The sequence below is a fragment of the Hevea brasiliensis genome, chromosome 6 (genome assembly GCF_030052815.1).
Source record: "Hevea brasiliensis isolate MT/VB/25A 57/8 chromosome 6, ASM3005281v1, whole genome shotgun sequence".
Classification (NCBI taxonomy): Eukaryota; Viridiplantae; Streptophyta; class Magnoliopsida; order Malpighiales; family Euphorbiaceae; genus Hevea; species Hevea brasiliensis.
The window spans coordinates 35123980-35196068 of NC_079498.1; the positions used below are offsets into that span (position 1 = coordinate 35123980).

The 72089-nt window shown below is 33.4% G+C and overlaps 2 protein-coding genes and 1 non-coding gene across 3 annotated transcripts; 2 read left to right on the top strand and 1 right to left on the bottom strand.

Annotated features, from left to right (window-relative positions):
- The first annotated feature begins 10019 nt into the window (after positions 1–10019).
- On the top strand, positions 10020–11909 carry LOC131180629 (uncharacterized). The gene is made up of 5 exons (XM_058147982.1): positions 10020–10058; positions 10165–10288; positions 10848–11174; positions 11287–11394; positions 11538–11909. Exons 1-5 carry the CDS (start codon positions 10036–10038, stop codon positions 11907–11909), a joined length of 954 nt encoding a protein of 317 aa, XP_058003965.1. The 5' UTR covers positions 10020–10035.
- A 23930-nt stretch (positions 11910–35839) lies between these two features.
- On the bottom strand, positions 35840–35946 carry LOC131181235 (small nucleolar RNA R71). The gene has a single exon (XR_009149861.1). It is a non-coding gene; the product is annotated as a small nucleolar RNA R71 (small nucleolar RNA).
- A 12076-nt stretch (positions 35947–48022) lies between these two features.
- On the top strand, positions 48023–51326 carry LOC110652538 (putative receptor-like protein kinase At3g47110). Its single transcript, XM_021808143.2, has 2 exons — positions 48023–50058; positions 50171–51326. Exons 1-2 carry the CDS (start codon positions 48570–48572, stop codon positions 50611–50613), a joined length of 1932 nt encoding a protein of 643 aa, XP_021663835.2. The 5' UTR covers positions 48023–48569; the 3' UTR covers positions 50614–51326.
- The last annotated feature ends 20763 nt before the right edge of the window (positions 51327–72089 follow it).

Below are 72089 nucleotides of genomic sequence, written 5' to 3' on the forward strand. Positions count from 1 at the left end.
CTATCGCAGGTAGAGAAAAGGAGAAGGCTACTGAGTGAGAGACTTTGGAGCAGCTTTTGATTTGACTTTGGGTATATATTAGGTATACCCTTGTAATTTTATTTTGATATAATTGTAGCTATATATATGTATGTACAGATATTGAGCAGTTGTATAAAAAGCATTGTAATAATATTTTGAGATTGTAAATATTTGTAATATTGTTTTAAGATTTTATTCAAATGTAAATCCTTGTGATATTAACTTTTTCATTTTCAATGAATGCCAATGTTTAAAATTTCTTCCTGGATTATGTTAATGATGAAATATTTTTTTTATAATGGGAATTGATGTAAAGGAATTATATAAATTATTACAGGTGATTTTCAACAGGTTTAAAAGAACTAGTTTTACATAGTTTTAGTTGTTACCACGCAAAATTTCTGTAAAATTTTAAAAATGCTAAATTATTTCTAAATAAATTTTATGGCTTATACTGAAATTAGAGACACCTTAATAACTCTTTTATCACCACGCTAGACTTAAAAATGAATTTGAATTGGTAAAATCCCTTGTAGTATATTTAATAGATTATCGGTAGGCGAAAATCAATAATTTATTAGATATACTACGCCACGCTAGATTTAAAAATGAATTTGAATTGGTAAAATCCCTTATAGTATATTTAATAGATTATCGGTAGGCGAAAATGAGTAATTTATTAAGTATACTACAGGATCATGTCATATCTTGCAGAGGGGTAATGTGTGACAAATTAATTGTATATTTATTTTAATAGTAATATAAATTCTATAATATATATATTCTCATCAGTAATTTTATATATTAACAGTAACAGTTAAATAAAATTTTACCAAATATTTAACATTAACTAGTTACTACCAGCTATCAGTTATATTCAACAGTTAAATCAAACAGATCTTTATTGTTTTTTGTGTTATTTAGATGTAAGATCTTTTATTTCTAATTAACTCTACTTCTTAAACTTATGCTTGGGAAGGTATAAGGTTTTTTAAAATAAGATTTTTGGAGGTTTTTCAAAACCTCCAAAACTTTTTATTTTTCAACTCACTAAATTAGTGGATTATGTAAGCTCTCTTTCAAGCTCCAATTGCCTTAAAAAAAATTTTTTTTCCTTTCAAATACTAAAATTTATGAAGGTTTGAAAACAATAAAAACATTACTTTAAAAAACTTTATTCTATAAAAATTTACTTTACTTTACATTCTCTCAAATATAGCGTTAAAACACGTGCTAGGCTCAATTAACATGTAGCATAATTAGATTAGAACACACAAATTAGACTTCGCTAGTAAGAACATGGTGTGACCACACATTTTTTTTTTAAATAAATAATTTTATTAATAAAATTCAGGAAAAACTTAATATATTATGTTCAAATTAAATCTAAGTCAACATGCTTTCCTAATATACTAATCCCAGAATTCAAAATGTTAAGTGAAAAAAACCTGCAATAATATCAGACAAAAAAAAAAAAAATAGAACAAAGAGAGTTTGGAGAGTCATACAAAAAGTGGAACTAATATGAAAAGTGGCAAATTTTCAAGGAACACTTGGTGAATTAATAGAAAGCCAATGCTCACTTAGCAAAAACACTAGCGAATTTTGAAACATGGCGAGATGGTCCATATGGATGGATGAGGAGAGTGAAAAGAAAAGGAAAATATTAAGAATTAAATCTTTAGGTTAAGTTCTTCTGAGATTTCAGGAAAAAAACTCATGTGGGTTTAGTTTCTAATTTGAAATAATTTGCGTCTCTCAAATTCCATTTTATCAATAAAACAATCTTTAAGTTAGACCCAATTTACTGTCATCTCTAACTTAGATTTATTTTTATTTTTGTGTTCCTCGAACTTGCTTGAAATTTAATATAATTTTAAAATTTAAAATTTAAATAAATTAAAAAAAATCTCAAATATCATCCAAGATTTGTGTGGTAGGACGAAAAAAAAATTCCAAGTGCACAAAGCCTCTTAAATTTTATAAAATTATAATTTTTAATCATATATTTTGTATAAATTTTTTCAAAGATGTATACTTGGCTCCCTAAAACTGGAAAATTTTATCATATAATCCTGTTATTTTTAATCTCTCTCATTAGTATAATTATTCTTAGCCCCTTTAAAATTATTGAGTCTTCAAAATTACTATGCTCTTTCATTGTGACCCTTTGTCACGACCCAACCTATGGGCCGGACCGGCACTAGGACCTGAGCCGACATAAAGCTCTTGAGGCCCATAGTAAGCCTTATTGTTTTCAAATCTATGACCAGACCCACAATTTATGCCCAATATGCATATAAAATAATTTAAGTTAAACTGTTATATTTTTATTTTGGGCCAACTTTAGTCCAGCAATTATCCGAAACTAAAATTAGGGGAGCCCAGCTCAACCCTGTTACATCATTTACAAATTATTCAAAACTCATAAAAATTTTTCATTTGTTAATACAAAAACTTAAATTCATGCAGTCCTCGACAGGATTAATGCTACTACTAGTACATGCGGAGTTCTAAATTACAAATTTAGAGAATAATAATACAATTAAGTAATCTTTTCATAACCTACAAGGAAAGGGACAGGTTATTCTGAAAAAGTTCTCCTCCTGTAGCCTGGAAAAATATGGTGAACAGGAGTGAGCGTTCGACTCAGAGAGTAAAATATCAATTTTAACCACAATCTTTATAACTATCTAAAGCTAATGCATCTTGTAGAGTGAAATGCAACATCATCAATATTTTCACATCATAACAGTAAAAAGGTAACACCACAAAAAAACAGTTGTTTCAGAGACGGAATTTGCGACGGAAATAAATCCGTCAGAAAAAATTTCGTTTAGCGACAGACTTTCAACGGATTAATGACGGGTATCAATTTAAGCTAATAGTGACGGATATTAAACTAATTAGCGACGGGTTATTAACAATATTTGTGACGGACAATAATTCCGTCAGAAATCCGTCAGAAAGTTTAGATTGTAAGACTTAAAACCCTAATGTTGACAGCCGCATTTTATCTCCTCGATCTCTTTCAAAACGGCTCTTCCTCTTTTCTCTCATTCTCGACAGTGAGGAGTTGCTCAGTAATTTGGTTTCAGCGCTCTCGACAATAATTTGTTCTCAATTTTCTGCTCGATTTCAGCCAACTGTAAGTAATTTTGTTTTATTTTTTATTTGATTTTAGTTTTAGATTTGTATTCGAATTTCTTGCGTTAATTTTAGTTTATCGTTGTAACCTTTCATATGCGACAGCTGCTACTCAGTCACCTCCACTTTTAGGTAATCCTCATCCTTTGCCTCATGTACTTTCTTATTCTCATTTTCATTTCCTCTGTTTCATTACACTATTTCTATTACTATCAATAAAGAACCAAAACCTATAATCAAGTTGTTAAGTATGAGTCCTGGAGACAAGCTATGTGGGTTGAGATTACTGCCCTTAAGCAGAATAATGATTGGGTGGTTACTGACTATTCCCTTTTTGTTAAGAATTCAAAGGATTCCATTATTATTCTCTTGGTTTATGTAGATGACATTATTCTAACTGATACCAATCTTGAAGAATTTCAAAGTGTTAAAGCATATTTAGATTCTCCTTTTAAAATCAAGGACCTGGGGGAACTCAAATTTTTTCTTGGCTTGGTGGTAGCAAGAACCAAGTAGGGTATTACTTTCAATTAGAGGAAATATACCCTGGATATTTTGTCTGATGCAAGTTTTCTTGATGCTAAACTAACTAGAGCACCTATGGATTCCAAGATCAAGCTTAGTAAAAATAAAGGTGATCCTCTACCATATAACTCCCAATACAGAAGACTCATTGGAAGATTATTGTACCTCACTTCAATTAGGCTTGACATTTCATTTGCTATACAATAATTAAGTCAGTTCCTAGATGCTCCAACTTCCTTGCATATGCAGGCTTCCCATCATGTGCTCAGATATATTAAAGGGTCTCCTGGTGCTAGTTTGTTTTTTCCAACTACTTCTCCTACGCAAATTAAGGCTTACAATGACTCAGATTAGGTAGGGTGTGTTGGCACTAGAAAATCAGTCACTGGGTACCTCATTTATCTTGGTTTTTCCTTGATTTCTTGGAAAGCTAAGAAGCAAACAACTATTTCTAGGTCTTCTTCAGAAGCAGATTATAGATCACTTGCTGCCACTACCTATGAAGTTCAAGAGCTCTATACTATTCTTCAGAAGCAGAGTATAGAGCACTTTTTAGGTCTTTTCCTATGCAAATTAAGGCTTACAGTGACTCGGATTAGGCAGGGTGTGTTGACACTAGAAAATTAGTCACTAGTTATCTCATTTATCCTGGTTCTTCCTTGATTTCTTGGAAAGCTAAAAAGCAAACAACTATTTCTAGGTCTTCTTTAGAAGCAAAGTATAGAGCACTTACTGCCACTACCTATGAAGTTCAATGGATATCTTATCTGCTCCATGATTTGCATTTTCTCATTCTCAACCATCATTGCTCTTTTTTGACAATAAATCTGCTCTTCAAATTGCTACAAATCCCACATTTCATGAATGTACTAAACATATAGAAATAGATTGTCAGATTGTTATATAGTTAGTGAGCATAGCAACAAAGGAAATAAAGCAAAGAAAGAAGTGAAAGTTAGCTAGCTGGTACAAAAACTTAGCCATGTGTACAGTGTTTGTTTTAGAACAGTTAATATGTTAGTTTTTGACTGCTGTAACTTCCTATATTTCTTGTATTAAAGTCAGCAGCTTAGTAGCGAAACTACTTTTTTTTTTTTTTTTTTTACAGATTCATTCTTCATCAATGAGATTGATTCTCTTTTCTCCTCAATCTTCTCTATAATTCTTCTTTTGCTTTACAAAGTTAACAACTATAATTAACATAAATTAAAATTTGAATAGTAATTTAATAGTAATTTAACATATACCAAAAATTTTATTATAATTCTATATTCTTAATTCTAAAAGTATTATTAATTTATTAAAAATTATTTAGTTTATTATAATAAAATTAATCAGCAACCTTAAACATTGAATCTCATTTACTAATTTATTTTTTATTCGTTATAAATATTTACAATTTTGCAATATTAAATTATAAAATTACTACTAAAAATTAACTATTTAATTAACATAATTATAAAATTAGTTTTAAATTAGTTTTAGATTTTAGTTTTAGATTGGTATCCACCATGTGAGAATTCTGTTAAACTTAACTTAGATGCTATAGTGAGTAATAATCATATCTGTGGTCATATATATATATGAGAGAAATTATATATTTTAAAATTATTAGTAAAGAAAAATTAGTTGAAACTTTATCTAAATTTTACTTATCATTAATATTTATAATAATTAAAATTAAAATTTTTATTTTAATTAAAATTTAAACTTAAAATCTCATAGCATTAAAGATGATTTTAATATTATTATACTAAAAAATATAGTCAATAAAATCTGATCAAGTTGAATTAAAAAAGGGAAACTTTTTATTTAGATCAAATTATTAAGAATTTAAAATATAATATATATATATATATATATATATATATATATATATATTTAATGGATTATTTTACCTTATATCTAATAAAAAGAAATTAAAAACAATAAAATCAAAATTGAGAATGATCTTATGGTTCCAGTTGAATCGTTGACCACCCCTATTTGTAGGATAGATTTCTATGTTTTATTTAAAATAACTAAATTTATTATTGAAAAATTCAAATAATTATTTTTTTATTAGGCATTATCTCTTAAGTCACTGGATTATTTCTAATTCTGCTTGCGATGGGGTGGCCCATTATGAGAATAAACACTTTCAGTAGGAATTTTTTTTGTTGCTAATTTATTTTTTATTTTTTAATTATTGTTTCCACTTTTGTTTGAATTTGTAAAATATATATCATGTCTCAGAGATCGTAGTTGGATGTATAAGCGATTAGATGTCAATGGCTTCCTTAATCCTGAATTTGAGGTTGGGGTGGAGTATTTTTTAAATTTTGCCTATGCACAAGTAGATGTTGCTTCCAATGACAAGATTCGTTGTCCTTGTTCTAAATGTAAGAACAAGAAATACCTACAAAGAATTGATGTCACCTATCACTTGTATAAATTTGGATTTGTTGGGGCATATACTCAGTGGGATGCGCATGGTGAAGGTTTCACATCTGAATTTAATTCTTTACCAACTTCTAGTACTTCAATTGATGATATGACTCAACCAACTGATACAAATAATTATAGAAGTATGGTTATGGAAGCAATGAATTTTGATGAGGATATGGCTGGAGTGAGAAATTGTTTCATGGGCCTTGAACAAGAGGAACCAAATCCAAATGCTTCAAGTTTCTATGGCTTGTTACATGATGCTGATGCTCCCTTATGGGAAGGTTGCAATAATCATACACGCTTATCAGCTGTATCTCAACTATTAAATTGCATGTCAGATTTCCACATTAGTCATAATTGTTTTGACAATTTATTATCAATAATAAAGAGCATGCTACCAGAAGGTAATCTCTTGCCAAGCAACTTCTACAACACGAAAAAGATGATGTCAACTCTGGGGCTTGGTTATCAAAAAATCGATGTCTGTGTCAACAATTGCATGCTATATTACAAAGAAAACATTGATGGAACATCATGTAAAACTTGCGGTCACCCTCGGTATAAGCCAAGGAAATCAAGTACGGCTCGACAAAAAAATCTACCATTTAAAGTGTTACGTTACTTGCCTTTGATTCCTAGGCTTCAAAGGTTGTTTATGTCATCCAAAACCGCAGCGCACATGGTATGGCATGCTTTTAACCAACATACTGATGGGACTATGTCACATCCTGTTGATAGTGAGGCATGGAAGCACTTCGATCGCACTTATCCTTTGTTTGCATCTGACCCTAGGAATGTTCGGCTTGGATTATGCACTGATGGATTCAATCCCTTTGGGCAACGTTCTAATCCTTACTCTTGTTGGCCAGTAATAATTGCAGTGTATAACTTACCTCCTTGGATGGCCATGAAAAAACCTTATATGTTCTTGAATATGGTGATTCCGGGTCCTAAAAGCCCTGGCAAGAGTTTGGATGTGTTCTTGAGGCCTTTGATTGATGAGTTGAAAATGTTATGGACTGAAGGAGTTTTGACTCATGATATTCATACTAAACAGAACTTTCATATGAAAGCAGCACTTTTATGGACAGTAAGTGATTTTCCTGCATATGGTATGTTATCCGGATGGAGCACACATGGAAAATTGGCTTGTCCGTATTGCATGGAAGGTAGTAAAGCTTTTGTTCTTCAACACGGTGGGAAAGCATCATTCTTTGATTGTCATCGCCAATTTCTTCCTCTCAACCATCCATACAGAAGACAAAAAGATAAATTCAAAAATGGTGTCATAGAAAGGAGTCCACCCCCTCCTCGTTTGTCTGGTGATGTTATACAAAATCGAGTAAATTCACTACCTGATATTGTATTTGGGACAACTAGTGGGAAGCAAACAATACCTGGATTTGGTGTACACCATAATTGGGTCAAGAGGAGTATATTTTGGGAGCTTCCATATTGGAATTCAAATTTAATTCGGCATAATTTAGATGTGATGCATATAGAGAAGAATGTGTTTGACAATGTATTCTACACAGTTATGGATGTGAATGGGAAAACTAAGGACAACTCCAAAGCAAGAGAGGACTTAAAAGTTTATTGCAAGCGTCCTGAATTACACTTAGTGCAATATAATGGTAGAGTATGCAAACCTAAAGCCACTTATACTTTGAATAAAGAACAAAAACAAATAATTTGTCAGTGGCTAAAGGATTTGAGATTGCCTGATGGATATGCTTCCAACATCGCACGAGCTGTAAGTGTGGAGGACTGTAAGTTTTTTGGATTGAAAAGTCATGACTGCCACATATTGATGCAAAGATTGATCCCAATCGCATTTCGTGACATATTGCCTAAAGCAGTTTGGGATGCATTAACTGAGCTTAGTCATTTTTTTAGGGACATTACTGCAACTATACTATTTGTGGACAATATTGAGATATTAGAAAAAAACATTATTGAAACAATTTGCAAGTTAGAAAAGATATTCCCACCGGGTTTCTTTGACTCAATGGAGCATTTGCCTATTCATATTGCTTATGAGGCCAAAGTAGGTGGACCAGTGCAATATCGTTGGATGTATCCATTCGAGCGGTAAATATTGCAAAAATGCCTTTTTTATTTATTTCACATATATATTTCTTAATGAAATAACAATCAAATTTGTTAATAATAGGTTCCTTTTTGACTTGAAGAAAAAAGTCCGAAATAAAGCTTCTGTTGAGGGTTCAATTGTCGAGGCATACATTATTGAGGAAATATCAACCTTTGTTCTCATTACTTTGAGCCACAAATCCAAACAAGATTAAACAAAGTTCCAAGAAATGATGATGGGGGAAACATTGAACCAATGGGGCGTATTTCAATTTTCACTCATTCAGGTCGACCTTTTGGTCGAATACCGCATAGAAGGATCATGTCAAATGAGGAGTATTCTGCTGCTCATATTTATGTATTGTTGAATTGTCAAGAGATCGAACCATTTATTGAGTAAGTATTCTTAACTAACATGTGTCCTCTTTTTAATTAATGAAATACAACATATAAGTGATCAAATTATTGTGTAGGATGTTTAATGACCATTTACGAGGTATAATACCAGATATCAATGACCAACAATTGGAACAATTGCAGGAACAAGACTTTGCAAATTGGTTCAAAGAATACGTAGAGAAGAATGAAGTTGAAGAGCGCATCTACCAAATAGCTCAGGCCCCGGACGACATACTCAATCATATAAGGGTACTTTGTGAATGGTTTTAAATTTCATACACATGATTATGGTAGAGATCAAAAAACATTGAATAATGGTGTTTGGATGAAAGGAAGTTGTTACAATGAATATGAAAGTGATTATTATGGTTTGTTGAATGAGGTACTATAGTTGGAGTATTTTGGAGTAGGAAAAATATAATTCTTTTCAAATGTGAATGGTTTGACACTAATAAAGGGATAAGAGTCCATCCTCAGCATGGGCTTATAGAAATTCATCCCAAATCAAGGCTTGCCTCTAATGATCCATTTATTTTAGCCCATCAAGCTCAACAAGTGTGTTACACAAAATATCCTGCAATTAATAAAACAAGGGGTGATTGGTGTGCAGTATTCAAAACCAAAGCTAGGAGCACATTTAACATTCATAAGGTGGTTGATATAGGTGATAACCGGTTTATTTCTGATGAGGTCGCTTACCAAGAAGATGATATCTCTCGACCTTCAGAAATTTTACCAACTACTGAACTTGATGATACATGCTTGCTACTTGATTCAAATCATATAGTAGAGTTAGATGAAAGTGAATTGCAACATTTAGTGCAACCAAGTAGAGAGGATGAGGAGGAAGAGGAGGAGGAGGAGGAGGAGGAGGAAGACGAAGAGGAAGATGAAGATGAAGACGAAGACGAAGAGGAAGATGAAGACGAAGACAAAAATGAAAACGATAAAGATGATGATAGTGATGATGATTGATTTTCATTATTGTATAGTACAAAAAGGGTAATTTCATTGTTTCATGCTTAAGTTGTTGTGTAATTTTGTGTTTTATTATTATATGTGATTGTGAAGCTATTATTTTTGCATAGCTTGTAATCCATATGAAATTCTTACATATATGCATTTATTTGCTCTTTGGTACTTATGGATATTGTGCTTTACAGGATGCCTCGTAGAATATCATCATCTAGAGGTAGAGGACGGGGTCGACAGGACACAATGTCTCAACCCATGCAGTCTTTGAGGGATGAACAAAATGAAGACCAAAGCATAGGACATGAGCCACTACAGTTGCCAGTGGATACTCAAGTTTCACCTACTCCACTACAGTTAAGGGGGCAAGTAGCAAAGATCGCCATCATCATCGCTCAACTAGAGGTCCGAATTTAGGCAACAACACCAGTAAACCCAACAAATCGACAAATGATAAGATTAAGGGGCCTTGTGTAAGTAACAATATTTAAGATGGTTGAGATAAATTAAACAAAACTTCTACAAAAAATTTTCTTATTAAGTGAAGTTTTTTTACTTTAAATGTTATTAATGGTGCAGCTTCTTGGATATATCTGTCTCTCGCTCAATAACCAATGACATTAAGATGCACTTTACAGCTCCATGGAAAACTTGGGCAGAAATACCCATCAAGATGAAGGATGAGCTATTTGGAAAATTTCAAGTGAGATACAAATTACCTATTTATATTGAAAGTAATTCAATTGAATATGTTGAATTTATATGGTGGGAAGGTTGTGAATTAATGGATGTTGATGATTATTATAGAAGTGGCTTTTCAACAGTTGTGCCTTTTATTTTTAGAAGTTTGAAAAATAGCTGAAATGCTGCCGGATTTTAATGGAAAATACTTATTATTTTAGGGTATTCATTTAGTTTGGCATGACTTATCTTGGGCAGAAATACCCAATAAGATGAAGGATGAGCTAAGTGAGATACAAATTACCTATTTATATTGAAATTAATTCAATTGAATATGTTGAATTTATATGGTGTGAAGGTTGTGAATTAATGGATGTTGATGATTATTATAGAAGTGGCTTTTCAACAAAGTTGTGTCTTTTGTTGTTAGATGTTTGAAAAACAAATTAAATGTCATTGGATTTTAATGGATAATACTTGTTATTTTAGGGTATTCATCTAGTTTGACATGACTTATCTATTGGATGATTGAAATATAAATTGTCATATTTATTTATAACATCTGACTATGAAATTTTTAGGGTCGTTACATGTGGGATGAAACTGAAGAGCAGAATGTGCGTCTTGCTTGGGATAAGCTTGGGAAGGATAGATTTCGTGATATTCTTAACAGAGCTAGGAATGAAATGTTGGTGAAGCACAAGAAAAGTGATATTGCTTATTTGCACAATCTAGGACCAAACTGGATGAAAGCAGAGGTGTGGAATGAGCTTGTTGCTTATTGGAGTTCTCCAGAGTGGCGAAAGAAGTCACAATCTGCTAAGATTAATAGAATGACAGTAAAAGATGGGTCAATTACAAAACATGCTTGTGGTTCAATCAAAATTGAGATTCATGAGGATCGATTGGTATAATTTTTTAATTTAAGTTATTTTTTATTTATTGTTATGCATTTTGTTGGTTGTAAAATTATTTAGTGTATTTTATTGATTACACAATACGATAATTTTTATTTTGTAGACAAAGAAGTTAGGTAGGCCACCAAATAAGATTGAAGTATTTCGAGCAACTCACACCAAAAAGGGTGTTGATGGTGTATTCATTGATGGCAAATCACAACGGGTCGATGTAAGTTTTTTTGAAAATATTAATTTTACCACAATATTTTTCTAATTTAATTTCATTGTCATTAAGTTGTATTAGATTATAATGTAAGGTTATTTGTGTTGGCTATTCATTTAATAAGATATTACTGTATTTCATTTCTTTAGGAAGATTATGCAAGTGCAATTGTGGAGAAATATGGTTCTAATTCTGAATCCCCACCAATATTTGATATGGATAAGTGGATAGAAATATCTGGAGGGTTTAATAAAGGAAGGGTGTATGGTTTTGGGTCTTCTGCAAAATCTCAAACAAGTGGATCATCTACCTCTCAATCATGCACATCTGCTTATCCTGGGTCATCTTCTCAGCCTGCGATGACACAAGAGGAAATTCAACAACTTATAAATGAAAAAGCATCACAAATGAGGGCAGAGATGGTCAAATACTTGATCAAAGTAAAGGAGTTAAAGACCACAGTGGTACTCGCTTGCAACATCTTCACATCCAACCACTTCACTTATAAATCCATAGGATAATCTAGATAATTGATTATGCTATTTATGTTTCTGTTTAAACATATTATTATGTGTGGAATATTAATAGTATTTTTTCTGAATATGATTGTATTTTAACTTACATTTTATTAATTTAACTACTTTGTATGGATTATTTTACAACTTTATAAATATATGCATTTTAATTATGTTAATTAGGAAAATCATAATTAATATATTGTATTGATTTATGGATTTTTTTATTAATTTATCTATAGGAATAACAAAATAATTAAAAAATAATGAATTTAATAATAAATAATATTATTTTTTTGACAGATTTACGACGAATTAGCGACGGAATTTTAAAATTTTAAAAATTATTTATGCATTATCGACAGACCATATAACTTTAACGACGGATTTAGTGATAAAATTAGACACAGATTTGTGACGGATTAGCGACGACATTTTTCTGACGACACTAGTAACTGAAAATCAATTCAGTTTCATTTATATTAGTGACGGCATATTTCGTCGCTAATTCCGTCGCTAAATATTAGCGACGGATAGAATTTTGGTCGCAAAATTTTCTGACGAGTGTTTTAGCGACGAAAACGTATCTGTCGTAAATCAGTCGTTAAAATTTTTTGCGACGAAAATTAGCCCATCTGCGACGGATTTTTCCGTCGCAGATGGTCTGTTTTTTTGTGGTGTAATCTGGAGCACTCACACACCCGATAAGGTCAAACAATACATATATGGGAGCTGATCCCCTATACAGCTCTCTTAATCCAACCTGTGCCAGCGAAGAACTCAAGCCGGACTTTCGCTTAATAAACCAAATCGGGGTCCCAGCGAAGAACTCAAACCGTGTCTACCCCTAAGGACCAGGTCCCAGCGAAGATCTCAAGCCATGTCTACCCGTCCTGTCCATAGCCAACACCATACCACAAGCACGCCAACTCACGCACACTGCTTCAAATTACCACAAACACATCCATGACACTTTAACAGTTGTGAATGCAACATAAAAATGTGTATAGTATTTAACTACATAAATACATATTCATAAGTGATGCATGAGCATGCTTGAACATATAATAATATCGAAATTACAATTAAAATTAATATTTTACTCACAGTACACCGACAATAACATCCATGGCACTTTAACAATTATGAATGCAATATAAAAACATGTCTAGTGTTTAACTATATAAATACATATTTATAAGTGATGCATGAGCATGCTTGAACATATAATAATATCGAAATTACAATTAAAATTAATATTTTACTCACAAAGACAATCGAGGACTATTGTGTCACTGGATGGAGGAAAATAGCTGACATCGATCACCTAATAATTAAATTATAAATTTATTAGTACTAAATCAAAATAAAACTCTAAAGAGGCAACAGACAGCCTAATTCATGCCAAAAATCCGATAGAGTTTCTCCTATACCTAGGACCTACCCAACCTGTAAAAAGGCTTTAAAATACACTTCTATATCCTCCAATCACACAATCACAACTCAATCACATTACAAGGCCCCTCCTGGGCCCATCCAAACAATCAACAACCACAATTCGAAAAATTATAATTTAGCCTCTACAACTAGCATTTTTTGCAAAAACTATCCAAATGAGCTCTAAAAATTCTAAAATTTTGCCACGAGGTCCTTAATAATATTATAAGGCTATTGCAAAAGGAATTATAATTTTTAGATCATCCACGAATATTGTATGAATTTTATTCTAAATCGATATTAGTCGAAAATGAGCAACTTGGAGTTTGGGTTTACCTATGCCAATTCTGACACCTAGAACGCGTCCAAAACGTCTGAAAATGCTAGGATTGACTGTAATATTCTGAGACGGGCAGCCGGATCTTACTGAAAATGCGGTCCCGGCGCCGGTTAGCTATCCTCGATCTGATTGCACCTAAATTAAGTTCAAATTAAGTGTTAATAATTATTATAAAATTATTTTTAAATTTTTGAAATTGAAAAAGTTCGAAAATCTCACCAAGTGATTTGGACAGTCCGATTATCGCCTTTTTCAAACGGTGTCCGATCGGACCGAGACCAGTCCTATCTCGAAGATCTCGTCGTCTTGAGCCCATCGGTGGCCTCGGATTTCCAATCCGACGGACGGATCACCGGAAAAGTGGCCGAAAAGCCACTACCGTCACTTTCTCTCTCCTCTCTCTCTCTTCGAAACTCGCTGTAAACTCCACCATTCCGGGCATGGCTAATCGGAAAATAGAGTTGGATTCGTGGGGAGTTGGTGGCACCTTGGATCGCCGGCATTGGTGGCTAGAATCGGTCCAAAATTATTTTATTATGTTAAAATTTAATAAAATTCTAGTAATGATAAAAATAAATATAGTCTAAGAAAATTTAATTATTTTATTCTCATTTACTAAATTAACTTTAATTAATTAATTTATTATTACTTTATTTATTATTATTATCTTCCTTTATTTTAAAATCAGTTCAAATAAATCCTATGATATTAATAACATAATATTTCCTTTTTATTTTATTTATAATTTAAAAATTTTGGGTTGTTGCACCCTTACTTTTAAGTCATTAATTAAGATCAAAATTTTCACCATTATTATCTAAAAATATAAATTAAAAAATATTTATATGTTATTTGTCGCGAGAAAAAGCTATCATATTGCAATGAAAATGAAGTTATTTTATTTTAATAATAATAATAAATATACATTTTACTATTTTTAATTCATTTATATTTTTTTTATCTAATCAATTATGATTGAAAATTAAATTCTCTCAGTTCGAAGATGACTTCAAACATCATTGAGTTAAAGCATATTAATTGATTTTTTAATAAGTAATTACACGTATATGTATATTATAGTGTATAAAATTAAATATGTCCCAATCCAAAGGTTGATGAACCTTGGGTGCAACCATACCGACCAAACTTAACACCTATTTCCACTTTGGTTCAACCACTAATACATCTTTTAATAAATCTCTAACCAAAGATTATATATAAATTAACACTATATCAATCTCTAATTGCACATTAATTGAGGCCATGAAAAACACCAAAGTTTGTCCAGTCATCGTCTCTAGTTGGCCTGACATGAGTCCAGGCCAACCTCTTCAACTCTCCCATAGTTACTGGCAAGATAATTATGGAAGTGGTTATCGCAGTAATTGCGATTATTGGAATGCAAGACGTGCATTTCTTAGCAGTTACCATTTCAAGGAAAAATCTGGATTTAAGATCAATCTGAAGAGCACTATGACGGAACTCGGTGAGGCTGCCATGGGAGTTGCGATGGATATACGCAAAGAAATTTCAGAAAGAAGGCTTGGGATTAGGGTTTTCAGGTTTACTTTTGCTTTGCCATCTTTTGTGCTTGTAAGTATAAGATGTTTCATTCCATGGATTAGTAAAAGGGAGTTGATGTACTGTGAATAGTTATTCCATGGATCCATGCATCAATCTCAGAAAAATGGCGAGTTCAGAAAAAATTAATCATGTGGTTATATCTATGCTCATTAATTATGTTATGAAATATAAATTAAAATTGACTTATCGTTATTCAAGGAGATTAATTAATCTGTTTTCTAAATTAAATAGATAAAGATATTATGCGACAAGGAGGTGAGTTTGCGCTTCTCTGAGTTTATTTTTAGGTTAATTTATAAGTTAATTTTTGAAATATGTAAAAAATTATTGAGAAATCTCTTTCCCTTAATTTTTTTTTAAAGCTTAACTACATTCTACCATGGTATTTTTTGAATATATAATATTGATTCCTCAAAATATATAAATAATGAGTTTAATTAACCATTTATTAAAGCCTATTTGACTGAAAAAAAAAATCTAAATATTTATGTTTATTGCTCATTGAAATGTTTTAATTTTGGACAATTAAACACTATTTTGCAAAATTGAAGAAATTTTATCCCAAATTTTAGTAAGTAAATTAGAATTTAGTCCCTGAACTTTAGGAAAATCTATAACTTAATCATTGTAATTTTAAAACCAAGTAATTTAATCCCTAAAATTTGGCAAAACCTACAACTTAGTTCCTCCGTCCTATTGAACGTTAATTATCGTAAAAATTATCAAAATACCCTTAATGATATGGGTCTTAATGTTAATCCAGAGAAGGTGAGACAAGGTCCAAAACCATTGAGAGTCCACTATAGGAAGAATTTTAAGAAGAAGGAAGATTCTGGAATACGAAAGCTGGAAGGGATTAATTTGAAGGTTGTTCAGTTAGAGGGAATCTCGGATGGCACTCCTCACACTTCCTAAAGCAGCAGTACATATATAAATAAGAGCTTCTGAGTTGATAGGGGCATTCTGGTTTTTTTTTTATCTCATTTGATTCAGCATTGCTGTGGCTAGCTTGAGCTAGTTCGGGAGAGGTCTTCTGGTTTTTCTTTTCTATTTGTTTCTTCTGTGTCCAAAAGAGAGGAGATGAGAGAAAATCTGTATTGAGAGATTTATTGTAATCTTGAGATAATTTCAGTAATACAATATTAATTTCTTCTCCTATTGCTATCACATTTGCTTTGCTTCATTCCTAACTCTATCAATTTGGTCTGACCTGCCGGATCTGTGAATCCCATGACTAAAACGCAAATGGAAGAGCATGTCGATCAGGTAGAGAGGAACGTGATGTCCAATCTAGAACAGTTTATGGCAGCAATGCATCTAGAATAGGAGCAACACATGACCTCTTTTCAGCAAGAGCAAGAGCAACATTTTAACAAATTAGAAGGTATGATTGCCTCCTTAGCTCGAGGGAAATCAACATTCCTGGAGGGGGACTCTTCCTCCCAAGCAACTCCAGGGAGCACGTTTCAAACCATTCCACCAGTTGCTAATGCACTTGTGGTTAAGGAATTCCCTGTGGCTGTTAAAAAAATTGAGTTTCCAAATTTTGACGGAGTGGACCCTGTGGGATGGTTACAAGAGCAGAACAATATTTTTCAATTAACAAAACTACTGATGAGATGAAAGTTCAACCAGCTCTGATCTGTATGGAAGGACCTGCCCTTCATTGGATGCATTGGTTATGCCAACACACTCCTAATATTTCATGGTCTCAACTGACCTTGGAATTATTGCAGAGATACGGAGGGGACATGAGTGCCAATCCTTATGAACGGTTAGCCACTGTTTATCAAGAAAAGTCTGTTGATGAATACATTGATGTTTTTGTTGCTCTTGCATCTCAGGTGGAAGGATTGACAGACAAACAATATTTGGGTTTCTTTTTAAGTGGTTTGCGGGAGGAAATTCGTGTGCGTATTCGTTCTCAAGACTCTATTGATCTTTTTTGCACAATGAATTTAGCTCGCGAAATTGAATTAGAGATTCAATTCCTTACTTCAAAGCTATCGCTGAAACACAGTGGAGACTCTAGCCAGAGATGGGGTTCAGTTATTGGACCTGGACCAAGGAATGATATGGGTCGGTATGTAAAGGGCACTTCCACTTGGTCCAAACCCATCCTTCCTTCCCCTTTAACAAAACTTATGGAATATCCAAATAATAAGCCACCAGATAAAGCTTTTCCTGGACCACCTAAACTCCTACAAAATACATCTTCCTCACCAATAGCTCGCCCTCATCAACCATCGTTTCATAGAAACAGAGGCACCCGGCAATATACACATCAGGAGTTCCTTGATTTGAGAGCTAAAGGTCTTTGTTATAAATGTAAACAGCCTTTTCAACCCATGCATGAGTGCCCTAACAAAACCCTGAGAGCTCTAATTGTTGGAGATGATGAGCAAATTCCTATAGAGCTGGAACAAGAATTGGGATTAGTTGAATCTGAAACTCCAAATGTGATGATAACTGATGAAGCCCACTTCAATCGCATGGAATTACCCTTTTATTCAGTAGGAGGCATCTCTTCTCCTAAAACATTGAAATTACAAGGCTGGATTCAAGGAAGGGCATTGACTGTGATGGTAGATAGTGGCGCTAGTCACAATTTTATCTCTGGTACGATTGCATCTCAATTGAATTTAACTATTGCTGATACTTCTATTTTTGGTGTTTGTTTGGGTGATGGTCACAGGGTCCAGTCGATGGGAGTCTGCCATGATGTTAAAATTTACTTAGGAAACTTGGAAATATCTGTTGATTGCTATGCGTTTCCTCTCGGTGGTGTTGATTTAATATTGGGAGTTGCTTGGTTAGCAACGTTAGGTGAGGTTCGGATTAACTGGGCAACTATGCAGATGAAAATTTTTCAAAATAGACAACAAATTCTTTTATCGGGTAATCCTTCGTATACCAGGGTGGAAATCTCTATCTTTTAATTGTCAAAATTAATAAATGTGGAATTCTCTATGTTGCTATGGGAATTATCAAGTCTTGATCATTCTTATAACTTTGATGCTGAGATAACTTTATCACAGCAACATGAGTTATCTACCTTGCTGCAGGAATTTCAATCTATCTTTGGTGATTTAGCTGCTCTGCCTCCCCGACGAATCATCGATCATGTTATTCCTTTGATACAGGGTACTTCAGCAATTAATGTTAAACCCTATTGCTACAGAAATTATCAAAAAGATGAAATATAGAAATTAGTGGCCGAAATGTTAGCCGCTAGAATTATACAGCAAAGCTCAAGTCCGTTTTCAAGTCCGATTCTGCTAGTTAAAAAAAAAAAGATGGTAGCTGGAGGTTTTGCGTCGACTACAGAGCTCTTAATAAAGCCACAATTCCAGATAAATACCCAATCCCGATCATCAATGAGATGTTAGATGAATTGAATGGGGCAACATATTTTTCAAAACTTGATCTTAAATCTGGGTATCATCAAATTAGAGTGGCTGACAAAGATATACCTAAAACAGCATTTCGAACTCATTCAGGCCATTACGAGTTTCTTGTCATGCCTTTTGGTTTGACAAATGCACCGGCGACATTCCAATCTACCATAAATGATCTATTTAGGCCGTATCTTTGGTGATTTGTATTGGTATTTTTCGATGATATACTAGTTTATAGCCACTCTTGGGAAGATCATATGAATCATCTATAGGTGGTGTTACAATTGTTGCTGCAAAATCACTTTCGGGTTAATAAAAAAAAAGAGCTCCTTTGGAAAGACGATGGTGGAGTATCTTGGACATATTGTATCTACTCAAGGAGTAGCCATGGATCCCTCTAAGGTTGCAAGTGTCCTTAATTGGCCTCAACCTAAGTCCTTGAAAGCTGTTCGGGGCTTCCTTGGATTAACTGGAATTATTGCTAAACCCTTGACCCAATTACTGAAAAAGGAGCATCATGGTCAATTGGATTGGAATCCAGGGGCACAACAAGCTTTTCTTAATTTAAAGCAGGCTTTAGCAACTTCTCCAGTCTTGGAAATTCCAGATTTTTCTAAGGAATTTATTGTGGAAAGTGACGCTTCGGGTACTGGTTTGGGGGCTGTTCTTATGCAAGAGTGTCGTCCAATTGCTTATTTTAGTAAGGCCCTGTCATCTAAAACTCTGCCTAAGTCCACTTATGAGCGAGAAATGATGGCTTTTGTGTTAGCAGTACAATATTGGAGGCCTTATTTATTGGGAAGGAAATTTTTTGTTTACACTGACCAAAGTAGTTTACGACATCTCTTAGAGCAGCATATCATAACCCCTGCCCAGCAAAAATGGGGAGCCAAGCTACTGGGGTATGATTTTAAGATTATTTACAAGCCTGGATCTTCAAATGCAGCTGCAGATGCTTTATCCAGGAGGGAAGAAAAGCTAGAATTGCAGGTTATTAGTTTGCCTCAATGGATGGACTGGGATCAAATTGAGAGGGAGATTAGCAATGAATCTCATCTTCAAAAAATTGTTCATGACTTGCAAGCCAATTTATCCTCACATCCTCATTATTCGTTGGTCCAAAATAGGCTATTTTACAAAGGCATATTGGTTATTCACAAAATTCTCCTTGGATTTCTAATTATTAATTGAATTTCATTCCTCTCCATTAGGGGGACATTCAGGAGCATTTCGTACATATAAGAGAGTGGCTTCAAATCTCTACTGGCCTGGAATGTTGAAATCTATCAAGAATTTTGTAGCAGAATATTTAACATGCCAAAAACATAAGTACGAAGCTTCATCTCCTGCGGGACTTCTACAACCACTCCCAATTCCAACTAGAGTATGGGAGGATATTTCCTTAGATTTTATTACGAGGCTCCCTCGCTCAAATGGATTTGATGCTATTCTGGTGGTTGTTGATCAACTGTCTAAATATGCACATTTTTTGTGCCTTCGCCATCCTTATACTGCTAAAGGTGTTGTTGATTTATTTGCCAAGGAAATAGTTCGACTCCATGGGATGCGACGGTCTATTGTTAGTGATCGTGATCCAATTTTTCTAAGTCATTTCTGGTCTGAAGTGTTCCATTTGCAAGGCACACAGTTGCGGATGAGCACTACTTATCATCCGGAAACCAATGGTCAGATTAAGGTTTTAAATAGGGACTTGAGACTTATCTTCGTTGCTTTACTTCTGAGCAACCTAAACATTGGAATAAGTGGATTGCATGGGCCGAATATTGGTATAACACAAGCTTTCACACAGCTGCAAGAATGACTCCTTTCCAGGCTGTTTATGGAAGAGAACCTACTCTTCACCAGTTCTTACCAGGTGAAACTAAAACTGAGGCTGTGGCACAAGAATTGGCTACAAGAGATGAACTTTTGAGACAACTTGCTTATAATTTGTCTAGAGCACAACAGAGGATGGTTAAAGCTGCAAACAAACACCGACGGGAGGTCCATTTTAATGTCAGAGATTCAGTTTTTTTGAAACTTAGGCTCATCGTCAAAGCACTCTTAAACAGGTTGTTCACTCTAAACTGACTATTCGTTACTTTGGGCCCTTTACTATTCACAAAAAAGTGGGAAGTGTTGCTTACAAACTGCAATTACCTGAACATGTAAGAATCCACCCAGTATTTCATGTTTCTCAACTTAAAAGGGTCATTGGCCAGCATCAAGTGGCTCCAGCATTACCTAAGGAATTGGAAGTGGATGAAGAGTTAATTGAACCTGAAGATGTTTTGCAGCACAGAATTTCTACTATCAATGGCAATTCAATTTCTCAATTGTTAATCAAATGGAAGGGTAAACCAATTGAAGAAGCAACATGGATGGCCTGTTTTGATGTTGTCAACCAATTTCCTTCCTTCAGCCTTGAGGACAAGGCTGTTCTTCAAGGGGTGAGCAATGATATGGGTCTTAATGTTAATCCAGAGGAGGTGAGACGAGGTCCAAAACCATTGAGAGTCTACTACAGGAAGAATTTTAAGAAGAAGGAAGATTCTGGAATAGGATAGCTGGAAGGGATTAATTTGAAGGTTATTCAGTTAGAGGGAATCTCGGATGGCACTCCTCACACTTCCTAAAGCAGCAATACATATATAAATAAGAGCTTCTGAGTTGAAAGGGGCATTCTGGTTTTTTTACCTCATTTGATTCAGCATTGCTGGGGCTAGCTTGAGCTAGTTCGGGAGAGATCTCCTGGTTTTTCTTTTCTATTTGTTTCTTCTGTGTCCAAAAGTGAGGAGATGAGAGTATTACTGTATTGAGAGATTTATTGTAATCTTGAGATAATTTCAGTAATACAATATTAATTTCTTCTCCCATTGCTATCACATTTGCTTTGCTTCGTTCCTAACTCTATCACTTAACTCTACATATGTTTTAGGGGAGAGAAACATGAAGCCATGAATTTCCTTACCCCAATCTAGTTGTCACAGACTGCGATTAAGTTGAGACTCACCTCCGTCCACCAGTCCATTCCTAGACAAACCCATAGCCATTGGAAATGCGAAGATCGAAATTCCAAGGAGAGATATTGTGAGTCGAGTTGTGATCTGTAAACTCAACTAGATTTTTATTTTTCTGGCATTAGAATTTTATTTTATTTTATTTCAAGAAATCAAAATTTGACTTTTTAAAATCTAAGAAAACGAATATTAGAAAATTTAAGAAAAATTTCAAAACAATTTTAGAAAATTCTTGATAGGAAGAAGAATAAATTTTGGGAAGAATAATATATTTATTATACTATTTAAATATAAAGTTTAATGAAGACTAAGTTGTAGGTTTTGTCAAATCTTAGGGACTAAATTGCTTCGTTTTAAAAATATAGGGACTAAGTTGTGAGGTTTTACTAAACCTCAGGAACTAAATTGTAATTTACTTAGTTCTAATTCTGGTATTGGACAAAATATTTTTTATTTTAAAAGATTTTATTTAATTATCCAAAATTAAAATGTTTAGATAAAATGAGAAATAAAGGCAAATGTTTGTATTTTTCTAGTTAATAGACCTTTCATTTTTTTTAAAATTAACTTTAAATATAACATGATCCCTCAAGAAAAAATTTATGACTCTACCGTTATTTTAAAATAGAAATAATTTAATTCTTAAATTTTAATTCCATCAATAAAACATTCACTTTATTTAAATATATCGTTAATTATTGGTTAAATGATTAAAATATCTTTATTTTATTTTCAATTTAAAATAATTAATTATGTTTGATATGTGGGTTTTCCCACAAAATCTTGTTCAAGAATATTAATTGATGAGTGCAAATCTCCATTTTTTTTTTTCATTTAACATGTTATATTATAGGATAGGTGTACTGGAGAGTTCTGTTAACTAAGTATAACTGGCTGAGTTAATGATAAATTTTTTTCTGGATTTTAATTTAATAAAATTACTTATAAAAAAAATATCCCTATGTCTGCAGATGATTGTGCTGAGATTGGCAATGATGGTTGGGTGAAGAATTTGGCAGATAGGTACAGGTTGAAAGGTGGAATAGTAGGGAGATTAATCCTTAAAACTTTAAAAGAAAAATCACTCAAATTCGACACCTTAACAATCAGCAAGCATAGTTAATTTCTTTATGTTTAATTTATGTTCAAATACTATTAGTTGAATGAAAATAATTTACTTTATTTTTATTATTTGTATAAAAATCAATACAAACATAACCATAATTAATAAGAATGATATAAAATATCAAGGCTACTTCTAAAACTAAATCTAATTATGTCTGAAACTAATATTAATTGTATATGATTCATATTTTATTTTGTTTGATTTAAGTTTACGAATGTCAATAATTAATAATTTAATAATATATACAAAATAAATTTATGAATTGATAAAAATATCTTTATATTTTTTATTATATACAGCATTAAAAATTTTATATATGAGAACCGCATGAAACCGTTTAATTCAAGAAAATAATTCTCAATTTAGCCATTTGATTGTATAAAGATATCGAATCACCTTTCATTTACCTTGTTAAGTAATAGATTAGAGATATATAAAACTATTCTTGAAGTTCTCATCTACAAATTTAAAATTTTAAGTTGAGTGATTTCTTGATTAGAATCTCTAAAATCAAAAGAATGCAAATTTAAAATATACACACTTATAAAATTATATAACATAAAAAAGAAAATAAGAATAATATAATATTTATGTAATTCAACCATAAAATCTACTTTTATAGAAAAGAAGAGAGAAAATTTTACTATAATGAAAAAGAGTGAAAATAATATACGATCATTTAGAACTTTCAAATCTTAACTCCAATATATTTTTTAAATATTTTATAAATTTAGATAAAATATACAATATTTATATTAATGTATAAAAATATATCCAAAATTCATGCACACATGTTAGAGTTGCAATCTCGATCGTAAGATCATACATTCCTGTTGTCCAAAAATTCCCCAATAGTCCAAATTAGTTGTTCAAGATTGCACATTTGTACAATCATGGTATGATTGCTCCAGAATTGACAATTATTAAAGTTGCATTTGGATTATAGGTGATGGGTGTTGAATCCACCAGAAATTAAATTACTGAAATCATAAAGTATGAAATATTTTCTGCAGTAAGTGGTGAATCCAGGTCGAACCCTAGAGACTGAATTATTAAATTTTGGGCGCTTGTGTAATGGAAAAGAAACAAAGGTTGGGGGGGTTGATTCACAATCTAAAGAAGAAATAAAAAATAAAAAATTAAGAACTAAAATTAAATATGAAACTCTCGAATTAAACAAACTTCAGTCCAAGGTAATTCTCATTCCAATGCATTGATTTGATCATGGATAAAAGAAATACAATTATATCTTATTGAATATTTAACGTAGATTTACCAAACAGCGAGGTAAACCCCTGACTTCTCTATACTCATCATTTTGAGTCCAGCACTCTTATTGACTCTAATTATTAACTGAGTTGGTATTAAGCAATCCTCATCAAATTAATAACTACTTTAAGAAAAAGAAGTAGTTAAGCTGAACAACAATTTATGAAGCATAAATCATTTAATCCACCCTAATGTTTCCTTAGGTTATTATCGAAAACTTGGATCATAATCAATAAAACCTAATTGCTACTCATGTTTAATCTTACACAACAATTACGGATTATAAAGATGAACTAGTAATTGATCAAATCAAACAATTAACTAATAGGCCTTTTTAGCAAATCATTCAATAGATCAAAAACAATTAGATCAGAAAACAATAGATATTCAAAAAAACATAAATTAAATTAAGAACCTGGTCTCACAAATCATACATAAGAACTTGAATTCCTTGAACTGAATTAAAAACTTAGCCACTCATGTTCATGGCTTATAGAAAAATAAAGAAAAATAAAGAAGAAATCTAAAAAGAGAATGGAGAACGAAAGCCTTCAATGGAGAACGAAGGTCTGAATTGGGATGCTCTTAACTGCTACCCAAAGACGTATTTATACTAAAAAAACCTAATCCCAAAGATAGGAACCAAACCAAACTAGGAAAGGTTTTGAAATTCAAGATGCAGATTTTCAGCCTGCATTCACGTTTCTAGAATCAAGGCAGATTTTCAGTGACTTTCTTTCTGAATCTGCCTCTGCCCTCTTCAAGAAAGTTGTAGCCCTATTTCTTAGCTTTCTAACGGGTACTCATGGACTTAAATCCGAGGTCTACAGCCCAAGTTATGGCCCAAAAACCAGAACTGGTTCAGTCAGACGGTCCAGCCCATTGTGACGACTTCATTGTCGTTTTTGACAATTAAAATGGCCTCATCTCTCGTCCAGCCCTTCATAGAAGTTGTAGAGGTGGCTCTTAAGGTTCAATTGGGCTTGGCCTTGCTTCACTTGGACGTCTAAAACTCTAGATACAAAATAAATACTAAAACTGGTCGTGACCCATCGAGTCTGGGCTTTTGCAATAGATCCGTAGCTCATTTTGTCAACCTTGGAGACTGATTTGGGCTTTGGTCCCTCTTTATCATTTGAAGTGTTCTATCTTAGCTTTTCAATGGATTAAACAGCACTTAAATTGGAGACCCACAACTTTAGAAACACCTAAAAAATACAGCAAAGGTAAAATACTGAAAATTTCTTCATTTAACACAATTATTCCACAACTATCTAAAAATATGCCTAGATGATAAATATATTTTAACCAACTGAATTAAACATAAAAACACACTAAAAACACTAACAGTGATGGGAGTAAAATTAATAAATTATGCACTTATCAAATTTCCCCACACTTATTCCATGCTTGTCCTCAAGCATGACTTAAATTCTCAATCAACTCCACTTAGAAGTTCCTTAACTTCACCCTATCACAACATTCTCTAACAAAAGATTAAAAATTTGAAAGAAGAGGCAAGTAAGGTAATATCCATCATAACAAATTCCATCAACACCATACCAATATATCAATAATTTTCCAACACAAAACAAAAGGCTTGAAATCAATTAAGCTCACACAATTAAAGTTCCATAAAATTTTAAGTTAATACACAACAAAACACAATGCTAATTTATCAAGGCACAACCATTATAGCTCTTTGCAAATTTTAGAAATGCCCTTTTTTTTATATTTGAAATTGGTACTTCTCTCTTGTCATAGTTACTTTTTTTTTTTATTTCAACCATCACCTTCAGAAAAGTAGCTTGCTCAATCTAAATAGAAAAGTCATTTCAAGGACAAAACACTTCTCTCCGAGAGTTAATAAAGAATCATGAATCAAGCTTATGAGGAGAACAAATTTTATTTTATTTTTATTTTTATTTTTTTTATTTTTTATTTTTTTTATTTTTTATTTTTTTTATTTTTTTTAACAATTAAAACTTACATTGTTCCCAATGTAAAGCCCAAATGCAAAAGAAAAGAAGAAAGAAAAAAAATGCTAGAAAAATAAAATAAAATAAAGGAAAGAAAACAAATCTGATTGTGGCTAACAAGCCACCCATGGATTGCCTCCCAAGAAGTGCTTTTATTTATCGTCGTTAGCTCGACATGAAAAAGCTCCTTAATCCACTGAATTCTCCTGAAACCCCTCATAAAATGGCTTGAGTTCATAACCGTTGACCTTGAACACTTTGTTAGTTCCTAAACTTTAAATTTCAACTGCACCATAAGGAAACACATTAGTAACAACAAATGGTCCAATCCAACGAGAACGCAACTTACCAATCATCAGCTTCAATATGGAATTATACAATAAAATATTTTGCCCAATCACAAACTGCTTCCTTAGTTTATCATAGAATGCCTTTGTCTTTTCTTTATAGATCCTAGAATTCTCATAAGCCTTAAGGTGAATTTCCTTTAATTCATACAAATGTGATTTTCTTTCTAACTCATCATCTATGCTTAACTCAAAAACATCCTGCACAAATGTATCAACAACATCAATAGAAAAAACACAATGATTATCAGCAGGATACATTATGGCATCAAAGATATTAAATTTGACAGTCTCTCCATCAAACTCCATAGTTAAGGTAGCCTCATCCACATCAATTTTTATCTTGGCAGTTTTTAGGAAAGGTCTTCCAAATAAAATCAAAGCTGAATTTGATGTGGGAACACTATCCTCCATGTCCAGAATGTAAAAATCTGCAAGAAAAATCAATTCTCCAACCTGCACCAACACATCCTCAACTACTCCCAATGGGTAAGCATTAGAATGATCAGCTAATTGAATAATGACACTGGTTTCTTTCAAAGGACCCAAATTCAAAGTTTAAAAAACTGAATTTGACATAACATTAATAGATGCTCCTAAATCTGCCATTGCACTTTTAAATTTAGAATCACCTATTCTGCAGGGAATAGAAAACGAACCTGGATCCTTACACTTAGGGGGTAATTTTTGCTGAATTAATGCTGACACATTTTCCTGCACACTGATCTTCTCATTATTCCTTAACTTGCGCTTTGTAGTGCATAATTCCTTAAGGAATTTAGCATACTTGGGAACTTGTTTGATTTCATCAAGAAAATGTATATTTACCTTCACCTTTCTGAAAGTCTCCAAAATTTCTTTCTCTTGTTCTTCTTTCTTATTTTTAGCCAACCTGCATGGGAATGGAGGAAGAACAGAATTATTAACCTTATTCAGTTTAGGTTCAGTATTTACCTCAATTTCATACTCTTTTTCTCCTTGCTTCTTCTTTTTTGTTGACTCATGTGGAGTCTGATTATCAACTTCTTTTCCACTCCGCAATAGTATCGCACTCGCATTTTCTCTGGGGTTCATGACTATTTGTGATGGAAGCTTTCCAGAACCTTGAGCTTCAAGCTTGCTTACAGATGAAGCTAACTGACCAATCTGTCTCTTTATGTTTTGAATGCTATTTCTGGTCTCCTGTTGAAACTGTTGGGTATTGTTAGCCAAAGTCTTAACAATTTCATCAAGTGACATACCTTGATTTGAGGGAGGAGGAGGTAGAGATGGTTGATTCACTTGTGGTCTTTGCTGCTGGTATCGATTTTGCACCGGTAGATTCCCATAACTCAGATTGGGATGATCTCGCCCTCCTGGATTATAAGTATTCGAAAAGGGATCATACCTGTATTGTGGCTATCCATAATTTCCTACTGCATTAACATGTTGCATTGATTCATCCTCTTGTAATGCAGGACACATGTCAATAGCATGACCCGAACCCGAACAAATCCCACATACCTTAACAGTTTGCATTTTCCCTACAGCCAATTGCTTCACCAAAGAAGTTAAATCAAAAATTTGTTTCTCAAGGTTAGATCTACTTACCTCATTAACCTTCATGGGTGTGTGATCCATTCTCATTCCAAACTGCTGAGAATTTGCTGCCATGTTAGCAATCAGCCTCCTTGTCTCTTCTGGTGTCTTGTCAACCAAAGCTCCTCCACTAGCAGCATCTATCATACTGCGGTCCATTGGTAGAAATCTCTCATAGAAATACTAAATCAACAGCTACTCACTTATTTGATGATGGGGATAGCTTGCACACAGCTTCTTAAATCTTTTCCAATACTCATACAAACTCTCTCCATTGTACTGCCGGATGCCACAAATTTCTTTTCTTATGTTGGCAGCACGGCAAGTAGGAAAATACTTCTCTAAAAATATCTATTTCATTCCATTCCATGAGTTGACAGATCCAGAAGGAAGGTAATACGACCAATCCTTAGTTGTGCCCTCTAGTGAGAAAGGGAAAGCCTGAAGCTTGATCTGATCCTCTGAAACTCCTTAAGGTTTCATGCTTGAACACACAACATGAAATTCCTTTAGATGCTTATGTGGATCCTCACCTGCAAGACCATGAAACTTAGGCAACAAATGGATTAGTCCAGATTTTAATTCAAAAGCAACATTTAAAGCAGGGTATTGGATACACAAAGGCTGTTGGTTTAGATCAGGAGCAGCCAACTCTTTCAAAGTCCTAGCAGCAGCCATGGTCTCATTTTTGGAACTTGACTCTGAATCTGAATCCGAACTTAGCTCCTTCGGAGATTGGACTCCTTCAGATGTACTTGGAATCTGCCTAGCTTGCTTAGCCAATTTTCTCAACCGTTTAGCTGTTTTTTCTACTTCTTAAAACACTAGAAAACAATCGAATTTGGCTTCAAGAGGGCGGGGCCAAGGAATCCTATGGATTGATCACCAAGTATGAAATATTTTCTACAGTAAGTGGTAAATTCAGGTCAAACCCTAGAGACTAAATTATTAAATTTCGTGCACTTGTGTAATGGAAAAGAAACAAAGGTCGTGCGGGGGGGGGGGGGGGGGGGGAGTGTTAATTCACAATCCAAAGAAGAAATAAAAAATCAGAAATTAAGAACTAAAATTAAATATGAAACTCTCGAATTAAACAAACTTCAGTCCAAGGTAATTCTCATTCCAATGCATTGATTTGATCATGGACAAAAGAAATACAATTATATCTTATTGAATACTTAATGTAGATTTACCAAACAGCGAGGTAAATCCCTGACTTCCCTATACTCATCAATTTGAGCCCAGCACTCTTATTGACTCTAATTATTAACTGAGTTGGTATTAAGCAATCCTCATCAAATTAATAACTACTTTAAGAAAAAGAAGTAGTTAAGCTGAACAACAATTTATGAAGCATAAATCATTTAATCCACCCTATTGTTTCCTTAGGTTATTATCGAAAACTTGGATCATAATCAATAAAACCTAATTGCTACTCATGTTCAATCTTACACAATAATTACGGATTATAAAGATGAACTAACAATTAATCAAATTAAACAATTAACTAATAGGCCTTTTTAGCAAATCATTCAACAGATCAAAAACAATTAGATCAGAAAATAATAGATATTCAAAAAGACATAAATTAAATTAAGAACCTGGTCTCACAAATCATACATAAGAACTTGAATCCCTTAAACTGAATTAAAAACTTAGCCACTCATGCTCATGGCTTACAGAAAAATAAAGAAAAATAAAGAAGAAATCTAAAAAGAGAATGGAGAACGAAAGCCTTCAATGGAGAATGAAGGTCTGAATTGGGATGCTCTTGGCTGCTATCCAAAGACGTATTTATACTAAAAAAAATCTAATCCCAAAGATAGGAACCAAACCAAACTAGGAAAGATTTTGAAATTCAAGATAAAGATTTTCAGCCTACATTCACGTTTTTGGAGTAAAGGCAGATTTTCAGTGACTTTCTTTCTGAATCTGCCTCTGCCCTCTTCAGGAAAGTTGTAGCCCTATTTCTTAGCTTTTCAACGGGTACTCATGGACCTAAATCTGAGGTCTACAGCCCATGTTATGGCTCAAAAACCAGGACTGATTCAGTCAGACGGTCCAGCCCATTGTGACGAATTCATTGCCCTTTTTGACAATTAAAATGGCCTCATCTCTCATCCAGCCCTTCATAGAAGTTGTAGAGGTGGCTCTTAAGGTTCAATTGGGCTTGGCCTTGCTTCATTTGGACGTCTGAAACTCCAAATACAAAATAAATACTGAAACTGGTTGTGACCCATCGAGTCTGGGCTTTTGCAATAGATCCATAGCTCATTTTGTCAACCTTAGAGACTGATTTGGGCTTTGGTCCCTCTTTATCATTTGAAGTGTTCTATTTTAGCTTTTCAATGGATTAAACAGCACTCAATTTGAAGACCTACAACTTTAAAAACACCTAAAAAATACAGTAAAGGTAAAATGCTGAAAATTTCTTCATTTAACACAATTATTCCACAACTATCTAAAAATATACCTAGATGATAAATATATTTTAACCAATTGAATTAAACATAATAACACACTAAAAATACTAAATGTGATGAAAGTAAAATTAATAAATTATGCACTTATCAATAGGATTATGATCATTTGTATTATAAGATTGTTATAGATACTCTTAAGATCAGGACTGAAAAAATTGGGTACAATTGTTAGGATTATTATAAGATAGATAATTCTAAAGAATAACAAAAAATTTCAGTTAAAGCTTAACTCAGTACGTAGACAGTAGCAGACTGATAAGCGAAAGAAGGGTTAAATAGGCATGCATGTGTATCCAGATTGGATTTTAATCACCTGTCCATGGGCAAAGCCACGGCTCTCACCCCTCTATTTTTTTTTATCCAATTTAAAAAAAAATGTATTTAAAATATAAATATTTATATAATAAATAAAAATTTATTTATTAAAAATTATAAATCTAGTTAGTAAGTATAAATCACAATTAAATATTATTTATTATTCCGTATTAATTTAGTTAATATTTATTTTTTTATTCATCAATCATTCTCAATTTAAAAATAAAAATGCTTCATTTTTATTTATTTTTACTTCATTCTAAATGAAAATAATTTTACACAATATATTTTAAGTATATATAAATATAAATTGTTTTTTAATTACGAGTAATATAAATAATTAATAAATTTATTTTTTAAATTCTGTTCGGCTCCATAAATATTATGGCCAAGTTCCTCTGTCCCTCTCTTAGATATGTTTTAAGGCATAATAATAATAATAATAATAAATTCCAAGTAGCAATAGAGATGTTTTCAGATTTATGAGACCTCATATTTGAATCATAATCAGAGGCAAAATGAATATCTGATAAATAGATATAAATATTTATATCCAGATACAAATTTGAGAGTAAAGCGATGGAGGACAATTGTTGCTTAGCTAGAGGGATACTTCCATGGCTACAGTTCTATTTTATTTCACATTGTTCTGCTCTTAGTTAAAATTTTACGTTTGTCGAATTAAATTATAAGAACGAAAGACTTCCTTGAAATAATGGTGAATTTTCTTAGTTATGTATACACAAAGAGAAAGGGAAATCATCTTAAAATATTTTAAAAAGTTGGCTTTTATATTTAACTTGATGTAGTAATTTATATAAAAAAGGATATGATCACACGTCAATTATTTTGGTTATCGTTCTAAATTTTATTATAGTTTTTGTAATTATCACATTCTATAGCCGTTCAATCCTATGCTAAATATTGACCTAGTAAAATCAAGTGGGTCAGACCAAGCAATAATTAAATGGGAAATTGTTGCCTAGGTTCGATATATCATGAACTCAAGACACTATATATAATGAATTTCACATATAAAATAAATACAACTCACATAATTGTGTTTTAGATTTATAATTAAATATGCTCCATAATCTATGGCTCTAGTTCATTTCTCATAAGCATTATTTATTATAAAAGATAATTTCCGAATGTTTGAATAGAAATAATATTATAGCAACATGTAAATTTAAAGCACACACGATCACATAATTACACAATATAAAAAAGAGAAAAAGAATAATACAACATTTACGTGATTTAATCATAAGATCTACGTTTACAAGTAAAATGAGACAAAAAGTTTCTTTATGATGAAATAGGGTGAAGATACAATCATTCAGAGCTATCAAATTTTAATCCAATGTGTTTTCTGATTATCTCACAAATTTATCGCAAAAGGCAAAAAAAATACAATGTTTCTTGTCCACGCGCCTTTCATTATCACCACAAGTCTCATTTTTTATTCTAATTGAATTATAATGCAAAATTTTAAGTCTAATAACAATTTAAATTCATGAAAATATATCCAAAATTTAAGCTATTTAAAAAATAACAGGTGATAATTAGGGTGAATTTATGTTAATACTATTTAGATTTGAATTATTTCCGGTTATAAGTCATTTTAAATCTTTTCTTTTTTTTTTTTCTTATAAATTCGAATCGGCTCATTTTAAGTTATGAAATATTGAAATTAATTACTAATAAAATCGTTGTATTGAAAAGATTTCAGCTAAAGTGAATCCAACAAAATTAATCAACTAATTACTATTAGTAAAAGATGGCTAGGCCATCAAAATACAACTCTTTCCACATTTCTTTTTACCGTTATTGTTTTCATTGAACGGCTCACTACTGGACAAATCCGAAATTGTTCCAATTAGTCAGAGTAACTGTTCTGCCCCACCCACGTCTCATGCTAGACATTTGTTCCAACACGACAACTTTTCTTCTTTCAATTTCCCTCATTAATGCGTCTGCAGTCAATCAACACCATTTTTTATTATTTATCCATTGCCATAACCATTGCTAAGTAATTCTCCCAGCAATCTCTCTCCTAACAAAATGAAGATTTATGACCCTTTTTCGTTCATCTTCAACTAGTTATTTTCCTCGCTTTAAACTTGCAATTCATGCAAACCCATTCTTTAGGAAATGATACTGATCAGCTTGCTTTGCTCAAATTCAAAGCTGGAATAACCAGTGATCCAAATGAAATCTTTAATTCATGGAATGATTCATACCCTTTTTGCCAATGGTATGGAATCACTTGCAGTCGCCACCACCAGAGAGTCACTTCATTGGTGTTAGAAGGCCGGAATTTGATAGGATCAATATCACCATATATTGGCAACTTGAGTTTTTTAAGGATCCTCAACCTTCAAAACAATAGCTTCAACGGTCAAATTCCACAGGAAGTCGGTAATTTGCTTCGATTGCAACAATTCAGTCTCAACAACAATACAATAGAAGGTGAATTTCCGCTCAATCTGACCCGCTGTTCCCATCTCAGGATAATCCAACTGCAAAGGAATAATCTTACTGGAAAAATCCCTACAGAGCTTGGTTCTTTGGAAATGCTTGAACAACTTTTGATCGGTGTAAACAATCTGAATGGAAAAATTCCACCTTCACTTGGCAATCTTTCATCGCTTATTATACTTGATGCAGGAAGGATGGAGTTGGAGGGAAATATTCCAGATGAATTAGGCCGATTAATGATGCATACATTTTGCATAGTCATTTAGGTCTAATTTCATAGCCATTTTATTTTATTATTAGTTATTTTTAGCTAATTTCATTAGTTATTTAGTTAGTTTTCATAATTGTCAATTTTGGATTAATTTGTAATTTTTACTTTGTTTTGTAGGAAAAATGGTGTTTTTGAAGGACTGAAGAGAAATTTTGCCATTGAGGAGTGACTTCTACAGCCAAAGATGTCAAAAACAAGTTTTCAAATATGCAAAGACCAAATTGTGAATAACTTGCCGCATAAGCTATGCAGATCTGCATAAGGAGAAAAATCACTGTTCCAATACCTGCCGAAATGTGCATAAGGAGACTGCATAGCTTATGCACATTCTCACCTCCCTTATGCACCTTCACGGAATTGTGCATAGCCTATGCACCAAGTCATGCAGTTTCGCATAAGTGAACCAGAATCACTAATCGCATAAGGGACTGCATGACTTATGCAGTCCACTTATGCAGTCCCATAAAGAGTTCATTAATGAGCTGGCAGAAGATTCCCTCAGAAAATCCCTCCTAGAACACACCATTTTAGGGCTCCATGTCAGAAAATGCTATAAATAACCTCATTTCCCATTTTAGGAGGGGAGACAAGGAGCAGAAAAGGAAAGGAAGAGGAGAGGTAGAATTTGAAGAGTCACTTTTACCTTCCACACCATTTTCAACCAAGATTTGCAGATTTCTTTCTTTCCTTACATTTTTCTACATTTCTAGTGTTTAATTTCTTATTCCTTAGCTTAGATTAAAGCTTTATTTCCATTTAAACTCAATATATCTTGTAAGCATTATGGATAGTGAGTAGTTTTATTTTGATTCTGGAGTAAGGGTTGTAATATTTGAGATATTTTGTGGATTTTGATTGGGTAATCCATATTTTGTGGTCTTAATGAGTTTTATTCATTTCTTGTGTGCTTAATGACATGCTTAGTGTAGGATCCCATTAAGTGATGTTCTTAATCCATGGTTGAGGCACCGAAAGGAGAAGGCCTTGTGATAGATAATCAAGGAATTGGACTTAATTAACTTAGATCTAGAAATAGACTAAGGATTAAGAGGATTCACAGATTAATTAAAGAACTTAATGGGTCTTAATTAATTCTAACTCCACGAAAGTAGGATTGGTTTGATTAAGGCACTCTTTGTCCCACTCGAAAGGGTATTCAAAGGATTTAATAATTAATCTCCTTAAAACCATAAGTTTCATAAGATTGGATAACCAATTTAAAATCCCAAAATAGCTCGAATATGAAATCCCGAACTCCGGAATCGCTTTTTTAATATTGTTAATTTCTAATCAAATTTAATTACTTGCCATTTTGAATATTGCCATATTTGAACTTGCCTATTTTAATTTGATGCAATTTTAGTTTAATTAATTCATTGTTTGATAGATTATTAATTTTGCACATATAGATTTCATACTCAAATATCCATCAATTTGTTACTTTAATTTCAAGAATATTTCAATTTACTCAACTTTTTATATCAAAAATTCAATCATTAACACAACTCCTCGTGGGAACGATATCTTTACTGTATTACTTGTACGACCCGTGCACTTGCGGTTGGGCCACATCAAGTTTTTGGCGCCGTTGCCGGGGAGTTGTTTGTTTAAGATTGAATTCTTGATTATTTTAGTTGTTTATAGTTTTATTTTTGTTATCTTTTCATTTTGTGTTTGTTTGTTCTTTTTCAGGTATTCTTAATCTTTTATGAGAAGAGCTAGAAGCACAAGTGACACATCCTTATTGTTTGATCCTGAAATTGAGAAATTTTGTAAGGCCAACAAGAAAGAAACCAGAAGAAGGAAAGAAGCTTTGAGAGAAACTGAATTAGAAGCAGACATGGCTGATGAAAGAATTAGAATTGGTGTTGGTAATATTGGAAATGATCGAAACAATGGAAATGAAGCCTAAGGTGAAGAAGTTGTTAATGCTAACGTGCCTAGGGGAAGTATGATGGATCATGCTTTTCCTCGTTTTGATGACTTGAGAGAAAGCATAGCAAGACCAAGAATTGATGCAAATAGCTACAAGATGGATTTTGGAGTTCTTCAAATGATTCAAAATTCTCAATTTGGAGGACATCCTTCTGAAAATCCACACACACATCTGAAGAAGTTTGCTATGATTTGTGATATGCAAAAACAACCTGGAGTATCTGATGATGCAGCAAGATTGAAGCTATTCCCATTCTCTTTGAAAGATAGAGCATTGGATTGGCTTGACTCTTTACCTCACAACTCCATTACAAATTGCGAGCAACTCACCGATGCATTTCTTGCACAATATTTTCCACCTGGAAAAACTCAAGAATTGAGGAATCAAATGACAGCTTTTAGACCAAGAGAGGATGAAACGCTATATGAGTCATGGATGAGATGGAAGGAATTAGAGAGACAATGCCCACATCATGCCATTCCGAAATGGATGATAAACCAGAATTTTTACACCAATGTCACTCTAGCAATCAGAGGGATTATTGATGCTCAAACAGGAGGAGAATTTATTATGAAGCATGAAGATGAAGCTTATGAGCTACTGGAGAAAATTGCAAAGAATACTCATCTTTGGAGTAGTCCAAGAGGACCAACTCCAACTCAAAAGAGGCAAGCTACTGGAATGTATGATCTCGATCCGTTCAACATGATTAATGCAAAGTTTGATGCACTTACAAATGTTTTGGCTAAGAAGATGGAAGATTTGAGTATGTTGGTTAGTTCATCATCATCATCTGGAAGTTCACAACAAGTTGCTTATGCAGAAGGAACTACCAGCTATGGAGTAGACTTTGGAGAGCAAGCAGCATATGTTGGTAATTATGGAAACAAGCAAATGGGGAATCCTTATTCTCAAACTTATAATCCGAATTGGAGGAATCATCCCAACTTTTCATGGGGAAATCAGCAAAGTCAAGTCCCAAATCAGAATTTTCAACCACAACAGCAACAAGGAGTTTCATATCAGCAAAATAGGCAACCATCGCCTAATTTCCAGCAGAAAAATATGAATCCTCCTCCAAAACAGCAAGAACAAAGTTCCACCACATAAGCTTTATTACAACAGATTCTTGCTAACCAAAATAAGCATGATGAGGAGATGAGAGAGATGAAAGCAAGGCTAGAACAGATGCAGACACATAATAGAATACTGGAAAATCAGATTGCACAACAAGCATCTTCCTCAAGTACTAAATCTTTTGGAAAACTACCAAGTCAACCAGAAAACCCAAGAGAGCAATGTCAAGCTATTACTTTAAGAAGTGGGAAAGTTGTAAATAATGAGGAGAGTGAAAAACATGAGAAGAGTGAAAATGATGAGAAGAGAGAAAATGAGAAAAAAACTGATGAGAGTGAAAAACAAGAAAGTGCAGAAAAATGTAAAGAGAAAATTGAAGAGAAGGAAGAGAAGTATATACCTCCTGAGCCCTACAAGCCACAGCTTCCCTTTCCACAAAGATTTCATAAAGCCAAGCTTGATAAGCAATTTGGGAAGTTTTTAGAGGTCTTGAAGAAGCTTTATATAAATGTGCCGTTTGTTGATGCTCTTTCACAAATGCCCTCTTATGCGAAATTCTTGAAAGAAATTCTCTCAAACAAGAGGAAACTTGAAGACCATGAAACTGTAGCTTTAACAGAAGAATGTAGTGCTATCCTCCAAAGGAAACTTCCTCCAAAGCTTAAGGATCCAGGGAATTTTTCAATTCCATGCCACATTGGGGAGTCATGTTCTACAAAAGCTCTATGTGATTTAGGGGCTAGTGTTAGCCTTATGCCCCTTTCCATCTATGAGAAGCTCAACATGGGAGATCTAAAGCCAACCCACATTTCTCTTCAGTTAGCTGACAGATCAATTAAGTATCCTGAAGGAATTTTGGAGAATGTGCCTCTGAAGGTTGGGAAGTTCTACATACCTGTTGACTTTGTCATCTTGGACATGGAGGAAGATTCTAATATCCCAATCATCTTGGGGAAACCCTTTCTAGCTACAGCAGGAGCATTGATTGATGTTAAGGGAGAAAAATTGACTCTTAGAGTTGGTGAAGAGCAATTGGTTTTCAATATTAATAACACTATGAAGAAGCATCATTCTGAAGCTGATACTTGTTTGAGAATTGATATTATTGATGAGCTGGTTGAAGAACACTTCAGAAAGAAATATCCAGAAGATCCACTTGAAAATTGCTTGGTTCATGGAGGAGGCATAGACTATGACAACCCTCATGTGGCTGCATATGCTCAACATTTAGAGGGTAGTCCACCATTCATTTCTGCTCAAGTTTTTCAACTCACACAAAAGGAAAAAGCAGAATCTAAGCAACCATCATTCAAGGAAGAAGATGCACCTAAGGTAGAACTTAAGCAACTTCCTTCTCAGCTCAGGTATGAATTTCTTGGCACTAATAACACTTATCCAGTAATTGTAAATGCAAATTTAAGTACTTTAGAGGCTGATAAGTTGTTAAGAGTGTTGAGACAATTTAGGAAAGTCTTAGGATATACCATAGATGACATTAAGGGAATAAGTCCACACTTTTGCATGCATAGAATTAGTTTGGAAGAAAATTGTAAGCCATCTATTGAACATCAGAGGAGGTTGAACCCAAATATGAAAGAAGTTGTTAAAAAGGAAATTTTAAAGTTGCTTGATGCAGGGATCATATATCCCATCTCAGACAGTACTTGGGTGAGCCCAGTACATGTTGTCCCAAAAAAGGGTGGAATGACAGTAATCAAAAATGAAAATAATGAATTAATTCCCACCAGAACAGTGACTAGTTGGCGAATGTGCATAGATTACAGAAAATTAAATGTTGCCACTAGAAAAGATCATTTTCCACTTCCCTTCATTGATCAGATGTTAGAAAGATTGGCTAGGCATTCTTACTTTTGCTATTTAGATGGATACTCAGGTTTTTTTCAAATCCCTATCCATCCAAATGATCAAGAGAAAACCACTTTTACTTGTCCATATGGAACCTTTGCTTATAGGAGGATGCCATTTGGGTTGTGTAATGCACCAGCCACTTTTCAAAGGTGCATGATGGCAATCTTCTCAGATTTCATTGAAGACATAATGGAGGTTTTTATGGACGATTTTTACATTTATGGATCTTCATTTGACATATGCTTGGCTAACCTTTCTAAAGTTTTGCGAGATGTGCGAATCTTGACCTTGTGTTAAACTGGGAAAAGTGTCATTTCATGGTTCAGGAAGGGATAGTGCTTGGACATTTGGTGTCTAACAGAGGAATAGAGGTTGATAAAGCCAAGGTTGAAGTGATAGAGAAGATGGCTCCTCCTACCAATGTCAAGGGAATTCGAAGTTTCCTAGGACATGCCGGGTTCTACAGACGCTTTATCAAGGATTTTTCTAAAATAGCCAAACCTTTGTCTAATTTGTTAAGTCATGACACACCATTTGTATTTGACCAAGAGTGTTTGGATGCCTTTTGCAGGTTGAAGCAAGCTCTTATTACTGCACCAATCATGCAACCACCTGATTGGAGCCTACCTTTTGAAATTATGTGTGATGCTAGTAACTATGCAATTGGAGCTGTTCTTGGTCAAAGAAAGGACAAAAAGGCTTATGCTATTTATTATGCTAGTAGGACACTGGATGAGGCCCAAACAAATTATGCAACAACTGAAAAGGAATTTTTAGCAATTGTCTTTGCATTGGAAAAGTTCAGACCTTACATTATTGACTCAAAGGTGGTTATATTTTCAGATCATGCAGCCATCAGGTATTTGCTCCGTAAAAAGGAGGCTAAACCTAGGCTCATCAGGTGGATTCTGATGCTACAAGAGTTTGATTTGGAGATTAGAGACAAGAAGGGAGCTGAAAATGTAGTTGCTGATAATCTTAGTAGGTTGAAATTGGATGATGAAGAATTAGATGAAATCCCTATTGATGAGTTTTTCTTGGATGAATAACTTTTCTCTCTTGTTGCTAAACTACCTTGGTATGCAGACTTGGTGAATTATTTATCTTGTGGAGTTTTACCTCTAGGTATGACATGGCAACAAAGGAAAAAGTTTTTGCATGAGGTGAAGTTTTATAGATGGGATGACCCTTTACTCTTTAGGAGATGCTGTGATGGTTTAATAAGGAGATGTATTCCTGATGAGGAGACACAGAATATTATGCATCATTGCCATGCTTCTGATTATGGAGGACATTTTGGAATCTCTAAAACAGCTAGTAAAATTTTGCAAGCTGGTTTCTTTTGGCCAAATCTTTTTAAGGATGTGAGGAAATTTGTGTTGGAATGTGATAAATGTCAAAAGAGTGGAAATTTGTCAAAAAGGGATCAAATGCCCTTAAATAATATTCTTGAAGTGGAATTATTCGATGTTTGGGGAATAGATTTTATGGGGCCATTTCCTCCTTCATTTGGTAATAAATACATTCTAGTTGGGGTTGACTATGTGTCAAAGTGGGTGGAAGCTGTTGCAACTCCAACTAATGATGCTAAGGTTGTAGTGAAATTCTTGAAGAAATTTATCTTGAGTAGATTTGGAGCTCCTAGGGCTGTAATTAGTGATGGTGGTTCACATTTTTGTAATAAGCAATTTGAGAGCTTAATGAGGAAGTATGGTGTAGTGCACAAGATAGCTACCCCATACCATCCTCAAACTTCAGGACAAGTTGAAATTTCTAATAGAGAGCTCAAGCATATTTTGGAGAAAACAGTGAACAATTCTCGGAAAGATTGGTCTATCAAACTAGATGATGCTTTATGGGCATATAGGACTGCCTACAAAACCCCTATAGGAACAATTCCCTTTAGGTTGGTGTATGGTAAGTCTTGTCATTTACCTGTGGAGCTAGAGCATAGAGCATATTGGGCCATTCAGACCTTGAATTTTGATCTCAAGCAAGCTGGTGAGAAAAGGTTATTACAACTTAATGAGCTTGAGGAATTGAGGATGGATGCTTATGAAAGTGCCCGTATTTACAAAGAAAGAACTAAAGTTTGGCATGATAAGCATCTTAGGAAAAAGGAATTCAAAGAAGGTGATTTAGTTTTGTTGTTCAACTCAAGATTGAAATTGTTCCCTGGAAAACTTAAGTCAAGGTGGACTGGTCCATATAGAGTTTCTAAGGTTTTCCCTTATGGAGCAATTGAAATTTGGAGTGAAAAATCTGGGAATTTTAAGGTCAATGGGCATAGATTGAAACATTACATAACTGGAGACCCGATAAAGGGAGCAAGCTGTTACAAGCTCTCCAATCCCTCACCTCTTTTTCAGTGAAATTCATGAAGAGTCCAGCTAAGGACTATAAATTAGCCCTCTTGGGAGGCATCCCAAGTCCTTTTATTTTTATTTTGCTGATTTACTTTCATTTTCATTACTTTAGTTTTTATCTTAAATCTCCCCAAATTCAATTTTTGACATTGTTAAATCTTGTCCCTTGTAGATGTATTTCAATGAAGAAAGGCTGGTGAACTGTTGGGGAGTGATTCTTAACTTGAAAATTTTGTCCTTCAAATTCTCCCAAAAACTGATTGGTTTTTGCTGCATAACCTGTGCAGGAGCTGCAATCTGGTTTATGCAGAGAGGAAGAAGAAATTCTGCAGCAGATGGCTTGTGTTTTTGGTGAGGTTGGGTGTGTAACTTTTAAGTATATGTGCTTTTAATGTTAATATGGTGGTAAGTTGGTCATTTTTGTAGTTTTGAGATTATTTGGGTTGTGGAATTCAAGGTGGACAATATTGCATTCTCTTGGCATAACTTGGAGAGTTCATTTCATCATTTGTAGATAAATGCAACTTTATGCAGATTTTATTGAGTTTTAATGTGCTAAATGTTGATTTGCAGAATTTGAGTAAAAATGGCATGGTTCTCAAAGATCTTTTATGAAGGATCCATTTCCACATGCTTGTGTGATGCATTTTTGATGAACTTTGTATATATTGATGTGTTTTTGGTGAAAATTCTCATGGTTTATGCTTCATAGAATTATATTTCCTCATTCTAGGGTATTTTTCACACTTGCAATTCATGTTCCATTGCAATCTTAATCTTGTTGAATTGTGCATAAGCAACTGCATAGCTTATGCAATCCTGCATAACCACAATTCTTGCCATTTTTCACTTTTATTGCAAGTGCATAAGGATAGTGCATAGCCTATGCAATTCTGCATAACCTCATATTGTCAAATTTCATATCTGTCAAAACTTGCATAAGGTGAGTGCATGACTTATGCACTTTTGCATAACTTCAAATTCTGCATTTTTTTCTCTGAAATGCATAAGCAGAGTGCATAACTTATGCACTTCTGCATGACCAAAAACTCTGAATCTCCAAACCTGCCGAGGGGTGCATAAGCAGAGTGCATGACTTATGCACTTCTGCATAACCAAAAACCCAAAAATTCCAAACCTGCCGAGGGGTGCATAAGCAGAGTGCATAACTTATGCACAACTGCATGAGCTATTTCTCTAAAGTCCAAAACCCACCGAGAGGTGCATAAGGAGAGTGCATGACTTATGCACAACTGCATGACCACCAACCCCAAACATCAAAATCTGCCGAGACCTGCATGAGCAGAGTGCATGACCTATGCACTTCTGCATAACCACTTTCCACAAAAATCAGAACCCACCGAAACATGCATAAGCAGAGTGCATAGCTTATGCACAACTGCATAACCACATTTTCCAAACACCAGAACCCACCGAGAGCTGCATAAGGACAGTGCATGACTTATGCACTTGTGCATGAGCTATTTCTCTGAAGTTCAAATCATTCCGAAACATGTATAAAAGAGTGCACAGGTTATGCACAACTCAATTTTCACTTATGCAGTCTTACACAACGTAATCCAAAATTCCCGTCGGCACCCATTTCTCCCGCCTCTTGTCTTTTCTGTTCATGACCGTCCGTTCCCCTCTGTTTCTCCCCACATTTTCTTCTTATTCTTCTCCACACCCATTTCCGCCGCCCTAGCCCTAACTACCCCGTGCATATTTTCTTTTCCCTCACCTCCTCCATCTTCACCATCGGCAATGGAGTCGCCTCCCCATTCCCGTCCAGTTTCCCCTCTCCAGGTTTCACCATTGTCAACGATACCTCCCAATCCCGATTCCCCTCCACAAGCGACACCCCCACCACCCTCCACAACCACGTACAAACGAAAAATCCGGTCGAAATCCACTAGGCCCATGTCCTCTGCACCTCCTCTATCCAAACGCAAGGAACCACCCACCCCATTTTCAGAACCACCACCCAAAAACCCCAAAACCTCAGCCTTCACACAAGCCAAATCACCCTCTTCCAGCAGAAAGCAATTATCAGCAACCTCACAGGTTTCAAAACTCCCTTGGTCTCTTCCGGATGCAGTTCAAAAGGCAGCCTTTAAGAGACTTAAGGAAAGAAAGGTGCAACCCACTAGGTATATTTCTGTGGACTCTCTCCAGTCACTTGGTTTATTTGACAATGTGGTTGCTTATCTAGATGGTATGGGTTGGATGGAATTTGTGCACAAGCAAGAAATTGTTTACCCAGCCTTAGTATTGGAATTTATTTCCTCATTCTCTGCCAACCTGAAATTGCATGATCGAGATTTTAAGCCAACTATGAAATTTCGATGTTTGGGGCAAAATAGAGAGTTATCATTGGATCAATTTCATAGCATTCTTGGTTTTGCAATGGATGGGTTATTTAGAGTGCCATATACTGGGGTAGAGGTAGCAAACAAGGGTATTTGGAATGCTGCCCAATTTTGGAGAATTATCACAAACCAACCTCAGACTTTCTCTGCTGGAAGATCAAAAACCTCTCAAATACTTGACCCTGCACTTAGGTTTATTCATAGACTGATTGCTAGCACTATTTTGGGCAGAGGAACTAGTTACAGTCTTTGTGGGAAATCTGAATTATTCATGTTATGGTGTGCTTTTCACAAGGTCAAGGTTTCTCCTGGTTATTTCTTTTGTGAGCATGTGTTGCATATTGCCACTAAATCCATAGGTGACATTGTCCTGGGTGGGCTCATAACAGTTATAGCCAAGCATTTTGGTTTTAGTCCTGAAGAGCACCCAATACCAGCACTTGTGGACACCTTATATTTTGATACTGCACACCTATCCAAAAGCAGTGGTTGATTTGCCACATTCGACATTGCACAACTGCGTGGCCCAGGCCCATTGCACAACCAGAAGCCCAACATTTCCCATCAGTCCCACAGCACTCTACCGAACCTACCCCACCCCTCGATGCGCACAGAGACCCCACTCTGCTCGCCCACACCTCCCACAGCTGAACCTTCCTCATCCACAGCCCCTCCTGCATTCAACACTAAAGCCTTATTCACCTATCTTGAAAGGCTTAGTGATGATATATACTTTGTGGATAGGAAGCTCGACACTGGTCTTGATACACTGAAGGATCGTCATGATCAACTATTTGACCTTGTCATGGAAACCAGGGACAAGCAGAAAGAATTGAAGGAGATGGTGAAGCAACTCATGATCTTTCTGGGAATGCCACCTCCACCTCCATCACCTCCTCCAGCACCATCGTTTCGACAGCAACCAGCAGCTACCAGCCCCTTAGCAACATCTTTGGATAAGGGCAAAACAATAGAACTAGATTAGTCTTTGTTTTGCTTTTGTTCAAACTTGTCGGACTCTTCCTTTGTAAATATGTTCAAACATTTATAGTTTGCTTTGAATTATGTTTATTTGTTTTGAATTAGTTTGTTTTAAATTCTGTTTTTCTTGAAGTTTTATTGGATAGCTATTACATTAGTTTTCTTTGATTTTCATTGCACTTATTGCCCTTTTGTACATATTTGCCCATACTCTGTATATATTTCAATGCTTCTACTGCTGGTTGTACATTTCCCCTTGCTAATCATCATGCAGCAGCTTTTGTATACACTGCACAGGCTATGAATTTCCTTATGCAAATATTTTGCATAGCCTGTGCAACCCTTTCTGCTACTTATGCAGAACTGCACAGGCTGTATTCCCCTTATGCAAATGTCCTGCATAGCCTATGCAACCCATATTGCCACTCATGCAGAACCGCACGGCTTATGCACCCTACTTATGCACTTGATCCGGACAGCATATTACTCTGTATAACCTGTGCAGTTTCTTATGCATCCCTTTATATCTTGAATTCTCCTCTGCTCCATACCAGGTAACTCTTTCTTTTTGCTCTTAATTTTCACAATTCCTGGTAAATATTATTTGCTTTGAGTTTTGGTTATCTACTACTTGAGACATTGAGGACAATGTCCAATTTTGAGTTTGGGGGTGCACATTTTGATTTTTGCTTTATTTTTCACATTTTGAGTATAGGAGCATCTCATCCCATTCCATTTACATATATTGTAAATATTTACATACACATCCATACATACATATACATAACACATTTACACACACATTACACATTTACATACGCATTATACATCACATAGCACATATACAAATAGACAAATTGTACACATTGCATACAAATAGACTTCCTCCATTTAGTTAATGCATTACTCATTTTAGGAATCATGCATCATGCATTAAAATCTTTTGCCAAATCCCTTGAGTATTGAAAAGCTGCCTATGAGAGTGATTTGACTCACCTTTTAGTTGGGTTTGTGGATTGAAAGTTTCCTAAGAGGTGCAAGGTTTTGAAGTGTCTATCCCTTGCCTATATCTTCTTAGCCAAAAAGCCACCCAACTAGTCATTTGGAGATGGAAGTGTTTAGAGGGAGTTATTGGATATAAGGTAGTCAAATGATGTCTCACCAATCCTAGAACAAATTTTCTAAACCTTTCAAGGCGAAATACCAGCTTGTACTTGAAAAGAGAGATGATTAGGCATTCTTTGATTTAAACCTTCTCATTTTAAACCTTTGGCCCTTTTTCCTAATTAAAATTGACCTTTGAAAACCCCTTTGAGCCTTTTTATCCCTAATTTTTCTTGAAATCCTTATTGCTACCTAGCCAATGAACCAAACACTCCAACCCTTTTCATGAGAATAATATTGAATATTAGGTACACTTTCTAAAAAAATAAAAATAAAAATAAAAAAAAGAAAAAAATATACAATAAAAGGGAGAAGAAGTGCTTGTCATCTTGTAAAAGTGCTAGTATATGTGCTTTTCACTATTGCCATTCAAAATGAAAGAAATCCACCCAAAGTATTAAAAGAAATGAGTTTGGGGGTGGCATTTTTAGGGACAATCATCAAAAGAAAATGCAAAATACAAGTTTAAAGTATCAAAATGTCCCTCCATTTTTATGTGTTTTGCTAGCACTTGACAATTCTCATTGTGTACTTCTCTCCTCCATATATACAAAAAAAAAAGAAAAAGAAAAAAATTATAATAAAATAAGAAGTGTACCTTATGTTGTTAAGATTGGAAATATTCTCATGCTTTGAATCCTTTTTACCCATTCTTCTTCTTAGCCTCATTTTGAACCCCATGGCCCCATTACATCCCTAAAAAGACCTTTGATCTCTTGATAGTACTTGCTACATTAGTGGAGATAGGAGTAGGGAATTTGCCTATGGGATTGGAAAACTATTCATTCATTCATTCAATTCCATCATTCCATATAGAGACACTTTGACTATTGATTGTTCTAGAATTCCTTTTGAGCATGACTCTCTCTCTTGATTGGTTGGTTTGGGGATTTTGAATGATAATTGACTTGATGGCTAAGCGGTGAAAGCTTGGATAAGCATTAAATTCTTTGCATTTTGAAGGATGGGTATATGGATTGCTGGTATGGCTAAAAGGGTGTTAAGTTACCTTAATAGGTGATTTTCATAACTCTTTGGATAAGGCACCCCTAAAAATTTTACATCACATTCTAAAGTTTGCTTGAGGACAAGCAAAAGCTTGAGTTTGGGGGTATTTGATGCATACATTTTGCATAGTCATTTAGGTCTAATTTCATAGCCATTTTATTTTATTATTAGTTATTTTTAGCTAATTTCATTAGTTATTTAGTTAGTTTTTCATAATTGTCAATTTTGGATTAATTTGTAATTTTTACTTTGTTTTGTAGGAAAAATGGTGTTTTTGAAGGACTGAAGAGAAATTTTGCCATTGAGGAGTGACTTCTACAACCAAAGATGTCAAAAACAAGTTTTCAAGCTGAAATATGCATTGACCAAATTGTGCATAACTTGCCGCATAAGCTATGCAGATCTGCATAAGGAGAAAAATCACTGTTCCAATACCTGCCGAAATGTGCATAAGGAGACTGCATAGCTTATGCACATTCTCGCCTCCCTTATGCACCTTCACGGAATTGTGCATAGCCTATGCACCAAGTCATGCAGTTTCGCATAAGTGAACCAGAAATCAGCCGAAAACTGCATAAGGGACTGCATGACTTATGCAGTCCCATAAAGAGTTCATTAATGAGCTGGCAGAAGATTCCCTCAGAAAATCCCTCCTAGAACACACCATTTTAGGGCTCCATGTCAGAAAATGCTATAAATAACCTCATTTCCCATTTTAGGAGGGGAGACAAGGAGCAGAAAAGGAAAGGAAGAGGAGAGGCAGAATTTGAAGAGTCACTTTCACCTTCCACACCATTTTCAACCAAGATTTGCAGATTTCTTTCTTTCCTTACATTTTTCTACATTTCTAGTGTTTAATTTCTTATTCCTTAGCTTAGATTAAAGCTTTATTTCCATTTAAACTCAATATATCTTGTAAGCATTATGGATAGTGAGTAGTTTTATTTTGATTTTGGAGTAAGGGTTGTAATATTTGAGATATTTTGTGGATTTTGATTGGGTAATCCATATTTTGTGGTCTTAATGAGTTTTATTCATTTCTTGTGTGCTTAATGACATGCTTAGTGTAGGATCCCATTAAGTGATGTTCTTAATCCATGGTTGAGGCACCGAAAGGAGAAGGCCTTGTGATAGATAATCAAGGAATTGGACTTAATTAACTTAGATCTAGAAATAGACTAAGGATTAAGAGGATTCACAGATTAATTAAAGAACTTAATGGGTCTTAATTAATTCTAACTCCACAAAAGTAGGATTGGTTTGATTAAGGCACTCTTTGTCCCACTCGAAAGGGTATTCAAAGGATTTAAGAATTAATCTCCTTAAAACAATAAGTTTCATAAGATTGGATAACCAATTTAAAATCTCAAAATAGCTCTAATATGAAATCCCGAACTCCGGAATCGCTTTTTTAATATTGTTAATTTCTAATCAAATTTAATTACTTGCCATTTTGAATATTGCCATATTTGAACTTGCCTATTTTAATTTGATGCAATTTTAGTTTAATTAATTCATTGTTTGATAGATTATTAATTTTGCACATATAGATTTCATACTCAAATATCCATCAATTTGTTACTTTAATTTCAAGAATATTTCAATTTACTCAACTTTTTATATCAAAAATTCAATCATTAACACAACTCCTCGTGGGAACGATATCTTTACTGTATTACTTGTACGACCCGTGCACTTGCGGTTGGGCCACATCAATTAACAAGCCTAACATTTTTCAGTTTTGGGGACAATAAACTATCTGGTATATTCCCTTTATCCCTTTTCAATATCTCATCTCTTAAAACGATCTCAATTACACAAAACAAGCTTAGCGGTAGCCTACCAAGCAAAATAGGAATTAGTCTTCCAAATCTCCAGCAGATTACTATTGGATATAATTTTTTTTTTGGGTCAATTCCAAATTCCATTTGCAATGCTTCTCAATTAGAGATATTTGAGGTTGTAGAAAACAATTTTGTGGGACAACTCCCAAATTGTCTGGGAAATTTACAAAGTCTTCAGCGTCTAACAGTTGCTGATAATAATCTAGGATATAATTCCACAAGTGATTTGGCCTTTTTAACATCTTTGAAAAACTGTAGCAATCTAAAAATTCTAGGTTTCAGTTCAAACAATTTTGGAGGTGTTTTGCCCAACTCCATCGCCAATTTGTCAGTTCAACTTAACCAGCTATATTTTGGAGGAAATCAAATCACAGGAACTATTCCTGAAGCGTTGGAGAATCTGATCAACTTAATTTCATTGGACATGCGGGATAATCTTTTCACTGGTCTTTTCCCCTCTTCCCTAGGAAAATTAAGTAAACTTCAACTATTGGATTTGGGAGAAAATAGATTGTCAGGTCAGATTGCATCCTCCATAGGCAATATCACCCAGTTATCTAAGCTTTCCATTTCACGAAACAATTTGGATGGAATTATTCCTGGAAGTATAGGAAATTGCAAATTTTTGCAGTATTTGGATATGTCAAGAAATAAGCTCAATGGATCCATACCCAAGGAGGTTCTCAGTCTTCCTTCATTATCTCTGTACTTAAACTTATCACATAATTCACTAACCGGCAGCCTACCTGAAGACGTGGGAAAGCTGACAAATATAAATAAACTAGATGTCTCAGAAAACATGCTTTCCGGAGAAATTCCTGAAACCATTGGGTCTTGTTCAAGTTTGGAATATCTCTATATGCAAGGAAATGCTTTCCGCGGAAGCATTCCTTTATCTATGGCTTCATTGAAGGGTCTCCAGGTATTAGATCTTTCGCAAAACAACCTCACTGGAGAAATTCCAAAAGAGCTGCAAAGTTTACCATTTCTATTATATTTAAATTTTTCTTTCAATGATCTTGTGGGTGAGATTCCAGCCGAAGGAGTTTTCAGCAATGCAAGTAGAATTTCATTGATGGGTAATAATAAGCTTTGTGGTGGTGTGCCAGAACTCCATCAACCAAAATGCCCTACAAAAGCAATGGAGAATGATTGCAATTTCATTTGTTTTGACGCATCCAATGCTATTAAGTTAGCAATCATAATTCCATGCGTGATTTTGTGTGTCCTGTTGATGTTAGTCTCCGTGCTTGCATATCGACGGAGAGTATCAAAAAAGAAGTCGTCTGCAGTACCCATAGACATGGATCACCCTGCTCAGGTATCTTACAAGGAACTTTATGATGCAACAGGTGGATTCTCTGACCACAACTTAATTGGTTCTGGCAGCTTTGGTTCTGTGTATAAAGGATTACTCAATCAAATGGAAGGACCTGTGGCTATTAAGGTTCTCAAACTTGGAACAAAGGGTGCTTCAGAAAGCTTCATGGCAGAATGCAAGGTGTTAGGGATAGTGAGACATCGGAATTTGGCTAAGTTGTTGACGTGTTGCTCCAGCATTGATTACAAACAAAATGAATTCAAAGCTCTAGTTTATGAATTCAAAGGTAAAAGAAGCTTGGAGAAGTGGTTGCATCATGCCAGCATAAATTATAAGTCAAGAAAATTGAATTTTCTTCAAAGATTGAATATTGCAATTGACGTGGCATCTGCATTGCATTACATTCATGACCTTTGTGAAATTCCAATCATTCATTGTGACTTGAAGCCAAGCAATGTTCTTCTCGATGTTGACATGGTTGCATATTTAAGTGATTTCGGTTTGGCTAAGCTATTCTTGAAAACCAATGATGCATCACAAAATGAAACCAGCTTAGTTGGAATATTGGGGACTGTTGGCTATGTGCCTCCAGGTAACGGTTCAATTCATATATGCTCTTTGATTATTTAATTTATTTTTCTATTTTTCTTTATTTGCTTGCCAATTCATAGTCCTTTTGTATGAATTCTATAAAATTAATGCAGAGTATGGATTGGGTGGCATTCCATCAAAAGAGGGAGATGTGTATAGTTATGGGATCCTTGTATTGGAGATGTTCTCAGGGAAAAGGCCAACAGATAAAATATTTGAAAACCATTTAACTCTACACAACTTTGTAAAGGATGCATTACCAAGAAAACTTGTGCAGATCACAGACCCAACCATTCTGTCAAGCGTAATGGAAGAAACATCAACAACAAATGCTGAAATGAATGAGCAGGTAGAAATACACGCTGAAACAGAGTCGAGCAATGGGAACTTGAGCCGAACAGGTATTGCCAAAGATAAAGATTGTTTGATTTCACTATTCAAAGTTGGAGTAGCCTGCTCAGTAGAATCACCCAAAAATAGAATGAGAATGGGGGATGTTGTTAAAGAACTACATTTGATTAGAAGTAATTTGCTTGGAGTTCGTATCTTTGGATGAAGATAGGCAAGTACAGGTCGTTTTTGCTGCACTTTTTGGTTGCCCTGTGGGAGTAATGGAATCCAATGAAGCTGTACTTCTAGCTATCTACGAAGCTCTAAACTTGTCAGTGTCTTCGCCTGTTGGGCTGTGCTTCACTTCCAATCATTATTGAGTGTGATTCGAAGAACGCAATCTGTTGGGCTTTCCATCCAGATTCTGCACCTTGGCGACTTTTTCAACTCTCATCAACTCAGTCTTGGACTTGCTTAAATCCTTGCCCAAGGTTTCCTTTTCACATGCACTAAGGGAAGCAATTCATTAGCGGATTTCCTAGCTAAACAGGGCCTGGACGGATCCGACGACTTTGTAGCAAGCCTCAAATTTTTTTGGCATTACTGATTGGTCTTTATGAGTTAAGCATACTGTTCTTCAGCTCTTCTTTACTGGGATTCTGGGGAGTGGGCACTTTGGGCTCTGTTTCTTTTATTATTGTTTTGGGTTTTATGTTATGTTTATTTTGTCTGTTTGTATTTGATTGCTTAAGCATGTGCTGGTTTGTTTTCTGCTTAGTTGTAATCATGGTCATCATGTGTTGTGTGTGGAGTCTTTGTGCAACTGGTGCTGGGACACTTTGCTTTCTTTGGACTGTGTGTTTTGGCTTTTGCTGCTGGGTTTTGTTCTAGATTAGCCATGAAATTGCAGCATCTGTCAGCTCTGTTTTGTTTTGTTTCTCTAGGTTATTCACTTAGTGTTGGGATTATAAATCCCACATCAGAAAAATATAAACATAAAAGGATAAATGTAAGTAGTTAGATTGCAATATTAACTTGGCTAGTCATTTTGATGTGTAAAGCAATCTAATTACTTATATAAGTCTAAATTAAAATGAATTAAAATGTAAGTTGACCAATGTTTTTCTCAAATTTAATATGGTATCAGAACTGGAGAGATCCATATGGCAAATTTCTATTATGGCAGATAACTATACTCAAGGAATGTCTCCACCTTATGTGCTTCAGGCATCAAATAGTCCTCGCAAAAACAAAGCTTAATTCCTCATCCACCTCCGAATTCAACAAATGAAGGAGCTTGGATATCTCCATGGAAGTATGGCAGATAACTCTGCTCAAGCAATGTCTTCACCTTATGTGCCTCAGGCATCAAATATGGCAAATTTCTATTATGGCAGATAACTCTACTCAAGGAATGTCTTCACCTTATGTGCTTCAGGCATCAAATAGTCCTCGCAAAAACAAAGCTTAATTCCTCATCCACCTCCGAATTCAACAAATGAAGGAGCTTGGATAACTCCATGGAAGAGATCTTTGGTTGGATCTTGAAGAAAGGTTTTCCCCGAGGCAATGCAGCTAGAGTTTATCACCTCAATATGGAGATTGTGAATACTCAACAAAAGGATCTAACAGTGGCACAATACTACTCTCGGCTGAAAGGGCTATGGGACGAGCATGGGTCTTACTCACAGATTATTTCTTGCAATTGTGGAGCTGCAAAAACCTTAGCTTCTGAAAGGGAGAAAGAGAAAGTCCATCAATTTTCTGATGGGTCTTCATGACAGATACAATGTAGTAAGCTCCCAAATTCTTAACACTGATCCTTTGCCTTCTTTATCTTAAGCATATGCTGTGGTTTCACAGGAGGAATGCCAGCAACAAGTTGCTGCAATTAAAGGCAGTATGGTGGCAGAAGGTGCTGCATTCACTATTTGTGCTGAAGCACCAAGTGCATCTGGAATGCGTAATGCTTCTGGGCCAAGAGATGTTTTCAAGCTATTTTGTGAACATTGCAAGAAAGCTAGACATACCAAAGAAACTTGTTTTGAATTGCATGGCTACCTGGAGTGGTGGGAGAAGAACAAGAAGAATAAAGGGTCTGGTCGAGGTAAATCAGCGAATATCAGTAGCATGACTAAGGAAACTTCTTGTTCGCCAATCAGTGGGTTGTCCAAAGAGCAATATTCACAGTTAATGGCTCTTTTGAATTTGCAAAACACCAAAAATGTAGCACTAATGGCCAACTTTGCTGGTAAAGTTGAAGTTTTTACTAAAAATAATAGTGCTTGGATTTTAGATTCAGGAGCCTTAGATCATATGATGTGTCAAGAAAATTTACTTACAAATGGGCGTAAGCTACATTTTGATCCCTCGATTCGAATACCTGATGGATCAATTGTTGCTGCAGTTTCTTGTGGAGACGTTAACCTTAATCCCACCATAACCCTGAATGATGTTTTACATATACCTTTTTTCGCCTGCAACCTTATCTTCATTAGCAAATCATTAACCACTGCTTTAAATTGTGTTGGTCACTTTTTCCCCTTCCTTTTGTGCCTTAAAGGACCTAGCAATGAGGAGGCTGATTGGCATGGGTGAACTTAAGAACAGTCTTTATTACTTTCGGAGTACAACCAAACCATTTTATGGCATCAGCCCGGCTTGGCCATCTCTCATTTCAACGATTGTCTTTTATTTTGAATTTCACAATTTCAATTTCAGAAATTTCAATAATTGTTGTGATGCTTGCCATCATCCAAAACAAATTTGCAAACTTTTTCCATTAGTTCTATTAAGAATATTGCTCTTTTTTATTTAATCCATTGTGATATTTTTGTCTTTACCATCTTAAACCACAGCTCATATACCATTTATTGTGAAAATTTAACCCATACAAATTAAAGAACGCAAAATTTAATGTGATTTGACATATATATACTCCACCAATCAAATCCACTATTAAGAAAAATAATTACAACAATTAATTATTGTTCTCACCCTCAGAAGTCACTCACAAATTTCTCTTACAAATTTGGTACCAACTCTCACTTTACACACTGCAAGTTGATCTCTCTAATTTTGGATTCCATGGTCTTGTCCTTTTATAGGTCACTAGAGGACAAAAAATAATAGGTCCAATTTGGACTTACACATCTAATACACATATTTTATATAGACATTTTAGGGTTATTTTTGCATCCATTTTACACTTTACTTTTAATATTTCATAACATTTTAGACTTTAATTTAGTTAATTTATTAATTTTAGTATTTTATATTTTATTTTTGAAATTTTTATGTTTTTATTAGGTTTTAAGGTGATTTGAAAATAAACGGTGCAAGTGGAAATAATTTGATGTCATTTGAAAGCCTAAAGTGGAGAAGAAATTGAAGAAATTCTGCTTGAAGAAAAAGAAGAATTTTCCTAAATTCCTACACTGGGCAGTGTTACATGTCATGTTCAGTAGGCAGGAATTTATTAGAGAAACAACAACTTTCAGACAAAGTAACACGAGGCATGTCACTTTGTTAGGTGTAGCAAAGAGAATAAGTCACATGCTTCGTGTTGATTCTAATGTTGTTTCAGCTTAACTCCTAACTTTTGCTACATGGGGCATGTTGAAATCCAACACTGGATCATGTTGTCTGGCAGAATTTCAGCTTGACTAGGACCATTTTTAACACCTCTCACTTCTTATACCTTGTTGTCTTTTCTTCCTATTAGATTTTTCTAGGATAATTTTCACACACACACTTATATATATATATATCATCTTATTCTCCTCCTTTCAACAACAAATCTTATTCTCCTCCTCTCAACAACAAGCCATAAAAAGTAAATAGGAATAAAAATAATAAGAAGAGAATAGAGAAAATCAAATTAAATAAGAGGAAGATGCCATTTCTGCTATTTCACACTTGTCAAGTGATGTTTTTATCTACCATTCTTTAAAGATTTGAATTCTCCCTACATGGGTTTCTTTATTTTTAGTCATATTTTCATGTTTATTTTCTTTATTTCATTTTTCTTACTTACAAAAACAATTATAAGTGAGTAGATACTTGATATTTGAAAGTTGAGAGTAATAATTTAAATTTTACTTATGGATTTAGACTGGATTTTATCCAAATTTTTATATATATGAGTTTTGATTCATAACTTAAGCATTTTCTTGACATGCCCTTTGTTGGTGCCCAATGGGTATTATTTTTAATCTTTAAATGAAGGACTAAGAGGTGAAAATCATTGATAGATAATCAAGAAATTGAACTTAATTATTTAATATTAGAGATAAACTAGGGATTAAGAGGTTCTTGGTTGATTAAAGTTCTTAATGAGTTTCGGGTAAATCATACATCTTATGAGAGTGTGGTTTGATTTTTCTTAGGATAGATTTCAATAACTGTCCTTGAACTTATATAGCTATAACACTTCAGTCCTTCAATTTAAAAATATAACATAAAACGCCCTCAACTTTCAAATTTTGCACAGTAAAATTTCTCCAATCTCTAATCATCGATTTTCTAGTTAGACATTGACCTAGACAGTTCCAGCATAATGCTTAGTCATCATTTTTCTTTCCTCTCTCAAGCCATATGCAAATTGAATCCTTCTACTCTCTATAGAGAAAATAATTTTTCATGTGTAAAGAGAATAATTTTACACTTTGCATAAGAAATGAAAGCAAAATGCTGACCAAGCGCTACGCTGGATCTGTTCACATCAGTATCTAACTGGAAAATCAGTAATTGAAAATTAGAAGGATTTTACTATGTAAAATTTGAAAGTTGAAGGAGTTTTATGTTACATTTTAAAGTTGAAGGACTATAATGTTATAACCATATAAGTTCAGAGATAGTTATTAAAATTTATCCATTTTTCTTAAAATAATCTTTAGTTTGCTTAAAAAAAATATCAAAAAATTTTAGAATCAACTACCTTCAAATCTTGTATTTTTCCTTAAAAATTGGTTTTATCATTCCAAATCCCAGTAAATGTACTTAATGACCCCAAACTCTAGAGTCATCTTTTATCATTAATTGACCTTTGTTCTTGCACACAATTAATTTTTAGCAAAATGTCCTATTATGGCTCTTAAAGTATATGCCAATAGTCATATAAGTCTTTAAAGTGTTTTTGGATACAAACAAGCCCTTTAAGTTTTAAAAAGATCAAATAAGTCTTTCAAATTTTAAAAATAGATCAAATAAGTCTTTTTTACTATTTTAAGGACAAATAAGCCCTTTAACTTTTAAAAATGGATAAAATATTAAACAATAATTTGTCTTTAATATAAATCTAGCCAAGGTCTACATGAAGATCTTCTAGTGCACAGAGTCTTCATCAGCAATCTTAGATATTTAATTTGCAACATTCTGGAGCAAGTCTATAGCATCCTGGAGTAAATTGATAAATTGTTATTTACAGAATGGTTCAAGAAGCTTAAATCATTGGGAAGTTCCATAAATCATTCGATTAAAAAAAAAAAGTTACCAATCTGTTTCAGGATGCAGCAGATGCTTACTAGGACATTACAAATCAGATTCTCGAGATTGCTGATGAGGACCCTGTGGACTATAAGATTTTCGTGCACGGCATTGGCTAGATTTATATTAAAAGCAAATTATAGTTTAACATTTTTTTATCTATTTTTAAAAGTGAAAGAATTTATTTATCAACAAAATAGCAAAATGGCTTATTTGATCTATTTTTAAAATTTGATGGACTTATTTTATTTTTTTAAAAGTTAAGGGCTTAATTAGACCCGAAAACATTTTAAGAACTTATATAACTATTTAGCGTAACTTTAAAAGTCTAAATAGGCCTTTTGTCTCAATTATACTTCATTTAAGTTTTTATTTACTTTGCCCACTGCCTATTTTCTTCATTTACCATTTAAATTACTTTAATTTCCATATCAACTATCATTAGTCTAAATAATCAAAACAACCATAGTCTAGTATTAAACACCATTTCTCTTGAGAACGATAATTTGCTCATCACTTTATTACTTGATACAGTTCGTGCACTTATCGAAAATACATATCAACATCCCAATTCTATTTAACTTTGAACTACGAATTTTCTTTTTTTTTTAATTTTTTTTCTTCCTAAATTTGACTGCTTAAACTTCCGAATTAACAATAACTTTAAATCCTATTTCAATTTAACTTGGACTCTAACAGCTTCTTGTTTTTGCTAAAAGAAGGATGGAGTTGGAAGGAAATAGTCTAGTTGAATTGAGGTGATTAACAAGCGTAACATTTTTCAATTTCACCATCAATAATCTATCTAGTATATTCCCTTTATCCCTCTTCAATATCTCATCTCTTAAAATGATCTCAATTGCACAAAACAAGCTTAGCGGTAGCCTACTAAGCAACATAGGGATTACTCTCCCAAATTCCAATAGATTGGTATTGAGGGGAATTTGTTTTCTAGGTCAATTCAAAATTCCATTTGCATTGCTTTTCAACTGGAGATTCACATTCTTGGAGCAAACAATTTTATAGGACAAGTCCCAAATTGTCTGAGAAATTTAAGAAGTCTTAATTGGCTAAATGTTGAGCATAATAATCTATGATATAATTCCACAAATGACTTGATGTTTGAAACTTCTTTGAAAAGCTGTAACAATCTAAAAATTCTTAGTTTCAATTTAAACAATTTTGGAGGTGTTTTGCCCAAATTTGTTGCAATAACCTGAATTTTTAAAATATAAATTTTACAATTTTTAACAGTATTTAATTAAATATTATTTTAATATTATCCAATTAATTTACAATTTTGTAATACTTTCATTCATATATATATTATGTTAATGTTATTGTATTCCTAAACATATTTTATGAATTATTTAATAATTTCAATTTTTAATTTAAATGATTAGTTTTAAATATTAATATTAAATCAAGTAAAAAATTTATTTCATTATTGTTAATTTTGGTTCTAAGATTTGATTTAGTTGTTATTAATTTTATTATTATTATTATTATTATTAGATGATGATCAATATTGTTTATTGTATATTTTATTATTTAATTATATATTATTGCATTTTGGGACCCAATTGAAAAGATTTTGAGAACTTATTTGAAAAGTTTTAAGAAGTTTAAGGTCTAAGTAGGTAAATAAAAGTTTCGGGCAATAGGGCCCCCCCTAACACTCTCTTTCCCCAACACTTTCTTCCTCCCCTTCTCTCTCTTTGTTTTTCGGCCACCACCCAAGCAACCCACTGCCAGTTAGGACTTCAACTACCTCCCCCACCCTCTAGCGCACATCGGCGACCACCAGGGAGCTTGAACGATGGCTATAGCACCCCGTCCGAAGAAGGTCCGACTCATTTTGCTGGAGAGAGAGTGACATGAAGCATCACTTTCCAAAGCTGATTCCAGCAACAGATGGACCTGTAACCGATGGCAAATGACTCCTCTACCCTCTAGCTTCCTTTTTTGATATTTCTTGCTAGATTCCATGGAGTTTTTTAACAAGGGGAGAAGAGAGAGAAATAGGCATGGCAACGGCTTTTTGGCTAATTCCCTGACAATTTAACCATCCGATCCGCAGTCCGATACCACCATTGAACTCAAAACATCAAGACCATCAAGATGGGACCAACCATGGTCCAATAGGAACTATTTGGAAAATGCAATCATCAGACGGTCCATATTACTCAGTGAGATTTTCGATGCCCGTAAATTAAATATAATTATATGATAATTATTAACAATTTATGGGTTTCATTTAGATACAATCAGATCGATGATAGCTCACCAGCACTCGGGACTGAGTTTTCGGGCCGGTGTGAGTGCTCGACGGCCTATCCCAAAAGGTAGTCATGTTTACATTTGTTTTCAGTGTTTTCAGATATTTCAGTCGCGTTCTAGATAGCAAAATTTGTAAAGGTAGTTCCTAACTTAAGTTGTATAATTTTTGCTTTGATTAAGCTAGCTAGTTAAATCTGTAAAATATTATTGGTAGAGTGAAATTAAGTAAAATGAATTTAATCAATACAAGGATGAGGTAGAGGACCTCTAACAATATTTTTATAATTTTTGAAGTGCTAGAAATAATTGTTTGGACTGTAGAGGAGTTAGGAACCTGAGTTGGAGTTTGGATATTTAAACTTAGATTAGATTCTTGCAGGCCCCTGATAGGCATTTGATGTTATTGTTGTGGGCCTAAGGCCTTGTGTGCTACTTTTTGCTTAGCTTTCTTACAGCAGGTTAAGTCTAGTTACAGGGGAGACTCTACTAAATTTTTGGCAAGACCTTAGGATTTATTCTTATTTCTGTAAATTAAATTAATTGGTTTCTATCAGTAAATTGATTAAGTTCAATGTGTAAGTATAGGTGATTGGGCCAGCCATCTTTTCCTTATAGCCAGACCAGCTATAGTCAAGTCAACCAGTATGTGAGTTAGATATTGACTATTTTTGTAATTTTAACATTAATTATATATATGACATGCTAATGTATTTTATAAATATTTAGTTATGCACATAAGTAGTTAATGTATGTTAGGGGCATTCTAGTTGCTACATAATTAATTGTTATTATTTGTTTGTGATTGCTGCTTTGAGAATAAATTGGAGCTCTGTGTGTGTTATATATATATGGTATATGATGGAAATAGATTGGATGGGTAGTCATGGCTTAAGCTAGTCTTATTGGAACCCGATTCTTATAGATATGGGAAGTCAGGGTGAGGCACGACTTTAAGTTGATCTCGTTGGCCCCCATAATTGGATTTATGTAAAAGTCCAGCTTGAGTTGAGCTCGCTGACAGGATTTGGACTAAGAGAACTGTATAGGAGATTAGCTCCCATATTTATATATTGATGTGATACTTTGAGTGCGTGCGTGCGTAGCTTTAAATTATTTTCTCGTGTGAATATTGGATGAATTACTTGTTTTGTGTGATGGATGTGCATTTCATAGTAGGATTGTACTAGTTTGAGATAGTTATAGAAATTACATCTATAATCAATATCTAAACTGTCTGAGTCAAATGCTCTTTCTTATTTAAATATTTTTTGTTCCAGGTTATAGGAGGAGCAAATTTATTTTTTGGGTCTAACCTATATTTTTCTACACAGGTTGTAGCGTTTCTTAGTTAGTAGTTTTTATTGTGTTTATTTATTTATCTATTTATTTAATTATTAGAACTCTGATGTGACATGCATTAGTATATACATATATTGTATTAATTAGTAAAAATTAATGGTATAAAATGTTTTTTGCATGCTGCGTATCATGGTAAAGCTGTGCTCTCCTAGTTGTGAATTTCTTATAGTTATTGAGTTGAATTGGCCCAAATAAATCTATAAAAATTTTACTTTATTTTGTTTTGTGTATTGGGCCTTGAATTTGGTGTGATCATGGGTTAAAAGTAGTAAGGGTTATTATGGGCTTTGAAAGCTTTATGCTGGCCCAAGTCCTAATGCTGGTCCAGTCCATGGAGTTGGGTTATGACATTTGTAGCCAATCTATATGTTCAACTTAAAACAGGCTAGACTTTAGGGCAAATCAAAACACAGGAATTATTCTTCAGGCATTAGAAAATCTCATCAACTTATGTTGTATAATCTTCTCACTAGTGTCAACCCTTTGTCTATGGGAAAATTAAGAAAACTACAATTTCTGGCCTTAAATGAAGTAGTATTCCTCTATAGGTAGTCTCACACTATTGTCACTACTTTTCCTTTCACAAAATAATTTGGAAGGAAATATTCCTTAAAGTATAAGAAATTGCCAAATTTTGTAGTATTTGGATATTTCATAAAGTAACCTCAGTGGGTATATACCCAACAAGGAGGTTCTTCATCTTCCCTCCTTATCTCAATACTTAAACTTATCACAGAATTCACTAATTTGCGTCCTGCCAGCAGAAGTGGAAATGCTAACAAATATAAATAGGCCAAAAGCATAAATTGTCCCCTAAATTTACACATAAAAGTTAATTTCCTCCCCTTAATTTATAATTGAACTAATTTGCCCCCTAAATTTAAAAATTTAAACCGATTAAACACAATTTTGCTTAGTTAACAGTGTGAAACACACGGCGAAGCACGCATTATTCACTATAATTATGCAAATGTGGAAAAAATGACCAATTTCTTTTTTTTTTTTTTCCTTCTTCTTCTTCTTCTTCTTCTTCTTTCTTTATAATCTGCATTTTTTGCAGTACTAGACCTTTCATTTTGTCATCATCACTACTTCTCTTTCACTCTTCTCTCTCTTTTTTTCCTTTTCTTCTCTTTTTGTCATCACCACCTCTTCTCTTTCCTTGTTTTCACTTTAAATTTTTCTTTTTTAATATTTAGTTATCTCTCAAAGGGTACAAGTATAGACTTTTTTTTTTTTGGTCTCATGTAGCTGTGGCAAAGGGTTTTGAGCCCTACCATGTCCCACAACAAAGTAGAGTTGTGTCATTGGTTTCATATAGTGTTCGCTTGCTTTAGGTTTGTTTGTATATAAGTAACGTGTGGGTTTTAAAACAGTTGCTCTTTTTTATTCTGATGGTTTTTGGTTGGTTGTTTGGTTGATTTTAGTTGGTTTTTTGTTTTTGTTTTGGTTGGTTCTTTGGTTTGTATTTCTATTCGATAGACTAAAGATGTTTCTTCTTTAAGTTCGGGTTGTTGCCCCGTTGCACATAAGCTCTTTGCTCCTTGGTTGGCTACGATATTAAAGTTTGGTGGTTGAGATTTTGATCCTTGCACTTTTGCTTTGCCTTTCTTTTTTTTTTAAGTGATTTTCCCTGCACTCTCTCTTGAGTGTTAGAGATGCCTATAAAGCGATTGCAGTTTTTATGGTCAAAGAAGAATATGTTAATTTAATTTAATGGCTTTATTGCTAGGATGGTAAATTCTGGCAGCTTCTTCTTCTTCCTCCACTATGCATCAACCTTACTTGGATCCTTAATCCTCTTTGTCCAAAAATCTTTGCTCAATTCAAGTTCGGTCCCTCTTCGACTATTCTTAAGATATACTTTGATTTTAAAAGGATCGAGATTTTTGAAACCTGCATAGCAGCTATTGGAAGATATTGTAAGAAATTGAACCAATTTAACATTGAATTAATTTTCCCTTTGAATTTAAAAAATTGAACTAATTTAACTCATTTTTGTTGATATAGACAACACTTAATAAGCTCTTTTTCCAAGTAAGCAGCACGTGCATTTCACACTTTTTTCCCCTTGTAATGTGTGCAATTAGTTTAAATTGAAAAGTTTAAGTATTAAATTGGTTCAATTTTTAAATTCAAAGGACAAATTGGTTCCATGTTAAATTGAGGGGTAAATTGACTTTTTAGTGAAAGTCTACAGGGCAAACTATGCTTTTGGCCAATATAAATACATTAGATGTCTCAAGAAACATGCTTACTGGAGAATTTCCTGGGACCATTGGGTCTTGTTCAAGTTTGGAGCATCTCTATATGCAAGGAAACTCTTTCAAGGATTAATTCCTTCATCTATGGCTTACTTAAAGGGTCTCCAAGTATTAGATCTTTCAAGGAACAACTTTACTGGAGAAATTCCAAAAAACCTGCAAATTTTATAGTATCTCTTATTTTTAAATATTTCTTTTAATAATCTTATGGGTGATATTCCAACCAAATTAAATGAGTTTTTAGAAATGCAAGTGCAATTTCATTGACGGGTAACAATAAGCTTTGGGGTGGTGTGCCAGAACTCCATCAACCAAAATGCCCTACAAAGGCAATGAAGAAAGGAAAGTCCTTTGCTGTTAAGAAGGAAAGTCCTTTGCTGTTAAGTTAGCAATCATAATTCCTTGTGTGATTCTCTGTGTCTTGTTGATGCTAGCCCCTGTGCTTGCGTATGGAAGGAGAGTATCCAAAAAGAAGTCTTCTGTTCCACTCAATGAAATGGATTGCCTTGTTAAGATATCTTACAGGGATCTTTATGGTGCAACAAATGAATTCTCTAATGACAACTTAATTAGTTATGGCAGCTTTTTTTCTTTGTATAAAGGATTTCTCAATCAAATGGAAAACCTGTGGCGAATAAGGTCCTCAAACTTGGAACTAAGAGTGCTTATGAACTCATTGGTAAAGGAAGCCTGGAGAAATGGTTGCATCAAGATATTCACAGCAATAATCAGTCAAGAAACTTGTCTTTTCTTCAAAGACTGAATATTGCAATTTTCTTTTTTTTTTTTTTTTGATAAGCCAAAGATTTTATTAATAATATCCAGCTTACACCATCCAACTAGAACCCGATCAGCAGACCACCCAAAACACCCATCCTAGAACAATGCAGGCTAAGTGAAAAAAGCCTGGAGAAAACGATACAAAACTCGACACAAAAATAAAGCTGAACAAACTACAACGATCATGAAATAACCAAAACAATAGGACAAAATCGATATAAAGCAAAACAGAACCGAGACCATGATAAACATAAAAAAACGCAAAATATTCAAATATCCAATAGCCTACATGAACCCTCAAACACAACAAATTCATACTTATAAGCGCCGGCCAAAACAAAGAGGAGCAAGAAGCGAAAACAAACAGCCCCAAAAAACAGCATTCTGCAGACCCGAAACTAAGGCAGAGGACAACACGCAGACAGGAGCAAAAATCTCAACCCCACCAAAATAGATCCTAACGGCACAATAAAATAACTCAACAACTTCATAAGCAATAACTGAGATGCATCACAACTTTAACCAAACCCACCAACAGCGCTAAAAAACGAAAACCACAGCAAGTACCAAGAGAGAACAGCGGACTGCCTCTGCAGATAAACGAAAACCACGAAACTACTGAAAAAAGGCAACAAAATCAGAGCAGCGATCAACTTCCCTCCTTGATTGATATGGCGTGTTCATGACCTTCGCGAAATTCCAATCATTCATTGTGACTTGAAGCCTAGCAATGTTTTGCTCGATGATGACATGGTCGCACATTTAAGCGATTTTGGTTGGGTTAAACCCTTCTCGAACACCAATGACGCTTCACAATATCACACAAGCTCAATTGGCTATGTACCTCTAGGCAATTAACAGTTCAATTAATATGTGCTCTTTCATTATTTAGTTTTTTTCATTTTACTTTCTTTGCTTAAAATTGATACCCTTTGAGTGTCAGAACATTGATGTCCAGCTTGATACATTAACCGAATAAATTTTAAAAACTGCAGAGTATGGAATGGATGGCACTGCATCAAAAGAGGGAGATGCATGTATCGTTATGAGATCCTAGTGCTGGAGATATTCTCAGGGAAAAGGCCAACTGATAAAATATTTGAGAACCGTTTACATTTGCACAACTTTGTGGAGGATGCATTGCCAAAATGACTTGCGCAGATCACAGACCTAACCATTCTCTCAAGTGGAATGAAAAAAAAAAATGAACAACAAATGTTGAAATAGGCAATCAGATAGAGACACATGCAGAAGCAGAGTAGTAGTAATGGGAACTTGAGCCGAACAAGTATTGCTAAAGAGAAAGACTGCTTGCTTTTAATATTCAAAGTTGGAGAAGCTTGTCCAACAGCATCACCCAAAGATAGAATGAGATGTTGTTAAATGCATTTGATTACAAGTACTTTCTTATGTGTTCGGATATATGGATAAAATAGGTAAGAGAAATGCAATCATCTAAAGTGTTTGTCTTTTAAACTAACCAATAAAAATAATTTATTTTTTTTGTTGACAACTCTTTCTTCAAAAGAATAGAGTTTTTCCATATTTTGTTGATAAAACGAGTGTGAGTTCGAATTATTTTGGGCCTAGTCATCTTGGGACTCCCTTTTTAAGTAGGACTAGACACTTACTCGCGTGTTGCAAAGACATAGTTTACTTTTTAAAATTATTAATAAAATAAATAATAAAATTTATATTTAAATTTAGAAAAATATTCAGAATGTAAAAAAACTTAAATTTTCATAATATATCTTATAAATATATCTGATTATGGAGAATCATAATAATTTTAAATTTATATTGACTTTTTTTGCTATTAAAATTTAATATAATTATTTTTTCAATAGTAATTTTACATGATATTCATTCATGAATATACACTTTTGACGGCTATGGCTTTTTATACATCATTGCTATGTTCATTAATTATTTTTTATTTTACTTGTTTTTACCCTATTTAGCTTCTTATTATAAGTTATTTTCATGCTATGACCTTATTTTATAAAATGCTTTCATAAAATTCGGAATTAGAAAATTAAAAAGTCATATTAATAAGTGATTAATGATGATAATAATATGATTATAAATTTAGCAAGACCAATAAATTTTATTTAATGTATAGATATTAGTTATTAACAATTAATGATAAAATATAGCTTAAAAAGGATAGAAATTAGATACATTAAAATTAAATATAGATATATATATATATATTAATTTTATTTAAAATTTAATTAAGTATTAATAAACTTAAAAGTCACATATTAGTCAGTGATATTAATAAGATTAATGAACTTAATTTAATATACACATATATATTAATTATTAATAATGATAAAAATATACATTTTTTACGATTATAAGTAATATATATATATATATATATATATAGAGAGAGAGAGAGAGAGAGATTAATTTTTTAAAAATTTTTATCTTAAATATTAAGAAACTAAAAAGTCATATATTAATTAGTATAATAATAAAATTGATAAATTTTATTTGATATATACATGTTAATTATTATTAATGATAAAAACTATACATATTTATTATTATTGTTATTAATGAATTTTATTTAATTTATTATATATATATATATATTAGAAATTAATTATTATTAATGGTAAAATAATAATGATAAAAAAATACATATTTATTAATATTATTAGAAACGAATTTTATTTAATTTAATATGTACAAATCTAATTAATTATTAGATAAAATTCTTTTTTTTTTTTGCAATTACAATTCGTAAATATAGGTATATATTAATTTCATTTAAATATTTATATTAAAGACCAAGAAGTTAAAAAGTCACATATTAAGTAATGGTGATAACAAGGCTAATATATATATATGAGCCATTAATGATAAAAATATAATTTTTTGTAATTATAATTAATAAATATAGGTATATATTAATTTCATTTAAATTTTTATATTAAGTGATAAGAAAATAAAAAGTTACTTAAGAAATTAAAATGTCATATAATAATAATAATAATAAATTTTATTTAATACATACATGTTAATTATTATTAATGATAAAAAATATACATATTTTTTATCATTGTTATTAATGAATTTTATTTAATTTATCAGAAATCAATTATTGTCAATGGTAAAATAATAATGACAAAAAATATACATATTTATTAATATATTATTAATGATTTGTTTTTCAATTTAATATATACGTGTTAGAAATTAATTATTAGATAAAATGTTTTTTATTGCAATTATAATTCATAAATATAGGCATATATTTATTTCATTTAAATATTTATGTTAAGTACTAAGAAGCTAAAAGTCACATATATATATATATATATATATATATATATATATATATATATATATATATATATATATATATATATATATATATATATATATATATATATATATATATATATATATGACAAATGAGCCATTAATTATAAAAATATACATTTTTTTTGTAACAATAATTTATAAATATAGATATATATTAATTTCATTTAAATTTTTATATTAATTAATAAGAAAATAAAAAGTCACATATTAATTAGATAAGATTAATAAATTTTATTTAATGTAAACATATTAATTATAATTGATGTAAAAATATACATATTTATTATTATTGTTATTATTATTATTATTATTATTATTATTATTATTATTATTATTATTATTATTATTATTATTATTATTTTGAAGGATACTATTTTTATTATTATTAGTATTATATTATTATTTTGAAGGATACTATTCTTATCATTATTAATGATAAAAATATATTTTTTTAATTATAATTCATAAATATAGATATATGTTAATTTTGTTTAAATTTTTATATTAAGCATTGTAATATTAGGCTCATGAGACAACATATTGAGGGCCCATAAATCAACTTAATAGGGCCCATAAGAAGTCTCTACTGATGACGATGATGATGATAAAAAGAAGGAGAAGAACACAATTTGGGGAAACAATTCCTGTTTTCTGCAATGGAGGCAGGGAACCTAAAAAGAAAAACTCATAACCAAATAACCTATTCATCCTTTTATTCACACCAAAGTTTCTTCTTGCTCTGTCTATCCACAACTTTTTTTTTTCTATATTCAATCCATAAACTCACTTAAGTATTAGCTAAACTCCAATTTCAATAAAAACTAATCTAAAACCCATTTCCCACTTGCAAGAGCTACTAATTTCTTTCAATTGATAAGCTCTTCCTTCCTTTGTTTTTAGTTATTAAAGTTCAATAGCATATTTCATTATTCCGTGGTAATTTTTACGGCATAATAATAAGAGGAAGATAAGTTTTATATTAGCATAGTGAATAAAGTTTTATTTTGGAAATAATGCATTCTTAGGATTAAAAAAAAAAATTCCTAGCTACTAGTGTGCTCTCTTTAAGCGGTGAAATTAAAAGTTAGTGTTTCTATAAGGGAGAAGTGAATTCAAGTTTTTATGTCTTAAACACTAGGCTGAAATTAATCATGATGTGGTTAATTTGGGGGCTATTGGTGTATATTAATTTTATTTAAACTAGCAAGAATTTTGATATAATAAAGGGAAGGAATTTTGATATAATAAAGGGAAGGAATTTTAGCATGAAATGCTAAAGGAGAAGAAAAATATGTTGAATGGAGGAGAAATTAATGGAGAAAATGTGGAATTTATTAGATTATTTTATGTGAGCCCCAGATGGATGTTTTAAATTTATTGAAAATGTGTTGTAACACGTTGAGAGTTCATTGAGCTATTGAAATTTTGGGGAATGTTCATTTTTATGTCAGAGTACTGCTGGATTTCTTTTAAATTTTTCAAACATAAACCATGCATTAGTCTCACTCTAGAATTTAAATTTCCTTCCTTGATTTATTGTTATTTTCCTTAACTTTAGGAGATGATCAAGCTCCTGTAGTAGATACTAGAGGTGCTCTAGCAGTCTAGGCTCCAATCTGTCTCCAATGTAGATGAGTGGATAAATATATAACATTGATATTTTATTAAATGTAAATTATTTATATTATTTCTAATTATGCAAATGGAAACAGAGAATAGTAATTTTATACTTTATTATTACATAAAATGAGATTTATTATTACGATTGAATAAATAGCCGAATACACTCGATGTATGCACAGAATAGGTAGCACCTTGATGACAAGTGATTTATTTTTAGCCTAGCTTATATTTGTACTATCTTTAGGACATCGCTCGATATACACACAGCCTTTGAGGCATATATCAGGTGGTCGCCCCTTTGGAGGTAGCTCTGCATATGTGTATGACCAGCTTTTTTATTGCTTTTAGGCTGATAAGGTCATCATAGGACCCAAGATGCCAATATTGCTTTTAGGCTGCCAAAGTTTATTATATGCGCTTGAGATGCCAGCTTTATCTACAAGAGACATATTACTAGTGTATGAGAATATTACAAATTTTATGATATTTCAGAAAGTTTAATTCGGCAATATTTTTACAGCATGAGTTTTATTTTAGCTCAATTGTGTAATTTGATTTAAAAGATATTTATTTAGCTAACATATTATAGCATAACATAGTGGTATTATTAAATGCCAAAAGCCTTATTTATTCCCCTTTGTTATTTATTTATCCGCTCATTAAGTAGTTGTACTCATCTCTTAATTTTTAATATTTCAAATCATTTTTGTTAATTCCAACAGTAACAGCATCTCTTCAGTATTGTCCTCTCTTCAGTATTGTCCTCTCTTCCACTTCACCAGTTATAGAGTCTAGTGGAGATTGGGCCAATATATTTCTTTTGGATATTTATTTTGTTTTAGTTTACTGTACATATATATATAGACAACTAGAAGCTCTAAACTATAAATATTTTCTTTTGATTCTCACAAAGATGATATATGTATATTTGTGTATTTAAATATGTTTGATGGGTATGGAGTCATGTTTTATATAGTAGATGTATTTTAACATATTTTATGTGTTCTTTTAGCTATAAATTTAAGGAAAACTCTGTCAGTTTTTCGGGTTACGTCAGTCTCTGTAGATTAGGGACGAGTATGACAATTATTATGAAACTAGAACATCATATATTAATTGTAACACCCCTAATTTTTAAATAATTATTTTATATGTTAATATTATTATTTTATTATATTAAATATTATGAAAATTTATTTGAAATTTTTTTGAATTTTAAAAATTGAGTTTGATTTTCTTAAGACTATAAATTTCATTGATTTTTAGAAATTAATTTAAAGACTGATAAGTGCATAATTTATTAATTTTACTTCAATCACATTTAGTATTTCTATGGTATCTTTATGCCTAATTCAGTTGATTAAAGTATAATTATCTATTAGGCATATGTTTAGAGAGTTGTTGAAATAATTGTGTTAAATGGAGAAATTTTTAGCATTTGCATTAATTTGACTCTTACTGTATTTTTCAGGGTTTTGGTGAAGTCCCAGAACATAGAAGTGTGGAAGGAAACTTGGAAAGGTCGAAGGATTGAGAAGCGTTGTTGATACAAAGTACACGGGTCGTGTAAGCACAACCACAGACCCGTGTAACATTCTGCCAGAAGAAATCCAGAGAACCGAGGAAGAAACAAAGTACACGGGCCGTGTAACTTGACCTGTGTAAATCCTGGAGACCCGTGTAACCTTCTGTGCCAATGCAAGACATACCCATTCAGCTCCAGTAAGTTACACGGCCCTGGGCCGTGTAGTGATACACGGGCCGTGTATCCGTCGACAATCAGTTTCCTGATTTTGCTCCAGTTGCAGTTTTTGACAGAGACTCTAAAAACCTAACCCTAGACCATTTATTATAAATAGAAGAGGCAGCAGCCGACATAAGGAAAAACCATTCAACACCTTCAACATGCCTCTAACACCTTCATTCTCCATTCACAGTTTTAGATTTCTTTATTTTATTTTTCTTTTATAAGCCATGAGTGGCTAAGTTTTTAATTCAGTTCAAGGGATTCAAGTTCTTTTGCTTGATTTGTGAGACCAAGTTCTTAATTTAATTTATGTTATTTTGAATATCTATTGTTTTCTGATTTCATTGTCTTTGATCTATTGAATGATTTGCTAAAAAGGCCTATTAGTTAATTGTTTGATATGATCAATTGCTAATTCATCTTCATAATCCGTAATTATGGTGTAAGATTGAACATGAGTAGCAATTAGGTTTTATTGATTATGATCCAAGTTTTCGATAATAACCTAAGGAAACAATAGGGTGGATTAAATGATTTATGCTTCATAAATTGTTGTTCAGCTTAACTACTTCATTTTCTTAAAGCAGTTATTAATTTGATAAGGATTGCTTAATACCAACTAAGTTAATAATTAGAGTCAATAAGAGTGCTGGGCTCGAATTGATGAGTATAGGGAAGTTAGGGGTTTACCTCGCTGTTTAGTAAATCTACGTTAAGTATTCAATAAGAGATAATTGTATTTCTTTTATCTATGATCGAATCAATGCATTGAAATGAGAATTACCTTGGACTGAAGTTTGTTTAAATTGAGATTTTCATATTTAGTTCTTTAATTTCTGATTTCTTCTGATTTTGTGTTACAAACCAGTCCCCCCCCCCCCCCAACCCAACCTTTGTTTCTTTCTTTTTCCATTACACAAGTGCACGAAATTTTAGTAATTCAGTCTCTAGGGTTCGACTTGGATTTACCACTTGCTGCAAAAAATATTTTATAGCTGATAATTTCAGTTAATTTAAATTTTGGTGGATTCAACAACCATCAAGAATTTTAGCGTCGTTGTCGGGGACTGAAATTTATTGGATTTCATGTTTTTAGTGTTAGGATATTCTGTTATTAATTTTGTTTGTGAAGTGTTACTGTTTTCAGGTTTTCAGAAAAGATTATAGTGTTACTATTCATTTATAGATTTTTGGTTGAATTAGGAGGGCGGCCCATACTTATTTCGAAGGAAATAACGTTCTGATCAGGACTAGTGAATCCATAGGATACACTAGCCCCACCCTCTTGAGGCCAAATTCGATTGTTTTCTAGGGTTTTGAGGCGTTTTTCTGTTTTTACTTTGATTTTTTTTTTTTGTTTATGACAAGAACTTCTCAATCTAGTGAGTTGATCTTTGATCCAGAAGTAGAAAAAACAGCTAAACAGTTGAGAAAATTGGCTAAGCAGGCTAAGCAGATTCAGAGTACATCTGAAGGAGTCCAAGCTCCAAGGGAATTAAGTTCAGATTCGGATTTGGATTCAAATTCCGAAAATGAAACCATGGCTGCTAGAACTTTGAAAGAGTTGGCTGCTCCTGATCTAAACCAACAGCCTTTGTGTATTCAATATCCTGCTTTAAATGTTGCTTTTGAGTTAAAATTTGGACTAATCCATTTGTTGCCTAAGTTTCATGGTCTTGCAGGTGAGGATCCACATAAGCATTTAAAAGAATTTCATGTTTTGTGTTCCAGCATAAAACCTCAAGGAGTTTCAGAAGATCAAATCAAGCTTCGAGCTTTCCCTTTCTCACTGGAAGGCGCAGCTAAGGATTAGTTATATTACCTTCCTTCTGGATCTGTCAACTCATGGAATGGGATGAAGGAGATATTTTTGCAGAAGTATTGTAACACCCCAAAATTTTATTATTTATGAGTATTTTTGATATTTTAATTTTATTTAAATTTTAGGAATTTTTTTGAGATTTTTCGGATTTTAAAAATCGGGTTCGATTTTTCGAAAATATAAACTTTAATGATTTTTAAAAATTAATTTAAAGACCACGTGGCAAAACTAAAAATATATTTGGAGTCTATGTATTTTTCTGAGTTTTATGAAATTTTTTCGGAATTTTTGGACCTCGTTTTCGGTCCCGAGGCAGAGTAAAAATTCAAAATTTTGTATCCTGAATCGACCCGGCCGACCGAATCGACCGATCGATCGGACCGGCCGAATCGGACCTACTTTTCCTTCTTCCTTTTTCTTCTCGCTGCCGTCTCTCTCTCTCTCTCGCTTTCTCTCTCCTCCGCCGGCCACCACCTCCCCGTCCTCCTCGCCGCGCCTCCCGGTCCCGGCCAGGCCGCCTAACGGCCGAAAACGCCGCGCGAAAGTCCTCGTACGCCGCTCAGCCTTCCTCGGCCAAATCCGCCGATCCGGCCACCGATTGGACCGGGTCTTGTGTCCAAAATCATCTACTCGGCGAGAGCTTTCCATAGACACCAAGAACGCCGAAATCCATCGAGCGGATTGTCCGATTTTTGCTCGGGAAGATTTTAGCCCATTTCGACTTTTGGGCTAGATTTCTCGAAAACCGTGAATCTCACGAGGAAACCGAGGCCACCAGCACTCTCCATTCGTCGAGAGCTTCGCAACGACATAAATTTCGAATTTTTCCGACACCGTTTTTCGGTGGGTCCCATGAAACTTCGCAGTGTATTTTCGAGCATTAAATGAGCTTAGAAAATTCTGAAAAATTTATGTACTAACCCCCGTGTTATGGGCTTCGTGTAGGTATCCTCAATTCGCGGAAATTCGACAGTTGACCGGGTCTGCAAATTTCGCCGCATGCA

Bases quoted from the DNA above. Each gene is read 5' to 3' on its own strand.
- LOC110652538 (XM_021808143.2), top strand. From the start codon at position 48,570: ATGCGGGATAATCTTTTCACTGGTCTTTTCCCCTCTTCCCTAGGAAAA. The intron at 50,059-50,170 runs GTAACGGTTCAA...AAATTAATGCAG, and splicing joins TGTTGGCTATGTGCCTCCAG to AGTATGGATTGGGTGGCATT.
- LOC131180629 (XM_058147982.1), top strand. From the start codon at position 10,036: ATGATAAGATTAAGGGGCCTTGT. The intron at 11,175-11,286 runs GTATAATTTTTT...TTTATTTTGTAG, and splicing joins AGATTCATGAGGATCGATTG to ACAAAGAAGTTAGGTAGGCC. The intron at 11,395-11,537 runs GTAAGTTTTTTT...TCATTTCTTTAG, and splicing joins GCAAATCACAACGGGTCGAT to GAAGATTATGCAAGTGCAAT.